We start from the raw sequence: 71,373 nt of genomic DNA on the forward strand, positions 1-71,373 counted from the left end.
CAGTTCAAAAATAATGGAAACTGTAGAAGATACAGGAGATAACAAGGTTCTCACTCTTGTGGAGAATGAAAGCGTAAAAACCCTGGGGCTTCAATGGGAACCGCAGAAAGATTTATTTAAATTCAAAGTAAATTGCGGGGACTCGAAAAACATCAACAAAAGGATAGTGCTATCAACATTATCAAAAATATATGACCCTTTGGGATGGCTGGCTCCTGTAACTATTTTAATAAGAGTGAATGGGATCAAGAATTATCCAAGGAACATAAAGATTATTGGGTAAATTTTAAGGAAAATTTATTGCTTTTAGAAGAGATTCGAATCCCAAGATGGATTAGTTCAAAAAATAGTTCAATAATACAGCTTCATGTGTTTGCTGACGCTTCCGAAAAGGCATATGCAGCAGTGGTATATGCTAAAGTAGGGAATTGTGTAAACATAGTAGCCAGCAAAAGTAGAATTAATCCAATTAAAAATAGAAAAACTATTCCCAAGCTAGAGTTATGTGCAGCTCACTTGCTTAGTGAATTGATCAAACGAATAATTGAATCCATTGATACCAAAGTAGAAATCTATGCTTGGAGATTCCACTATAACTTTAGCATGGATTAAAAATGGTGATAGTAAGGTCAAGTTCATTAGACGAAGAACGGATGACATTCGAAAACTAACTAATACCGAATGGAACCATGTAAAGTCTGAAGAAAATCCTGCAGATTTATCATCAAGAGGAATTATTTCTAGCCAACTGACCACCTGTGATTTATGGTGGAAAGGTCCGAAATGGCTATCTAAACCAAAGGAGCATTGGCCTCGACAGCAATCCAAAGAAGATGTGGTTTTGGTAAATTCTATTCTAAATAACAAAACCGATGACCCCATTTACAAATTATTGGAGAAGTTTTCCAGCATTGAAAAAATTATACGAATAATAGCATATTTAAATAGATTCATTCGATCAAAAATTAAGAAAGAATCTTTTCCTTCTTTTCTATCGGTAAACGAGCTGAATAGAGCTGAAAAGATCGTTATTAAAAAACAGCAAGAATATCAATTCAGTCTAGAGATAAAATGCCTAGAAACAAAAAAAGAAATTAAGACAAGTAATAGGATATTGTCGTTGAATCCATTTTTAGATAAGGATGGTATACTTCGAGTAGGAGGGAGACTACAGAACTCCAATGCAGAATTTGAAGTAAAGCATCCAATTATTTTACACAAGTGCCATTTAACAAATTTATTGATCCAAAAGGGTCATAGAAACTTTGCATGGAGGGATAAATTTAATGCGAAATTATATCCAAAGGAAATATTGGATTTTCGGGCTAAAGAATTCCCTAAAGAAGTATTTGAGAGAATGTGTCAAGTGTGCTAGGTACAGACAAAATACTGCTCAACAAATAATGGGCAATCTGCCTAAATACAGAGTTACAATGTCGTACCCATTCTTAAATACTGGGATAGATTACGCAGGTCCTTATTTTGTTAAATGTTCCAAGAATCGTGGGCTAAAAACATATAAGGGATACATTGCCGTATTTGTGTGTATGGCTACCAAGGCCATTCATCTAGAAATGGTAAGTGATTTAATCTCGGATGCATTTCTAGCAGCCCTAAGAAGATTTATCGCTAGAAGAGGAAAAGTTGCCAATATCTATTCAGATAACGGAACAAATTTCGTAGGAGCTTCAAGAAAGTTGGATCAAGAGTTCGTTAAAGCAATCAAAGAAAACACATTGATTGCCGCGCAGCTTGAAAAAGATAGAATTGATTGGCATTTTATCCCCCCGGCAGGACCTCACTTCGGAGGTATTTGGGAATCGGGAGTTAAATCCATGAAGCACCATTTGAAACGGGTAATAGGGGAAAATAGTCTGACATACGAAGAGATGTCAACACTTTTATGTCAAATAGAAGCATGCCTGAATTCAAGACCGTTGTATACTTTTGAGAATGAAATAGATCAACATGAAGTATTAACTCCAGGTCATTTCTTGATTGGTAGACCACCGTTAGAGATTGTTGAACCAATTGAAAACGAGAAAATTGGTAATTTAGATAGGTGGAAATTAATCTAAAAAATTAGAAGAGACTTCTGGGTTAAATGGAAAGAGGAGTATTTGCATACTTTACAACAGAGAAACAAATGGAAGAGGGAAAGTCCAAATATAGAGACGAAAAGGTTAGAGTGGTAGAAGTGAAATTACAAGATGGATCTATCACTAGACCGATAAGCAAGGTTTGTCCCTTAGACGGAATAAAGTCTGTCGATAAAATGGAATCTGATCCCGAAGAAACAAAACCGAAAAGACATCAAAGGTCTCAAAACTTTGTTTTGTAATGGCCATGTTATTATTTATATTCTGCCAATTTGCTAATGCATCAGCTAGGGTTGATCAGCCAAGGTATGCAATAGAGAAGATAAATAAGACTTCGGCAATATATTTAGACCCAATGGGGGATGTTGAAATTGTAGCCTCCTCTTGGAATTTAATAATATTTTATAATATGGACGTTTACTTCGAAATGCTTAAAAAAGGTAAAGAATTAATACCAAAAATGAGGGTAATTTGCGAACGACTTCATAGTTTTGAGGATCAATGCCTTTTAGTTCTGAGTAACACGGAAAGGCAGATCTCAGACATAGAAGCAAATAATAAACTTTTTATGGCTCAGAGAAAATCAAGAAGTAAACGTGCTCCATTTGGTTTTATGGGATCGCTTTATCACATTCTATTTGGAATAATGGATGAAGACGACAGGATACAAATGGAGGATAATATGAAAAACTTATTAAGCAATCAGCATAGCCTTAACGAGTTAAGTAGGAAACAAACTTCCTTAGTCGATTCTACGACTAACATTTTAAAGAAAACGACGGATGAAGTTAACTCAAATTTTAAAGGAATGAACGAAAGAATTAAGAATATGACGGCGGTATTGCAAGAATCATATTATGTGTACAAAGAGTCTATCAACTTTTTTATGATAACCAAACAGCTAAGTAACATTATAGATGAATGCGAGAAAATTCAATATAGTATCATAAGCCTCTTAATAGACATAAATCATGGCCGACTTAATACAAACATATTAAGACCTAGTCAGCTAAAAAGTGAAATTTCCAGAATAAAAGACAGTTTGTCTGAAAATTTAGTCTTGCCAGAGAAAAGAACAGGCACAGAATTAAAGGAGATTTATACATTATTGACAGCTAGAGGTTTATTTGTGGATAAAAATTAATAATTAATGCCAAAATACCATTGTTTGGTAGACATGCTTCAGTACTTTATAAAATTATCCCAGTTCCGGTAAAACTGGACGACCGCATGATTACAGTGCACGTAGATTCTCAGTACTTAATTTATAATTTTGAGATCGATGCATATCATCTTATGGCAGAATCTACTATTCATAAATGTCAAAGGTGGCAGTCGAATAAAAGAGTTTGCGAGGGAAGTTGGCCTTGGAGTAGTGCTAACGACAATAGTTGTGAGATTAAACCTCTCAAACCAAATAAGGCATCGAACTGCAGGTATAAATCGATTGTTGAGAGTAAGTCATATTGGGTTGAGTTGGAAAAGACAAGTAGTTGGCTTTTTAAAGTTCAAAACAATTCTAAGGCTAGAATTCAGTGTACCAATTCAAAAATAGAGATAATAGATTTACCTGAACAAGGAATAATGACTTTGAGGTCAGATTGTACTGCTCGAACTGATGATAAACTATTAGTTGCTCAACACAGTATTCAGTTAGAAGATCAGGGAACATTAGCGTTGTCTTACATTGGGGAAGTTAACGAGATCCCCAAGATTATTTGGCACCCGCTCGACATGCCAATGATCAATCGTACGGACGAAATCAATCGTTTGTCAAGGGAAATTCAATACTTAAAAACTCAGAAGCTAGAATTGAGGGAATTAGACTTTCACCATTTAACTGGACATGCATCCCTAATTTTAGCAATTGTAATAATAATTATATTAATTGCATATTTTATAAGGAAAATAAAAATACGAAGGCAGTTACAAGCCATAGCATTACCCAGCGGTATGCTTGATATATAAATTTGTAGCTACAATAAATCAATGATATAAAAATGTTTTATGTTAAAAAAATAAATAAATTCACTATAATGTTAAAACACAATAATTACAAGCCGTGAAGGGGTGTCAAAATTATTATGCAAAATAAAATATATCGAATTAATACAGTCCACTCATTTTGTATTGCAATATTTTTGAGAATAAATAAAATAAATTGTAATTAACACAGACATCTAACCTTGCCGGCCCTTGCCAGAATGTTCAGACGAACACTAATAAAAATAAAATATAATACTTTATGAGCTCTGTGCATGTCATGTGACAGTTGTAAATCGATCCAGAGCCATAAACTATGATCTGTAATTGTAGACCCTACAGGGGAGCGGTGCTAGCACTTGTAATCTGTAAGTGCAGGCCACTTGAGCCAAACCGAAGATAATCACTTGAGATGCTTCTCACACTGCGCCAAAGGTTCCTGTGCGGGGGTCAAATGATAACTCTCCCGCGCAGGCAGACGCGGCCTCTGCGTAGGCCACAGATAAGACCAGAATAAGAATTTCATGTTAGTTTCCTGAGCAGGGACTTAGAAAATAAAATTCAGTTTTAATACAGAACTCAACGGAAAAGGTTGTTTTATTAATTCATCCCTTTCAATGGGAAAAACTTCGTTGGAGCCAAGGGAGAGGCCCGAAGAGTCAACGATGTTTTCGAGCCAGGGAAGATCCAGGGCAAGCTATCGTCGAAAGAAGTCGAATAGATCTTTAACTGTCCGGCGAACTCAGCTGAGGGTGGCGCTTGGGAAAGGATGGTCCAGTGCGTCAAGAAGGTGCTGGCCCATACGATGAGGGAACTGGCCCCCAAGGAACACGTTCTGGATAACCTGTTGATCGAGGCGGAAAACAATCAATTCCTGCCCACTAACGCACTTGCCAGTCACAGTGGATCAAGAATCCCCGCTGACTCCCAACGACTTGTTGAAAGGAGTACCGAATCTACCGATGGACAGTCGTTGGAGAGATGCGCCACGAAAAAGCAGTAGCGACTGGCCAGAATTATGAGAGACCGCTTCTGGAAGCGATGGGTGCACGACTATTTGCCTACTCTTGTGCGCAGATGTTCACTGGAATAGTTTGAGTACCCAGACGAGCGACGGTACGGACTGACGATCGAGCAAGGATGATTCGTCCCGCTTCGAAGCTAGCTGTCTTGCATGTGGTAAATGTGGCTGCGGGTGGAGATGCCGCGGAACGGATGAGGCAGCCTGATAAGTATCGATAGTCAATCAGCTTGAATTGTATTCGCGGTTTACACTTTGTTTATATCTGGTCACACTGATTGTGGTCTAAAACTACTTTAAGTTTGGTGCCACAGACACTAGAGCTGGGAAACTATCGATGGTGACGCAATTCGATATTATCGATGGTTTCGGAAGCAAAAGGATGGTTTCGGAAGCTCCGTTGGCAGGCCATCGATATCGCCTCCCAAATCCAAATCTTCGATAGCTCGATAGTGCCATCAATTGTTTCCCAGCTATAAGTTGACGTTATTTGTAGGTTAAATTTCCCCAACAGAATAAAACATCCATGCACACACGCTTTGTCTAGTGTTTTCTTGTTTCGGTAAAGAGCCAAGTGTTAGAAACAACTCCCGGGATTTAGATCGGCGTCACAAGTTTTTTCTTTAAAAACAGCGTTTGCTCCGTCAATTTCTACCACCAAAATTAACATTTTAAAATTGTATTGTCGAGCCACTCGACTATAGCCCATCTTCTTGTTTCATGTTTAAAATATATTCTTGAAATCTACATATGTACATATGTCTTTCATATGAGTAATTAAATTATTAAAATGTACATATTCCTCAATATATAATGAAAGAATAAACTTGAGAATCACGCATATTGTGTGATGCACATTATTTTATTCGGGTAATTTTTGTTCAAAAGAATATAATTTTATTTTTTTCAAACTTTAGTGTTAACCTTTTGGATTAAATTCACTTACTATGATTTCAGCATTATTTTACTATACATTTCATGATTCTAAGGACTAATTTTTTTTTAATGTTTACATTAAACCTTGGCTACAAGCTTTTAATTCAGCTATATCTAATTCTTTTTAATTTATTTTGAACAGAGTTCATAATGCAATGATCCAGTGCAATGATGAAATACAAAGATTCTGAGCGATACAATTTCGGGAGATATTTAGTAGACAACTAGCTAAGACCGTGGGAATGGCCAGATGGGGAAAAAGTTAGTTTTCAAAATCTTAGCCTTTCTACGAAAAGCGAAAGCGAAAAGCGTCTTTCGAGCTTGGTGGGCGTAAGGGTGTGGCCGGGTAATGGTACCACCATAAGATGCGCTGGCATCTCAAGATTATACATACTTAATCACAACTTTCTAGCTCTGATAATTTCTAAGATTTCATCGAATTTTTTTCTGTGATTTGTGCGCGTTAGAGTGGGCGTTGCAGGATGCTGAAATAAACTTGCGCTACATAGGGACCCCAAGAATCTGACTGCTTAATCTGAACTCTGTACCTCTTATAATTCCTGAGATCTCAGCTGTCATACAGACATACGGATGGACGGACGGACGGACAGACGGACATGGCTTAATGGACTTCGCTTTTGATACTGATCAAGAATGTATTTATATACTTTATAGGGTCGGAAACGCTTCCTTCTACCCGTTACATACTTTTCAACGAATCCAATATGCCATTTTAATCTACGAGTAACGGGTATAAATCAGAGTATTATTTCACCATTTATTAGGAAGGGTACTACCGACTTGCATGCGCTTAAGGCCTTACATGGGCAGAGTTCGTTCAATGTCCGGTCTTTCAATGTAAAGAGGGGAGCGGGATCCAATAATGCTTTTCGCTCAGGTGAATTCGGCCGCCGCTCTCCTCTCTCCCTCCCTCGCGTTTTGTCTTCATCTCTGTCCATAGCATAAGATAATCTAAGTCGAATAAATTAGTTAACATTGAAACTCGGAAGTGATTTAAATTTATTGTGTTTAATAAACCTCCGCGTCGGCCGAAATTAAGCAGCAGCCAGAAGACCCGGAAGCCCGATCAAAAGACGATACATGGAGCCAAAGAGGGAAATTGCTGAGCGGACCGAATCGGCTATACAGGTATAGAATGTTTCAAGTTGGAAGTTTATCTGTGGCGCTTTTCTAAATAATTTCAGCCCATCTTTCGGCTTTTTGCATTCGGTAGATAGTGAGCATTTAACCCATTATTTAACACAAATAAAAATTCGCATGCACTAACAAATTATATTATATTTATTATACCTGCCAATAAATATTAAGATAAAAATGTTAATCGCTTTGTGTGTTAAATTTAATTTCGTCGTGGGTCCAAATTATGTTTTAATTCCCAAACTTATCGTAGTGAGCAGCAATTTATGGTTCAGTTTCAAGACGGGAAAAAGTGATTTATTTCGTTTTCGTTTTTTTCTGTAACTTTTTGCTCAAAGAAAATTGCGGGACATTTTTGCGCGCATTTTCTGTCCTAAATTTTCCGCGTGTCCGCCATTTTCCAAGCCTCATCGCTATTTTCTTGAGAATTTATACATTCTTTGTTTTTTATTTATCGGCCAGTGCATCATTTTCCGCTAAGTGTCGTTACATATAAAGGAGAGATCCACCTGCCGAATACCACACATACACACTATCGCACTGATAACGCTGCCAGTTCTTTCGGCCTCTCTTTGCATTTTCGTTTCGGTCGTTGGACAAGTGCAAGCGTTGTTGTTGTTTTTCGCAGCGTTTTCGGTATTTTGGCTGAGCTTGAGCTACCCTTTAAATTTTGTGCGTGCGGCGTATTCATCGACAAGTCCCCTGCTTGCCTACGATTCCGAACTCACTCGTTTATTTTTATACCCGTTACTCGTAGAGTAAAAGGGTATACTAGATTCGTTAAAAAGTATGTAACAGGTAAAGAAGCGTTTCCGACCCTATTCTTGATTAGGATCAATAGCGAAGTCGATTGAGCCACGTCCGTCTGTCTGTCCGTCTATCCGTCTGAATGACTTCGTTTGACCTTGTATAATAAATAAATAAATAAATAATTATAATAATTATAAGGCCTCACGTGGGCAGTGACGTCACTATTAATTACTCAACATGCTTCCTCTGGCGCCTTGTGAATTTCCACTAGCAAAATTAATATTTTAAAATTGTGTAAAACAGTAACGGGTATCTTATAGTCGCGGCACTCGACTATAGCGTTTCGTCTTGTTTATTTTTTACTTTATTCTTTTTCCGAATTAAAATACATTTTTTATCACACTCTTCAATTCTTGAAAAATTTTATTAAACAATAACATGGCTAGCAAAGCTATCAAAGTATATCCCAAACAAAGCAATATTTACAAGAGGGTCGACTATCTCTAAGTCCAGTCGATTATAAATTTTTAATTCGCACATTGAAAATGCTTCTTTGATTAAGAATCAAATCGAAGCAATAGACGCAGAGGATTTGTTCCGCGAGGAACTGGAATGATGCTGCCGATGATGCTGCTCCGCCAGTGAAGCGCACTTCCCAATGCCGTTTGCCGAGCGTTGCTATTCCAACCTTCAGCGGAAAGCACTCCGAATTTAAAAATATTATAAGCCTTTTCGAAATTTGTCGACAAAGATGACACTTATGATATGCATGATATTGAAAAATTCAAACATTTGATACAGATACAGGCATAGTCATGGCATTCCAAATCACTGCGGTTAGCCTGAAGCGGGTGAAGGATAATGAGTGTCTGATTTTCTTCGACAATAGTCGATATTACTTTTCAATCTTCCGAAAATGTCCCAGCCATCAGCTACAGCATTGAGAAACCTGATCGACACAGTTAGAGCAGTTTACGATTCTCTGATGTCTATTGGGGATGACAAACGGATAACGAATGCCATCCTCATCCATTTAATAATGAGCAAGGAAACTGCAGGAAGAATGAGAAAGTGGGAAGAACATTTATGGAACAATATGGACGTCCTGAGAAATTGATTCGGAGTCAACTGGAGAGCGTGCGAGAGCTACAGCCAATTCAGCAGCAAAACGCTGTCATGGTTGCAACCACTTTAGGGAAGGAGCCGTAGGAGTCTATGAGGACATCAAGGAGATGTTCCATCAAGTATTAATACACCCATAGGACAGATATGGAGGCATAGAGATAACCGAAAGGACCCGGAGATCTACGAGATGAAAGTGATTACGTTTAGAGCAGCTTGTTTGCCATGGTCAGCGCAGTACGCGAAGGCCGTAAGCGCTTCAAGGTACGCGCACGTTGATTCCCGGGTGGTTCTGGCTATAGATGGGTACCACTACGTGGACGATTACGTACAGCTTCGCAGACGAGAATGAAGCTTTTGCGGTTTCAAAATGGGTAAGAGAAATACATGCAAGCGACGGATTCGATCTGTGCCGGTTTTCTTCCAGCTCGGCGAGAGTGGTCAGAGCCTTAAATCCGCTAGGCACCAACGAGAACGTCGATTGGACTGAATCCGAGCAAAAAGTGTTGGGCATGTACTGGCATCCGGGCACAGATGACTTCAGATTTATGTGTCAAATGCCATCGGGTTCCCAGCAGCGTGATGACCGGGGGAGTTCCTCAGCCTAGTGAAGTCCACGTCGTTTTGATCGGGTTTTTGAGCAGCTACATGGTTACCACAAGCTACTAATTCGAGAGATTTAGCGGAGAGTAGTCACCTGGGAGTCACGTCTTCGTGGACTCTAGGCAGTCAGCGTTCGCTGCAACGGCAGGGCCACCTACGCAAACGATGATCTGCAGTCGTATTTCGTTTGTTCCAAAACGAAATGTGCTCCGACGACTTCAAGCGGCAGTGCTAGGGACACGGCTGATAAACACTGTGAAACAGGAACACAATATGGAGATTAACGGATGCGTACTTTGGACGGATTCGAAGACCGTGCTTCACTGGATAAGCTGCACCCACCGGCGATACAAGCAGTTTATTAGAAACCGGACGACAGAAATCCTTGAGTCGACTGAAGTATGCCGAAAACGTGGCAGACGATGCAACCACGACGCAACACCATGTCGATCTAAATCAAGGGTCACGATGGTTATGCGAACCGGCGTTCCTACGGAAACTGGAAAAGAATTGGCCAAAGAGTTCCTTAAGTAGTTGCCGCACGGAAGCAACCGACTAGGAGGAGATGCCATGTGAGTTTGCCTTTGACTGCAAACGTGTTTTTTATATCTTTATAGAGATTTTCGACCTAAAACCGGTTATAAAGCACCACAGCTTGGGTTCTAAGGTTCGTCCGACGATGTCGCGTGCCTTACAGTACCCGGCGCCCTATTATTCTGTGCCACAGACACACGGTGACGGAGATGGTAGTACGCTACTACCACTAGAATATGAGGCATCAGAACCAGGATGCCACCATAGCCTAGATACAGAAGAAGTTCTGGATAACGAGCTTACGGAGGCTGCTACGGAAGGTGGCGACCGACTGCCGCATTTGCAAGTTGCGGAGGACACAACCGATGCAGCCAATAATGGGTCCCCTGCTAGAGGACAGACTGAAAGCCAACTGATGGCCTTTTATGTACACACGCTTGGATCATTTTGGACCGTTGCAAGTGACGATTGGACGCCGCATCGAGAAAAGGTGGGTGGCATTGTTCACCCTATTAACCACAAGGGCCATCTACTTGGAGATGGCCCATGATTTATCGACAGATTCCTGCATCGTCGCTATGAGGAACTTCATAAGCCGGCGAGGACCGGTGGTCAAAATGAGGAGAATGGGAAAAACTTCGTTGGAGCCAAGGGAGAGGCCCGAAGAGTCAACGATATTTTCGAGCCAGGGAAGATCCAGGGCAAGCTATCGTCGAAAGAAGTCGAATAGATCTTTAACTGTCCGGCGAACTCAGCTGAGGGTGGCGCTTGGGAAAGGATGGTCCAGTGCGTCAAGAAGGTGCTGGCCCATACGATGAGGGAACTGGCCCCCAAGGAACACGTTCTGGATAACCTGTTGATCGAGGCGGAAAACATAATCAATTCCTGCCCACTAACGCACTTGCCAGTCACAGTGGATCAAGAATCCCCACTGACTCCCAACGACTTGTTGAAAGGAGTACCGAATCTACCGATGGACAGTCGTTGGAGAGATGCGCCACGAAAAAGCAGTAGCGACTGGCCAGAATGATGAGAGACCGCTTCTGGAAGCGATGGGTGCACGACTATTTGCCTACTCTTGTGCGCAGATGTTCACTGGAATAGTTTGAGTACCCAGACGAGCGACGGTACGGACTGACGATCGAGCAAGGATGATTTGTCCCGCTTCGAAGCTAGCTGTCTTGCATGTGGTAAATGTGGCTGCGGGTGGAGATGCCGCGGAACGGATGAGGCAGCCTGATAAGTATCGATAGTCAATCAGCTTGAATTGTATTCGCGGTTTACACTTTGTTTATATCTGGTCACACTGATTGTGGTCTAAAACTACTTTAAGTTTGGTGCCACAGACACTAGAGCTGGGAAACTATCGATGGTGACGCAATTCGATATTGTCGATGGTTTCGGAAGCTCCGTTGGCAAGCCATCGATATCGCCTCCCAAATCCAAATCTTCGATAGCTCGATAGTGCCATCAATTGTTTCCCAGCTATAAGTTGACGTTATTTGTAGGTTAAATTTCCCCAACAGAATAAAACATCCATGCACACACGCTTTGTCTAGTGTTTTCTTGTTTCGGTAAAGAGCCAAGTGTTAGAAACAACTCCCGGGATTCAGATCGGCGTCACAAGTTTTTTCTTTAAAAACAGCGTTTGCTCCGTCAATTTCTACCACCAAAATTAACATTTTAAAATTGTATTGTCGAGCCACTCGACTATAGCCCATCTTCTTGTTTCATGTTTAAAATATATTCTTGAAATCTACATATGTACATATGTCTTTCATATGAGTAATTAAATTATTAAAATGTACATATTCCTCAATATACGAGGTGTGTTCAAAAAGTAAGGTGACTTTTCAAATTTCGCGGGCAACATATTTTCGATTATCGTTTTTTTTGTTTTGTTATATTGGTACACTCTTCCCTAACATCTGTACCAAGTTTCAATGGAACATCCTCTTTTGTTTGGTTGTGAGAGGCGTAAAGGTACAAGTTGTTTTGCGAGCTCGGCGATTTTTTGCTATCGAAAAATATGGATCAAAGGATTTGCATCAAATTTTGTGTAAAAAATAAAATTAAGTGCTCTGAAACACTTGAAATGTTGACAGTGGCATACGGTGAAACTGTTCTGAGTAAAAAAAATGTGTACAAGTGGTACAAACTCTTCCAAGATGGCCGGGAAGATGCCAATGACCAGCCTCGCTCTGGACGCCCAAGCACGTCAACAACTGATGAAAACGTTCAAGCAGTGACGAAAATTGTTTTGGAAAATCGTCGAATCACTATCAGAGAAGTTGCTGAAGATGTCGGTATATCGCTTGGCTCGTGCCATGAAATTTTTTCAAACGTTTTGGGTATGAGTCGTGTGTCAGCGAAGTTTGTTCCGAAATTGCTGAATTTTGAGCAAAAGAACCGTCGCATGAGCATCGCTCAAGAGCTGTTGAATGACGTCAACGACGACCCAGATTTACTCAAAAGGGTCATAACTGGTGACGAATCATGGGTATATGGTTATGATATCGAAACCAAAGCCCAATCGTCCCAATGGAAGAGCCCAGACGAGCCAAGACCGAAAAAAGCAAAAAATCGCCGAGCTCGCAAAACAACTTGTACCTTTACGCCTCTCACAACCAAACAAAAGAGGATGTTCCATTGAAACTTGGTACAGATGTTAGGGAAGAGTGTACCAATATAACAAAACAAAAAAAACGATAATCGAAAATATGTTGCCCGCGAAATTTGAAAAGTCACCTTACTTTTTGAACACACCTCGTATAATGAAAGAATAAACTTGAGAATCACGCATATTGTGTGATGCACATTATTTTATTCGGGTAATTTTTGTTCAAAAGAATATAATTTTATTTTTTTCAAACTTTAGTGTTAACCTTTTGGATTAAATTCACTTACTATGATTTCAGCATTATTTTACTATACATTTCATGATTCTAAGGACTAATTTTTTTTTAATGTTTACATTAAACCTTGGCTAGAAGCTTTTAATTCAGCTATATCTAATTCTTTTTAATTTATTTTGAACAGAGTTCATAATGCAATGATCCAGTGCAATGATGAAATAAAAAGATTCTGAGCGATACAATTTCGGGAGATATTTAGTAGACAACTAGCTTAGACCGAAAGGATTACTAGTACTAGTTCTTAACGGATGTTTTTGGTGCAAGAAGTGTGATGACTAATTCAGGTGTAGGGCTAAATGCACAAGCTAAAAAATGCGAACGCTTACACAAAGCGTGGGACTGCAGATAATTGAATCTGAAAAGAAGTGATTAATTTAAAAGTTGTTTAGTTGGAGCATTTGAATTCCCTTATAATTGCATAGATAACTTCACACCTCTATTAATTATTACATTACATTTTGTAACCCAACTATGAAATGTGACATTTTTAAAAATATTAATAGAAAACCAATCGAAGATGATTGTTTGTGAAGCTATCATCGGCGATGTCGGAACGGTGGAATATGTAACACTGGAATTGTTATAATTTTTTTAGCCATTTGCTATTCGAGGACGAGAAGAAAAATATTATGAAATAGAAAATACTAACAATATAACAGAATTTTGGTACCTTAAAGTTGCACACTTTGAATAAAAAATAAACAAGAATAAACGCTATAGTCGAGTGCCGCGACTATACGATACCTGTTATTGATGATATTGATATTGATTTGATATTTTAAAATATTCACTTTTCTACTGGAAATGGACAAAGCGTCACCTTTTGTCAGAAAAAGCATGTTGAGTAACTGATGGCGACGTCACTGTCCATGTGAGGCCCTATAACCTAAATTTATAAATAGCGAAATATTATTCCGATTTGAAAAGTCTTTGGTAAATCAATAGATATTAACTATAAATATTAAACAGGGTAAATCGAGGACATTATTATATAATTATGGACGCCATAGTTTTCAGAGGTTTATGGGTGTTATAGTGGACATGGCTGCATAAAAATAGCGAATATAACATACTTCTTTTCTCTACGAGTAACGGGTATAAAATCTGGCTAAGTATTCCACCATCACCGATATATCACCAACGCTATTTTGACGGACATCAGATATGTGCTTGGTATTTTGGTATATTTTTAGTAGTTTTTCGTAGTGCATATTACGTAGAGATTATTTTTTTCGAGATCTTTCATGACTATAGCGACGTTCCCACTTTTTAACTCTTTTTTTCAACTTGCCGTAAGCGAGAAAAATCGGAAGCCAGGTCAAGATGAAGCGAGCTCGACGTCCTAATGCTGCAAATAATAAATCATTCGTCTCCGGTGGTATTTACGTAAGTCTCATTTTGTATTTAATTCGGCTTTGTACCAACCGATTTTATTTTGCAATTGCCGCAGTGCAAATTGCGTGCTGTTTGGAAAAATGTGTGTATCTGTTGGGTGCGTTCTGACGTCACCACAAACTGTACCGAAGTGAAAAAAAATAATTGAGTTAGAATCATGCATATTTGATTTGTACAATAACAGAGATTCCGTTTTCATTTAATTTGCAGAGCATAAAATAAAAGTGTGTGTATTCACCCAATTGTGAAAACATTTGCAGTAGCCACAAAAAGCGTGTTAACCGGAAGTGCAGACCATTGTTCGAGTTCCACCAGAAACCATGATCATTTTATCGCCTTCCACCATATATATTTAACTGTATATTCCTCATCTACACCTATATCTTAAATCTCTCTCTTCGGGTTTATCCACAAATTTCATAATTTCACTCTGCTCGTTTTTCTGACAATTGGATATGACCAGTACTGCGGTAGTTTATAGCTGAGCTTGCGGTTATCGCTAACTTTTATGACTACTGAAAATGCATTCACCCGAAATTGTAACTAAAATTATTAGTTTTGCGTCAGATAGCAATGTCCATTCACTCCACCGAAAGTGCACGAAACAAGGCGCCGGCATAAGTACAGCCAAGGAATACAAGACCCCAAAAGACTACAAGAGTCAATTTAATTTTTTTTTATGTTTTTTTCGTTTTAAAGTTGCAAGAGCGATTGCTTTGATTCTATAACTCATTGTCATTTAACTTTTACCCTTAACTTCAATCATGGATGAATTCATTTCGTATTTTGGAATGTATAGAGAAAGTTTTGCTTAACAAGTAATAACAGAAATTATTCAGTTGCAAAGTGGTTTTGTCGGCCTTACATCGAGTTACTAGATCATGAGATCCTTGGCTGAATGCTATGACCGGAGAATCCACAGTAATCGGACTCGTGGCTTCCTTTTGGGCACTCGGGTCGCAGGAATGGCCATGGCTACATCCTGAACTATGGTTTTTAGTAGACCAGCAGACCAGCATGACGCATCCGGTTTACTTGACGACTTGATGGTTTCCGTTGCCAAGCGAGTCTCTATTTTTGTTGACCATGTGGATCAGCACGCTGAAAGTGATGTTGCCCGGCGGAATTTAGCGACGAAAACAGGCAGAAACCTTTGCCAACTAATTCGCTAATTAAACTCTTTTGCAAACGCAGAACCCCAATGCCATCGACAAGCCTTTGATTCAACAGCCATTGCAGTCCATTGATGCCAAAAAGGATCAGGACACTCCAGTAACTGATCATGAGCTGCCGGCTACTGACCCAGTTTCAGTGGCGGCTGAGCCTGTCCAGAAGAGGGTGCCGGACGCAGCTGCCATCTCCGCGAAGCTACCCATGCCAATTATCGTCAAGGAGGAGCCAACAGAGGTATTTGCCGAGGAAGATGGACGCAACGAGGAGTTATCTATAGACATCAGCGTAGAGAAAGGAAGTGGTATCGGCGGAAAGATCCCCTTTAAGAAGATCTTTCAAAAACGCAAGAAGTCCTCTGGTAAGCATAAATGAACTTTTGACCTAGTAATTTAAGTGCAAAGCTGTTAGGATATTCAGCAGAGTTTTTGAAAGTATACCTGTCATTTGTAGAGTAAAATTTAAGTTAGTTGATTCCATATATGAATGTCTGCGCGTTTAATATTATTTTAATACCCCTTACTCATAGAATAAAAGGGTATATTAAGTTGATTAAGCCATATCCGTCTGTCCGTATGAACGCTGAGCATGTTGATTAACCAGACAGATTCTTGTGATCCATATGCAGCGCAAGTTTATTTCACCATTCTGCAACGCCCACAAACCGTGGAAATCTGTGGCGTCCATAATATTAAAATGTATGTCTTCGTTTCATCTTGTATAACATATTTTTGTCAACATCTATCGATTTACCAAAATTTTTAAAATCGGAACATTATTTCGATATTTATGTAGAAATGTAGGTTATAAGGCCGTACATCACAATCATTTGGGAAACATGCTTTTTTGACAAAAGGTGACGCTTTGTCCACTTTCCACTATCAAAATGAATATTTTAAAATTGTGTAATACAGTAGGGTATCTTATAGTCGCGGCACTCGACTATAGTGTTTCTTATTTAATATCCAGTCACACCCACTCTATATACCTGTTTGTCGTAGAGTAACATTTAAGTTAGTTGATTCTATATATGTATGTCTGCGCGGTAATGCAACAAAATATTAAACCTGAAAACATTTCATGGTTAATTTTGCAAAGCTAGTCAATTTGGATGACGATAAGTCACTTCGTTTCTATTTTTATTTCCAAGTCAAAAACATAAAATTTGACTTAAATATATTTTTTTAGCTAAATGAATAAAGTTAAATTCATTTTTGTTTTTTAGTATGTAAGATAGATGTATATAAATAAAAAAAATAAAAATATCCTTATTAAAAATACGTATTCAAACCCAAAGTGAAAAATCGTTTCTATTATTTTTTCCATCACTGTATATTTCTTGTCAATACCTATAAATTTACCGAATATTTGTTTGTTATTTATTTTGTTATTCAATTTAATTTCTGACAGCATAAGTAGTTTAAAATTGATAAAAGGTATCAGATAGTCGCGGCACTTGATTATAGCGTTCATTATTTTTAACTACTATTAGGGTTCATTTTGCATGTTTTATTAGTTTTAATTACACTAAATGTACTCTTACGTTTTAAACTCTCATATGCCAGTTTTTATTACAAACAAATTACTCGACTTTTTTTTTTATTCATTTGCAGAACGCACTCGGGACAAGAAGCAACGCCAGAACCGTCAATTGCGAAAGTCCATGCTGCCGAAGAACGCCTTGATGGCCCTCAACGAAGTGAGGGGCGTGACTATTAGCGATTTCACTATCGACAACAATCCCGATGGAGGATTTACGGCAGTAGTCACGGTGAACTCTAATCAATATGAGGGCAAGGGTCTTTCCAAGATGTCAGCTAAAAATGCTGCCTGTGAAAAAGCGTGGCGCGACTTCATCATTGCAAAGATGACGCCCAAGCCTCCCAGACTTCAAGCAAGAAAAGGTGAAAACGAAGAAGAAGCCATGGAAACCAACGAGGAAGATGTTGACGGGCCGGAGGATGATCTGCCTATGCTAAATCTGGCGTCTTTTGCCATTTACAAATTGTTTGCCGAGTGGCAGCGCGAAGGCTATGTCGTTCCCGAGATGCATCCATCGGTCAATGCTGCTCCTCCAGCGAGAGGGGAAACGGCACCATCTGTTCCCGCGATGCCGAAGGAGCCTAAAAAACCGCTTGTGCGCACCGAGTTACCCTCCGGCTGGGAAACCATGCACCCAGCTACCATTCTTTGCATTGTAGGCAAAACCACACAGTATTGTGTACAATCACTAATTAATTCTTCTTCAGATGCGCCCTGGGCTCATTTACGTGGACCACGGAGCCTCTGGGGATAAGCCCAATGTATTGCAACATCTTGGAATAATTGTGGATAACCAAGAGTTCACCGCTAACGGGAGATCCAAGAAGATAGCCCGTCGCAGTGTAGCCGTGAAAGTGTGCAACACTTTGTTCGGAACAAACTTCACGTATAGTGACATTTCATCTTAAGAAGTGTCTGATTAAACAAATGAGAAACGGGTTATGAATCATGAAATTTCACATGTTAAAGCTATATGTAATTTTTTAAAGTAAACTTTTTTGTTTTTCTAACTTGATGGTGATTAACAACTAAATTTTTTCAATTTACTTTCAATGAATATTTCCTACATACATTTTTTCATTTATCTGCTCCGCAAAACTAAATCATATAGAAATTAGTCGTGTAGATTATTCGTTTTAAAGTTCTCATTATCGCGCAAAATACAATTCTTTTGAGCAATATTAAACATAAGATCAACAACATGTAAAAGAGCACAATATATATTTTCAAGAACATGTCTCTGAAGTCTCGGTCACTCGAAGGTTTTTGGTTTGCAGATGAAACCGATTCATAGAAGTTCGATTTCCTTACACAATTCTTAAAGACGTAAATCGATGGCTCATGAATACATAAACCTAGATAAAAAATTATTTTTAAATTGTTTTTCTAAACAATCTTTGAATATTTGTATTTGTTATTTTTAAGAAATATTTGAAGGCCTAGAAGGTGCACTCGATAATATTTTAAAGAATGTTTAAAAAATGAACTACTTTTGAAATTGAAACCGAAAAACGCAGTATTGTTTCTATCTTTAAATCATATTTTTATAGATTAAAAACACGGTAAACATTTGGTAGTATAGGTAAAAACAATTTTTGGATATCCAAAATTGTATAATCTTATTCTTACCTGTTAACCATATTAGGAAAAATTACGTTAAACACTTAAATTTTAAGAACTGTGAACAAGTACCCTATAATTTATGTTGGCCTACAACAAGGCAACCGTTAAGTGAAGTGAAGGTATAGAATGAATATTAACGAAATTAATAAAAATTATAAACAAAAAATTACACCCCGATCTTTAATTATCTTCAGAAGTAGCATACAGTTAATCAATAAAGTATTTGTTGCGGGGGTGCCTGAGAGAAAATTGCCGTTTTTAAATGGTTTTAATTTCAAAATGGGTCAAATCGGTATACATCTCGAAAGATGCCTATTTTGTCTACTAATATATATACAACAACGATAGCAATATTTCGGCCAACGCCATAACGTTGCTAGCTTTGGAGCGAAGATTGTTAGAGTCACTTTCAGAAAAGATGTCAGAGATAGTCCAAAACTCGGTAGCCGACGATCTAACTAGGACTTTAGATACTCAAAATCACAGTTCGGGAATGAGGCAGCCGTGGTTACCCTTATCAGAGGAAAGGTTACAAAATGGGATATGCACAGAAAATTCCGGGATTCCGAAAAGTATTGCATATTTTAAACGGCTGGAAGATAAAATATTCCGGAAAAGGAGTGTCGGTAGAAAACTTCATATATAGAGTTGAAGCACTAACTAGACGTTAGCAAACAACTACACTGTACTTTGCAAAAATGCAAGCGTCCTTTTTGAGGGTAAAGCCAAAGAATTCTATTGGCGATAGCATAAGGCAAATGTCGAAATCCGATTAGATAGCTTTTGTTCAGCTTTGCGGCTTCAGTTTCGCCAGAGTAGGGATGATGGCGACATTGAGAAACAATCCAAAGATGAGGCAAGCATATAAGCTTTCTCCCTTTTGTGTTGGAATTGCCGTAAGGAAGATCATAGATACCACGATTGAATATCAGTTAGGAAAGTTTTTTGTTACGTTTGTGGACACACATTTTTCAGCGGTTTGTGGGCGTTAGAGTGGGCGTGGCCGGATGAAACCTCGTGGCAAGTTGCAGTGGCATCTCTTAAATACTTATTCTGAAGCACAACTTTGTAGCTCTTATAGTTTCCAAAATTTTTGCATTTTTGTTTTTTCATGTTTTGTGGGCTTTAGAGTGGGCGTGGCTTGATGGAAAAAATGGATGGTGGAAAAAAACAATTCGCATCTCTTATAGTTACCGAGATATCAGCTTTTCTAGAAAATGCGAAAACCGTGTTTTGAGTTTGGTGGGTGTGGTAGTAGTACAGTACCACTTAATCTTATAGTGTAATACCACGAATCTTATAGTGTAATTTTACCACTATAAGATGCGCTGGCATCTAAAGATTATACATACTGAATTTCAACTAGCTCTAATAGTTCCTGAGATTTCAGCGATTTTAGTTTTTCGCGATATGTGGGCGTTATAGTGGGCGTGGCAGGATGCTGTAATAGACTTGCGCTCTTAGCGTTCATACGGACAGACGGATAGACGGACGGACAGACGGACGTGGCTCAATCGACTTCGCTATTCATCATGATCAAGAATATATATTCGGAAACGCTTCCTTCTTCCTTCTGTTACATACTTTTCAACGTATCTAGTATACCCTTTTACTCTGCGAGTAACGGGTATGAAAAGGCCTTCAGCACATTAATTCTTTGCCAGCAGGGCTATGCGATCCGCGACCTTTTGTACCAATTATGTTTTTGAATCGAACTGTCTATGGGTTATTAGACTCAGGGGCATCCATTAGTTGCGTCTGCGCTAAGTCGAGTTAAAAACAAGTATTAAATATAAAGCCTTAGCTGGTAGTGCTTCATCAGCAGATGAAAGAGCGCAACAAATTATAGGATATTGTAAAGTTGAAGTAGAATACGGAAAAGGTATAAAGGTAATGCAAATTTATATAGTACCCTTTTTAAAACAAGACTTATATTTGGGGATTGATTTTTGGAAACTCTACGATTTGTTACCTCGAAATTTAAATATAATATATCTGAACTAGTATCAACTGATATGAATCCAAAGCCTAACGTTTATCAACATAAATTGTCCGAAGTGGATAAGGCCAGGTTGATGAACGTCAACAATTGTTTTCCGTCGTTCGTCCAAGAGGGACTGGGTAGGACAAATTTGATAACATATAAAAAAAATAACCAAAAAATAGTTTCTAAAGAAAGAAATGAAAAAAAAAAGTTTCACCACAATATAATAGTTTTTTTTGTCATTGAGTAGATTTTATTTTTTATTTAGGTAGAGAGTACTCTTTTAGAGACTTAATTCTAGGAATCCCAAACAATTTTTGGGGAATTGTTGGTCTACATATGTATGTGTACATGTACATACACATGCAAAAGCATCGCTAGCGGTAAAGTACCATTTTTCATATGATCACAACAGAATACGATAAACACATATGAATGTACATACATATCTATGTAAACAATTGCATACACTCACGGTTGTACAAATGTACCAAAACTGGTACATTTTTTTCATATTGGTACATTTTCAATATTTAAATTTAAGTATTTAAATTTTTCATAAAATTTTATGTTCACACATATTATTTAAACAAATGGAAACTTACACTGCCAAACGTGTGTAAACTTGTGTTTACAAAGTTTTGTCGATGTTTTTGCAAATGTTTTAAAAATTATATTTAATATGTTACATATGTTTGTATATCTCTATGTATGTATATTAAATAAAATTTTCTAAACATTTGAAAAAACATATTTTTAAAAATTTTAAATTTAACAAAAAGTGTTCTTTTTTATTGTATAAACAGTGTCATGTCATACTATATATCGACTTGTACTCACTGCCCTGTATATGTATTCTACATATATGCGCTATAACAGCAAGGAGAATAGAGAGTTCTGTTATAGACCACTTGAATTTTTTAAAATGTATACATACATATGTATGTAAGTGGTAGAGTGGTATGGTTTGAGTCCAAGCTAGATATTCAAGTTTTCCACTATTAGGTGTAAGAAAAACCCCGAAAAACAAGGTTGCCACGCAGTACAATGCCAGCTGAGTTTTAGTTTTCATTATTAATCGCATAATAGAGAATGTCTAAATTTCTGTCTCAATTAGCTGCTAAAACCCTTCGCAATACTCGCCTTGGCTCGCGGCATCTGTCAGTATTCCCTTGGGTACCATATGACCACCGGGATAACCGATTCTTCACAATTTCCAGGATGCGACATTTTGCGAGTGTTGCGTCCATGCGTAACAATCTGGAACCAGCGCAACTGAGTCCGGGATATGGGCATAGTCAAGGACGTGGACTTTTGCAGATGCAACTGGCGACGGCTGATAAAAGGTTCATGTTCATCCAGACCCAGGACACTCCAAATCCTGACAGCCTAAAGTTTTTGCCCGGCGTTGAAGTCCTTGGAAAGGGAAACACCTACGACTTTCCAAACGGAACCACAGCCCACAACAGTCCTTTGGGTGAGTTGAGATATCTTAAGGACCTCCTTAAAGGATTCCATTTTGGTTATAAAAACAAACAAAGTTAGCAGGAATATAACAAGAGTGGCTTTAAGATTACTAAATTTATACTGATATCCCTCTTAAAAATATATATTTTATTAATGAACTAATACTATGTTACCAACCTTTAAGAACTAAGTCGCATATTCTTCAGTTTCCCGAAAACACAAAAAACTGAGCGCATATGTACATCCATACATACATATGTACAGTGGATCCAAGCTTATTTCGTGCAAAAAAAATCGAATTTTTAATTTGATACTGCTACTAAACCAGCAGAGATATCAAAAAAATTTAAACGCAGTAATGTTAGGAATGTCGCATATTATCAAAATAAAAACAAAAGTTTTTACTAATTTAAAAAACAAAAGAATTTTTTATACAAAAACTAAAAAATAGGGCCACTCCGACGCACAAGCTTATTTCGTGCAAGCACTTTAACGGTTAATAACTCTAAACTAGGACTTTTAAATCCATTTTTTTTTCTTAATACTAGTAAAAATATATTAACAAAAGCATATTTATAAGTTTTCGAGGCTGGGCGCACCCAAAAATTACGGATTAACGAGGATTTTCAAACTATGGCGCCACGAATAATAGTCAATAGTTATTGAGCAAAGCGAATTAGTCCTTAAACATTTTAAGGATGGGAAAACCCAGGAAATGGTTGCCTCAAGCCCTAGTACAAACCCATACATAACCCAAACGCTTTTTTGCGAAAATCGGGTGGCAGAAAGGGGCGGTAATGCACCGAACAAAATTTTTTATGACCAGGAGGAGAGACGTATTGTCCCAAAAGTGAGGGAAAACCCCAAGCTTTGCACCAAATTTTCTTTCAAAATAGTTAAATATTTATTGGCATCCATGATTCCGTCAATAAAAACCAAATTTCCGACGCCGGACAGAGTCATACATGCCCAAACTATAGCATGACCACCGCCGTGCTTAGCCGCTGCTTTTTTGTTTTTTGAATGTAGCTCTGTATTGGGACGCCGCAAAACATATTTCCTCCCATGGGACCCAAATATATTACATTTGGATACGTCCACAAATATAACGTCGTTCCAGACCAAAATCGGACGAGTTTCAAGTTCCTTGGCGAATTTGACGCGTGCCAACTTATTTTTAGCACTAAAGAAGGTCTTATTTCTAGAAACTCGACCATTAGTGTGGTGGTTATGCTAAGTGCTTCGAACTGTACCTGGGCAATATTTGTTGCCAATTTCGTTCTCAATCTCCGCAACTATTTTAGATCCCGATACCTTGGGACGCTTGTGCGTCGGAGTTGTCCTATTTTTTAGTTTTTGTATGAAAAATTCTTTTGTTTTTTAAATTAGTAAAAACTTTTGTTATTATTTTAATAATATGCGACATTCTTAACATTACTGCGTTTAAATTTTTTTGATATCTCTGCTGGTTTAGTAGCAGTATCAAATTAAAAATTCGATTTTTTCTTGCACGAAATAAGCTTGGATCCACTGTATTTACTGTATACTGCAGGTTTCTACATTAGTAAGCCATTGTAGTTAGTAGAGAGTAAAAGGCAATATTGAATATTGAAATGTATGCAACAGGTAGAAGGAAGCGTTTCCGACCCTAAAAAGTATGTATATTCTTGATCAGAATCAATAGCGAAGTCGATTGAGCCACGCCCGTCTGTCCGTCTGTTCGCCTGTCCGTCTGATACAAATACAAAGTTGAGTTTAAGCTTGAAGATCCATACGCAGCGCAAGTTTGGCACCCTGCCACATTATTTTAGGTATTAAGTGTTTAAAACATCAATTCAAGAGAGTTAAAAAACAAAAACATAATTCTGAGTATTTCTTATGCCGTAGCTTATTTGGTGAAGTTAATTTAGGCTAACATAAAAATCTTAATTAGTAATTTTTTCTTTGACTTTTTTATGCTTCTGGGGAGTCGACAAATGAGTTTTGAGTTGAAACACGGATTTTTTGCCTTTCTTCTAATATCAAACTATTTAGCTCGTTTTTAATGAAAATTTCATTTTTTAAAAATGCCCCAAAAAAATGAAGTCTCGTGATTGGGATGGTATAATCAAAAAATTCAGACAATTCTATATAACCTAATACTTTACCCTGCCTGCTGAATGATCTTTATCCAACTAAAAACTCTCCAAAAGCACTTGCCGGCGCACGTGCTTGCTGCTTGCCTGAGCCCAGGATTCCTGGGTGCTGACCGAGTGATCGAACTTCTCGATGCCGCCATAGTAGGTTATGCCACAACTGTGGTTTAGCTGATGGCACATGGAGTCGATTCCTAGCCAGGACTTCTGTGGGCCACGTCGTCGTCGTCGTGCTTCGCGTATCTTCTTCCTAAGGTTATTGATCTCGACAAGGAGTGCCTTCTCGGCGATGTCGTGCACCTTATCGGTGCCCTGTCGCGACTCCCGGTGAAAGAGGCACTTCTGGGCGATGTGCAGTGGAATCTACAGGTCAAGGAGCGCCTTACCGCACTGTCGCTGCAGCTCGTTGATGTCCGACATTTCTGCTATCAGCTTTTCCAGCTCCGCATTCAGCTCATTACGCCAGAAGGTTAGGTCGGTGATTCTCTCACGAAACCGCCGGCCAGCACTTCTTTTGCCCGAGGTTGCCTTCTCAACCTTCTACAGTCTTTAGAAAAAGAACAAATCAATATGTACATATACATATGTACGAATATAATGATATCAATGTATGTATTTCGCCTTATCACTATCCTCTACAAAGTATCTTTAAAGATTTATAATTTTACGTCGATTTTTGAAATTGTTTTTTGTCTGGTGTAGAGTCCCGCACTATTATGATACACACAAATCTGTACGTACATTTGAGATATGAGTGTTTAAATGAATTCTAGAAACATAAATTACTCTTTTACTTTCTAGGTAACGGATATAAAAAACAAGAGGAAACGCTATAGTCGAGTGCCACGACTATAAGATACCCGTTACTGTTTTGCACAATTTAAAAATATTCATTTTGCTAGTGGAAATTCACAAGGCGCCACGTATTGTCAGAGGAAGCATGTTGAGTAATTGATAGTGACATCATAAACCATGTGAGGCCTTATAACCTAAATTTCTTCATAATTAGCGAAATAATATTCAGATTTCAAAAATCTTAGGTAAATCGATAGATATTGACAAAAATAAGTTATACAAGGTCAAATGAAGGCATTCATAATAATATTATAGACGCCACAGTTTTCCGCGGTTTGTGGGCGTTAGAATGGGCGTGGTTGGATGAAACCTCGTGGTAAGTTGCAGTAACATCTGTTAAAAACGTATTCTTAAGCACAACTTTGTTGCTCTTATAGTTTCCGAGATTTTTGCATTTTTAATTTTTCGTGTTATTTGGGCGTTGGAGTGGCCGTGGCTTGATCGAAAAACAATTCGCATTGGGAGCATCATAAAAACCTTCATGCTTAATCCGAACTTTCTATTTCTTATAGTTACCGAGATATCAGCTTTTCTAGAAGTGCGAAAACCGTTTTTTGAGCCTGTTGGGCGTATGGGTGGGTGTGGCCGGATAATAGTACCACTATAAGATGCGCTGGCATCTAATAATTAAGAAAGATTTCAACTTTCTAGCTCTAATAGTTCCTGAGATTTAATCGATTTTAGTTTTTTGCGATTTGTGGGCGTTAGAGTAGGCGTGGCTCAATCGACTTCGCTATTGATCCTGATCAAGGATATATATACTTTATAGGGTCGGAAACGCTTCCTTCTAGCTGTTACATACTTTCCAGCATATACATTATATTTAATTAAAGATGTCATTTTTGTTGCTATTATATTTATTCTTTAATTAACAGAGAATGTTAACAGAGTCCTAATAATTCCTTAGAATTTATTTTTATACCCGTTACTCGTAGAGTAAAAGAGTATATTAGATGCATGATAACAGGTAGAATGAAGAGCTTCAGACCCTATGAAGTATATATATTCTTGATCCGGATTAATATCGAAGACGATTAAGCTATGTTCGTCTGACCGTACGTCTGTCCATCTCTTCGTCTGTCCGTATGAACGCTGAGGTCTCAGGAACTATAAGAGGTAAAAATTTGAGATTAAGCAGACAGATTCTTGAACTCCCCTACGTAGCGCAAATTTGAACATCGAAACATTATTTCACTATTTATAAGAAAATATAGATTATAAGGCCTCACATGGAAAATGACGTCACCATAGTTAGTAAACATACCCTGTAAAATTCTATAAAACAGTAACGGGTATCTTATAGTCGCGGCACTCGACTTTACCGTTTCTTTTTGTTGTATTTCATTATAATTTAATTTGTTTTAATCAATTCCCAGCAAAACTTTTGTTTCGTGTGGAAGGCGTGCGAGGCGTGTTTTTTGGCGCCGACTTCGTCACTATCTCAAAGCAGGACGGCGCTCAGTGGAGCCTGATTAAGCCTGAGGTGTTTGCCATCATAATGGACTTTTTTGCCAGTGGCTTGCCCGTTCTTCTCGACGACAAACCTAATGTGAACAACGAGATCCTCGAGGACGACGACGAAACGGTATTGATGATCAAAGAGCTTTTAGACACACGTATTCGACCCACCGTACAGGAGGATGGAGGCGACATCGTTTTTATGGGCTACGAGGCCGGCGTCGTCAAACTTAAAATGCAGGGTTCCTGCTCGTCTTGCCCCAGCTCCATCGTGACCCTAAAAAATGGAGTTCAGAATATGCTGCAGTTTTACATACCGGAAGTGGAATCCGTGGAGCAGGTCTTTGATGATATGGATAGAATGGCTGATAGCGAGTTCGAGCGCTTTGAGAAGAACCTCAAGACGCTCAAGCAACAGGAGCCGACTGGAGGCGGTTCTAATTAGGGGAACACATAATGCTGTATGTCAGCGTTGCTAATTTTTTAGTGAAACCAATAATTGTATACATAATGTGCATGTAGTTGTTTCATTTAATAAATCTATGGTTTTGAGCTTTACTTTTAATGGATGAGATGCTAAATTTAACTAAATTTAAATATCATTATAATAGAAAATTATCATCATTTAAGATACGCGTCCCCTCGGTGGAATTTGGCAAAATGTGCTCAACCAAGTTCTGGCCGGATCACATTTTAGAAAATTTATCGACCGGCGGCGGTAAAACTCCCTCAAACAAAAGCCACTGAGCAACCCCCGGCGAAAAACTAACATCCTCTCTCCTTCTTTCCTATCAGAACACAAGGGGTTGCGTACTAAGCTTCCTACATTGTTTTTTGAGAGTCTTTCTTTTGCATCCCAAATAATCGTTTTTACTAAAACATGGCTAGTTTCGTTTTTTTTTTTTATATACAAGCCTTTCTTTTATGTACTGAATCTACTCTTAATTTTGAGACTAACAATAAGTTGACGAATCTTAACATTAAAATTTAACTAACAGTATACTAAGACTGCATTCTGGTTGCGCGTCCCTCATGTCGGTCGCCGGGTGGGTAAGTCATTGCGACGAAGGCGTAATTGGTTGCTCAACTTTGTTAGGCCTCTTGCCAGGTGGTTAGGGTGCACCGATAGCTTGGTGAAGTACTTTACCTTCTGGTCTGCGATCACTTCTTTGACTGGTAGAATGTTTAAGTCGCGGTGTATGTTTTCGTTGCGAACGTACCACGGTGCCCCGGTGATTGTTCTCAAGATCATCGACTGAACTCTCTCAACATTGTCAATGTTGCTATTGCTGGCGTTCCCCCTTAACTGGGAGCCGTACATCCATATAGGTTTTAGTACCGAGTTGTACAGCTGGACTTTATATTCAAGGCTAAGAGGTGACCGAGCGTTGATAAGCCAATGAAGGCGGCTGGCTTTTAGCTTTAGGTGTGTTCTTTTAGCTTCAATGTGCCAGCGCCATGTGAGTCTTCTGTCGAGATGTACTCCTAGGTATGTTACTTCGTTTGCTTGTGGGAGTTGAGTGTTGTTTAACGTAATCGGCGGGTAGTTTTGCCTGTTCAGAGTGAACGTAACGTGCTTGCATTTTAGTTCGTTCACTTTAATTTGGCCAATCTGATAGCCATTTTTCAACATCGACCAGATGAAGAGCTAGCTGCGCAGTTGCTTGAATCGGGCATTTTGAGCGGCTAAAAATATCTGTGTTATCGGCAAACGTAGATGTTGTTAGTCGTGTGCTTGTCGGGATGTCTGCTGTGTAGAGGACATATTGTGTTGGCCCTAGCACGCTACCTTGAGGAACTCCAGCTCCAACAGTGTAATCATCAGATATAGCAGTGTTGCACCTCACAACAAATTTTCTGTCGTGAAGGTAAGACTCTAAAATCTTGTGGGTGCTGTAGGGGAGCATTGTCTTGATCTTGTACATTAGACCTTCTAGCCAGACTCTATCAAATGCTTGAGAGACATCTAAAAATATGGCACAGTACTCTCGTTTTTCGAAAGCGTTTCGAATTTCTGATGTTATCCGGTTGACCTGCTTAATTGTTCCATTCTTTTCACGAAACCCAAATTGGTGTGACGGGATTCCTTCCTGGATTCTCAGGTATGTGTTTATCCGAGTCATTAGGCATTTTTCAAAGAGTTTGGATAGGCAAGAGAGTAGGCTTATAGGTCTATATGACATGGGGATAGTGTGGTCTTTCCCCGGCTTTGCTATCATTATTATAATTGACTTTTTCCATCTCACTGGAAAGTGGCCAAGTTTTGCGATGGCATTAAAGAGCTGGGTGAGAGTGCAAACGGCGCAGTATGGGAGCTCAATGATCATTTTGGGAGTTATGGGTCGCAGCCCGGGGATTTTTTCGGATTCACTTGTCTTTTGATGATGTTAACGATTTCGTTTGGGCGAAACTCAATTGGCTCATGTTGAGCCTGGGGCTCATATGATAGAGCCGGCAAAGTAAACGCATTAGTGGCAGGAGTTGGTTGGAAGACATTTTTAAGGCAAACGTGCTGGCTCTCCATAGTGAGTGTTTTGTACTATTAGTTGACAATTGCTCTATGTAGCGGCGATGGACATATGTTTCTTCTTGCTGTAGAGCTTGAGCAAGTTGACGTGAGGCGTGTTTTAAGCTTTGCTTAGCAGATGGCGATCAGTGAAATTGCCATTCTCGACGCAAGCGTCGCTTTTCGAGGACGAGCTGTTCAATTTGTAGATTTGTCTTCTTTTGATTGCATTGTGTGTTTATAGTTTGAGGTGTTGAAACTCGAGCTGCAGAGACGAGTACAGACTCCAGTAAATTAACAAAACTGTCTACGTTGGCTTCGTCGCTGAGGTGAGGACTTAGCTCAATGTGTGAGCTAATATACTTCCTGTACTTAACCCAATTGGTGTTATGTGATGTCAGTCTTAATGATTGATCCCATGTTCCTGGATGTCGGAGTAGAGTAAAAAGGACAGGCGAGTGATCAGATGAAAGATCCGAAAGGGATTTGGCGCTTATTAGATGTTTTTGGTAATCGCAAAGTCTATTAAATCGGGAAGTTTCTTTGGGTCTGCCGGCCAGTATGTTGGTGTGCCAGAAGAAACATAGTCGAGCTTGTTCTTAGCTTTGATAATTGCATTATAGAGCTGCTTTCCTTTTGGAGTCACGAGACGAGATATCCCCAGTGTGTGTGCTTAGCATTGTAGTCTCCTGCTGCTATGAAGTGGTCTCCGAGTGAGTTGAAAAAGTGCATAAACTAATCTTCGGCTATGGTAAAGCGTGGGGGGCAGTATACGGCGGCTAGAGTTAATTGCTTGCCAGTATTTAGGTGTATATTTATGGATGTGGCCTGTAGGTAGTTTTTAGCAAATTTCGTATGATAATGGTGCTTAATACGGCTTCTGATTAAAATTCCAGTCCCGCCGTGTGCTTTACCATCTAGATGATTTGTTCCATAAAATAAATATCCTCGTAGTTGGAAATTGTATCTGTGTGTAAGATGTGTTTCTGAAAGCAGTAGGAATTGCGCTAACTCGAGTTTATGCTGCCAAACGCCGTTGGCGTTCCTCGAAGATATTCGTAGGGAAGTCATTATTTGGATTGTTGTGAAACCAGCATTTGTATTAATAGATTTTGGTTTCGCATAAGATCTTGCATAGTTGTACGCATAAACGACATAAACTCCGTAAGGCTTTGTTGTAGACTGCATATCATAGCTTCAAAGTTACTTTTTGGCTGCTCCGGCGGTTGATGCTGCTGAGCCGTGTTCGGTTCTTGGTGTGCTGATTGCGGCAATGAGCTTTTTGGGGCTGGGGTAGCCAGTCCTGATTTTAAATCACTTGCGTATGTAACATTTTTGGCAGAGTTTATGGGTCCTAGTGAGGATCTGGCTGCAGCCGAGAAGAAGACTTCAAGGTTTGACCTGGAGGCTATCAACTGCTTATTTTGGGTGCGGGCAGTAATTTCCCTCTGGTGGATACGAGTTTTCAGCTCCTTATAAACTGGGCAACCTCTATAGTTAACAGTTTGATTTCCACCGCAGTTGCCGCACTTTTTCGAGTTGTGGTCATCTTTGCTCGCTGGGCAGTGTGCGGCGTCATGAAACTCACCACAAACTACACACACCAGGCGCAGTTTACAGTAAGACCTTGAATGGCCATATTCTTGGCAGTTCGCACATTGTACCGGGCCATTGCGTTTGTGCGGCTCCTAAACAGTAATTCTGTGGTGCAGCAGGAACTGAAGATTGTATATATGGTGCACTTCGTATATATTTAGGGGCTTAATTTCTGGTTCGAGCTCAACCTGAAAGAGTAGGTGCGGCTTTCTATCCCTGTTAAGGATATTGAAGACTGTATTAGCGCTAAATCCCTTCTCTTGTAGCGCCTTTGTTTTCTCTGCAGGCGATACTTCGGACTCTATGCCGTTAAGTACGACTTGCAGGCCCTTGATGCATTTTAGCTGATACGTGTAAAAGTTCTTTTTTTGTCGGTAAGATATTTCGATAATACTCTGTAATTATCTTCAGACTTCGTTTGAACTTTTGTTTCCTGGATGTTGCCCTTTACGAGTGGTATTATGTGGAAGTTGTCCTTGTCAATAAGCTCTATAACTTTGTTGACAATAACGTTGCAACTTTTTATACCCGTTACTCGTAGAGTAAAAGGAAATACTAGATTCGTTGAAAAGTATGTAACAGGTAGAAGGAAGCGTTTCAGACCATATAAAGTATATATATTCTTTATCAGGATGAATAGCGAAGACTAATGAGCCATGTCCGTCTGTCCGTATGAACGCTGAGATCTCAGGAACTATAAGAGATACAAAATTGAGATTAACCACGAAGATTCTTGAGGTCCCTACGCAGCGCAGCGTTTATTACAGCATCCTGCAACGCCCACTCTAACGCCCACAAATCGCAAAAAACTAATATTGCTGAAATCTCAAAACCCGAAAAACCAAAAATGCAAAAATCTCGAAAACTATAAGAGCTACAAAATTTAGCTTAGGACACGTATTTAATAGATGCCTCTGCAACTTAAGCATACTCAACATACTTCCTCTGACAATAGGTGGCGCCTTGTGAATTTCCACTAGCAAAATAATATTTTAAAATTTTGTATAACATTAACGGGTATCTTATAGTCGCGGCACTCGACTATAGCGTTTCTTGTTGTTTTTTTTTTTATTAATTTTCAGAACGCACTCGAGACAAGAAGCAACGCCAGAACTGTCAATTGCGAAAGTCCATGCTGCCGAAGAACGCCTTGATGGCCCTCAACGAGGTGAAGGGCGTGACAATTAGCGATTTCACTATCGACAGCAATTCCGATGGAGGATTTACTGCGGCAGTCACGGTGAACTGCGGCAGTCACGGTGAACTCTAATCAATATGAGGGCAAGGGTCTTTCAAAGATGTCAGCTAAAAATGCTGCCTGTGAAAAAGCGTGGCGCGACTTCATCATTGCAAAGATGACGCCCAAGCCTCCCAGACTTCAAGCAAGAAAAGGTGAAAACGAAGAAGAAGCCATGGAAACCAACGAGGAAGATGTTGACGGGCCGGAGGATGATCTGCCTATGCTAAATCTGGCGTCTTTTGCCATTTACAAATTGTTTGCCGAGTGGCAGCGCGAAGGCTATGTCGTTCCCGAGATGCATCCATCGGTCAATGCTGCTCCTCCAGCGAGAGGGGAAACGGCACCATCTGTTCCCGCGATGCCGAAGGAGCCTAAAAAACCGCTTGTGCGCACCGAGTTACCCTCCGGCTGGGAAACCATGCACCCAGCTACCATTCTTTGCATTGTAGGCAAAACCACACAGTATTGTGTACAATCACTAATTAATTCTTCTTCAGATGCGCCCTGGGCTCATTTACGTGGACCACGGAGCCTCTGGGGATAAGCCCAATGTATTGCAACATCTTGGAATAATTGTGGATAACCAAGAGTTCACCGCTAACGGGAGATCCAAGAAGATAGCCCGTCGCAGTGTAGCCGTGAAAGTGTGCAACACTTTGTTCGGAACAAACTTCACGTATAGTGACATTTCATCTTAAGAAGTGTCTGATTAAACAAATGAGGAACGGGTTATGAATCATGAAATTTCACATGTTAAAGCTATATGTAATTTTTTAAAGTAAACTTTTTTGTTTTTCTAACTTGATGGTGATTAACAACTAAATTTTTTCAATTTACTTTCAATGAATATTTCCTACATACATTTTTTCATTTATCTGCTCCGCAAAACTAAATCATATAGAAATTAGTCGTGTAGATTATTCGTTTTAAAGTTCTCATTATCGCGCAAAATACAATTCTTTTGAGCAATATTAAACATAAGATCAACAACATGTAAAAGAGCACAATATATATTTTCAAGAACATGTCTCTGAAGTCTCGGTCACTCGAAGGTTTTTGGTTTGCAGATGAAACCGATTCATAGAAGTTCGATTTCCTTACACAATTCTTAAAGACGTAAATCGATGGCTCATGAATACTTAAACCTAGATAAAAAATTATTTTTAAATTGTTTTTCTAAACAATCTTTGAATATTTGTATTTGTTATTTTTAAGAAATATTTGAAGGCCTAGAAGGTGCACTCGATAATATTTTAAAGAATGTTTAAAAAATGAACTACTTTTGAAATTGAAACCGAAAAACGCACTATTGTTTCTATCTTTAAATCATATTTTTATAGATTAAAAACACGGTAAACATTTGGTAGTATAGGTAAAAACAATTTTTGGATATCCAAAATTGTATAATCTTATTCTTACCTGTTAACCATATTAGGAAAAATTACGTTAAACACTTAAATTTTAAGAACTGTGAACAAGTACCCTATAATTTTTGTTGGCCTACAACAAGGCAACCGTTAAGTGTAGTGAAGGTATAGAATGAATATTTACGAAATTAATAAAAATTATAAACAAAAAATTACACCCCGATATTTAATTATCTTCAGAAGTAGCATACAGTTAATCCCACCTGAGAAACATATATTTGTTTCCCGGCTTTCCGAGGATACGTCTGAGTCAGACGTATTGGCATACATACAAGCCAGAACGAAAGCCGACATTAAGGTGGATGACATAACTAAATTTAAATATCCTTATAACAGAATAGTATCATCATTTAAGATTCGCGTCCCCTCTGTGGAATTTGACAAAATGTGCTCAAGCAAGTTCTGGCCGGAACACATTTTCGTCCAAGAACATCGACCGTGACATAAAAAAAAAACTAACATCGTCTCTCATTCTTTCTTATCAGAACACAAGGGGGTTGCTTACTAAGCTTCCTACTTTGTTTTCTGAGAGCTTTTCTTTTGCATCCCAAATAATTGTTTTTTTCGAAACATGGCTGGTTTCGGAAAAAATTTTTAGATCTGAAATTTTTCCGAGTAGATATGTAATATACAGGCTTGATCGATCACTCGGATCTGGGGCTGGAGTGTTAATTTCTGTCGACTCTAAACTTGTATCCGAGGAGATTAACCTTCTATTCGGCGATATCGAATTCATTTCTGTTAAACTTGCGCTTCCTGGTAAGTTTTTATTTATTACGTTTTCTTACATCCCTCCCAAGTCCACCCATCCACGCGTGAGTTGCACGTAGCGGCTATACAGTCCGTTTTTGCGCTATTATCAGATATGGATCAGCTAGTGGTTCTGGGTGATTTTAACACACCACAAATTAACTGGTCCACAAACGAAAATAGTTTAGCTTTAACATCCTTCTCACATCACGATTTTATTGCAGGTATGTTAGACATGACCCTGGAACAAATTAACAATGTTAAAAACTCTTTGGGTCGGTTACTCGATTTATGCTTTATCTTAGATTCGGACTCCGTATTTATATCTAGGGTTCCACCACTTGCACGCCCTGAAAATCTTTATCATCCCACTCTGGAGCTGGCGATCGATGATGGACCACTCCACTGAGCCTACTAGGGCTGTCAAAAAGGTTCGCTGTTTTAGCATGTCAGACTTTCTTAAACATAATATTCTCATTTCTGATTTTGACTGATGCGATCTCTACGCATGCAAGGATATGACTTCAGCTTTAAACACATGGTTTTATGAAACGACGGTCTACAACAACAAACTTACTCGAATTAACATCTTATGTCATCACTGTGTTCCGAAAAAGTCTTCAGACAGATGTCATCTACACTGACTACATTTGACGCTGTAAATCACTCACTTCTTGTAAATAAACTCGACTTAATTGGATTCCCATTTCATCTTCTTAGGTGGGTTGAAAGTTATCTGACTGGTAGAACGCAACGTGTTTTATTTAAAGATGTCTTGTCTGGTTTATGATTCATCTGGTGTCCCTCAGGGAAGCTATTTAGGTCCGCTATTTTTCACATTATTCATAAATGACCTTGCAATCTCTTTAAAAATTCTTTTATTTTAATGTATTTTAATGATAATTTTAATTTTAATGTGAATCTTTGTATTCAATATAAACAATCGTCCTACCAGGGAAATTTGCAATTTGACCTAAACAACTTTCAATTTTGGTGCTCTGCAAATTTACTAAATCCTAACGGCTCTAAGTGTAATGTAATGGCCTTCAGTCGCTCTAAGCCCTTAATAACCTCTTATACACTTTGTGGTGTAACCCTTGATAGAATTAAGCTAGTCGACGACTTAGGTGTCCTATTGGATGCAAAACTTATATTTTCCGACCACATATTTTCCACGGTTAACAAAGCCAGAGGTGTGCTAGGCTTTATAAAGAGATAGTCGATAGAATTCAATGACCCTTTAGTTACTAAAACTTTATTTGTCTCTCTCGTTCGTCCGATCTTAGATTATAAATCTTGTGTCGGGGACCCCCAGTATGCGGTCCACCAAGACCGTATAGAATCTGTCAAAAAAATGTTCTTATATTTGCTCTTCGTTGCCAAAATTGGGATGCAAACTTACATCTTCCCTCTTATAAAAGTAGACTACAACTAATAAACTTACCGACCCTTGCTAAACGTAGGACAATGCTTGGCGTTGTCTTTATTAACAATCTTATTAGCGGAGATATTGATAGCCAAGGCCTAATAGGTCGCTTAAACATCAATGTGCCCGCTAGGCTTACTAGAAACTATATTCCCTTTTCCTTAGGGCATTGCAGCTCGAACTTTGTCCTTTATGAACCATTTAGGGTATTATGTTCGAGATACAATGCCCTCTACCACATTACAACCAATACTTCTCCTATTAACTTAAAAATTTCTTTACTAAACCACTTAGCACACCCTTAATTTCATAGTTTGTAACATTTTTCACCCTGTGTTCCGAGCCGTACGATAGACATACAGCGCCCCTCGGTCGGTTGGGCGAAAGGTGGGTAGCACGTCATGCAAAAAAAAACAAGAGGAAACGCTATAGTCAAGTGCCGCGACTATTGTCAGAGGAAGTATATTGAGTATGCTTATAGTTGCGTCACTGCCCATGTGAGGCCTTATAACCTTAATTTCCTTATAAATAGCGAAATAATGTTCAGATTTTAAAAATCTTTGGTAAATCGATAGATATTAACAGAAATAAGTTATACAAGGTCAAACGAAGGCATTCATAATAATATTATAGACGCCACAGTTTTCCGCGGTTTGTGGGCGTTAGAGTGAGCGTGGCCAGATGAAACTTCGTGGCAAGGTGCAGAGGCATCTCCTAAATACGTGTTCCTAAGCAAAATTTTGTAGCTCTTATAGTTTTCGAGATTTTTGAATTTTTGGTTTTTCGGGTTTTGTGGGCGTTAGAGTGGGAGTGGCTTGAAAAAAAGAATTCGAATTGGGAGTATCATAAAAACCTACACGCTTAATCCGAACTTCCTATCTCTTATAGTTACGGAGATATCAGCTTTTCTGAAAATCCGAAAACCGTCTTTTGAGCCTTGTGGGCGTATGGGTGGGTGTGGCCGGATAGTAGCACCACTTTAAGATGCGCTGACATCTAAAGATTATACTTTTTGAATTTCAACTATCTAGCTCCAATAGTTCCTGAGATTTCAGCAATTTTAGTTTTTTGCGATTTGTGGGCGTTTGAGTGGGCATGGCAGGGTGCTGTAATAAACTTGCGCTGTCCCGGGACCTCAAGAATCTTCATGGTTAATCTTAACTATCTATCTCTTATAGTTCCTGAGATCTCAGCGTTCATACGGACGGACGGACGGACGGACGGACGGACGGACGGACGGACGGACGGACAGACGGACATGGCTCAATCGACTTCGCTATTGATCCTGATCAAGAATATATATACTTTATAGGGTCGCAAACGCTTCCTCCTATCTGTTACATACTTTTCAACGAATCTAGTATACACTTTTACGAGTAACAGGTATAAAAATATGTGCACTTTAAAAAAGAGACTTCATTCACTCACACCTAAGTAAGGGCCCGTAATTTTTCTAATCAATTAATCAATACATTTTGCAAAAATAGCATCAAGTGATTAAAATTACAAATTATTTATAGTCGAAGTCAATAATCTTATTTCTATACCAAAATAATAATGTTCTTTTGTTGTTACTGGTGTTTATATATTGAAATTCTCCTTTAGGAGTCTAACAATAATTATTGTTCAAGCATGAACATAAGACGCCCACCAGATAAGGCAATCATATCCATCTGGTTGTACTTAAACTAAAGTACAGCGCATCTACACTATCGTGGGAATGATATCACATTACTACATCCTACAGATAGCCTTTTCTCGCTGTTAGCACATAAGTATTTTAGGATCATCCCGAACAGATGGCCTTATCTCGCTGTTGTCTTACAAATACAGCGCTAGTACATAAGTATTTTAAGATAACGCTGGAGCCTTACAAACTCAACATTAGTTTAGGTCTAGAAATGAATAAAGGGAGAGCCGCTCCTCCCAAACGGCGTAGTACAACCAACATCGTCAGTGAGTTTGGAAGTCGCGTAAAAAAAAAAGAAAAAGTGTAATAAGAGGACAGTAATTTAAGCAAGAATTGAATGACTTAAATAAAATATTCTTTAAAAGCAGCTAATATTGCAACTGCTGATTTCCACTTCTGATTTATACCCCTTAGTTGATACTGTGCCACAAAAGCTGTTCGTGCCATTCAGAGCTTACTTTTTGACGACATTATTATTTTATTATGTGTCATATATACAGCACTTGTCATTCATATCCAAACGCATTGACGATGTTGGTTGTACTACGCCGTTTGGAAGGAGCGGCTCTCCTTTTATTCATTTCTAAACCTAAACTAATGCTGAGTATTTAAGGATACAACGTTATCTTAAATTACTTGTGTACTAGCGCTGTGTTTGTAAGACAACAGCGCAATAAGGTCATATCGGGATGATCCTAAAATACTTATGTGCTAACGCCGTGCTTTTGAAATAACAACGAGATAAGGCAATCTCTTCGGAATCCTAAATACACATGCGGAATATAGTAATGTGATATCATCTTATTTGGTGGTCGTCTCATGTTCATGTTTGAACATTCTGCGGGGGCCAGAGAATGTGATCGCTAGTTGCTGCCTCTGATTTGTATTCTTCTTCACGTATATGAGGATACAGGCTATGGTTATTATTACTAAATCTAAGGATATGTGTCCATTCATTGTGTGAAACACTAAATCTCCCTTTTACTGTTTAAGTCCCTTATGTTTTGTTGTAATTGTTGTAGCTCTATTGAGTTATTGACCATAACGTTGTGAAGTGGTGTTGGCATTCACGAGTCCTTTTGACTCCCCACCTTGATGAAATGATCTGGGTATCTTTCGGCATCTGTTGACCTTACTTCTTGAGGTGTTATGATGGGAATTTGAACAATCCTTGCTGAACATCCTTTAGGGTGTCTATTATGTCTTATGTTATGTGGGCACACATATTTGTAAATATCTTGAACAGCCAATGGTATTATTTCCATTCAGCTTCTTCAAGAATACATCTTCTTCATATTCGATCCTTTTACATGTTTGCCTATTGCTCGACTTGATGGGTGATACTTCACAGCTCTGGTCATTTGAATCTTTTCAGTCCCAACTTCCTTCACATAGATAAGTATCCTCATCTTCGAGAAGACAGTGACTTACTTCAGTCTCTGTCATTAGGTGGTAAGCATTGGTGTTATTGTTGTACATAATAAATTCCGTTTTAATTTTTATACCCTTTACTGGTAGAGTAAAAGGGTATATAAGATTCGTTGAAAAGTGTAAAACAGGTGGAAGGAAGCGTTTTCGACCCTTCATAGTATATATATTCTTGATCAGTATCAATAGCGAAGGCGATTGGGCCATGTCCGACTGTCCGTATGAACGCTGAGATCTCAGGAACTATAGGAGATAAAAAGCATGAAGATTAGTTTAAGTTTAAGTTTATTTCCGAATCCTGCCACGCCCATTCTAACAACCAAAAATCACAAAAAACTAAAACGCTGAAATCTCAGGAGCTAGAAGGTTGAAATTCAGTATGTATATTCTTGGGATGCCAGCGCAACTTATAGTGGTACTATTATCACACACCCACCCATACGACCACAAGGCTCAAAAGACGGTTTTCGCCTTTAGATAGAGGACAGTAATTTAAGCAAGAATTGAATGACTTAAATAAAATATTCTTTAAAAGCAGCTAATAATGCTACTGCTGATTTCCACTTCTGATTCATACCCCTTACTTGCTACTGTGCCACAAAAGCTGTTGTTCGTGTCATTCAGAGCTTACTTTTTGACGACATTATTATTTTATTATGTGTCATATATAATATATTTCATTATATGTCATTTAATGTTTACACCTTTACGTGGAGAACATTTACTGTAGGACTTGTCATTTAACAAAATGTCAAAGATGTCCTTTTGAATTTTAGGGCCAACTAACATTACATAATTTAGGCTTAATCCATTGGATGTTTTGGCTGAAGCCTCAAAAACTACTCGAAGTTTTGTAGTTAAGCTGTTGGGTCTAATGACTGCTTGGTGTGGCAAATAGTGCATAATGCATAGCCACTTTGCTTTATTAACATCCATCTCAATTTTTCTGCTCGGTAGAGCTCTTTGTAGCTTTGGAAATACCAAGGCTTGCGTTGTTCCTTTAAAGGTGCTTTCTGAGATGCCTTGATCTTTTATATTGCTCTTTGTTTTCCGAACTATTAGCTGCTGCTTCCTCTGATATAAGATTTTTTTGGAGCCTCCATCAATTAGGGCTCTTAATTGCTCATAGTTACCGGCCTTATTTTTCATGGATTTGATGGCCCTGGAGCATCGTGTGCAAGTCCAATTTTTCTTACATTTTTAAAGGTGTGGGTTCCCAAACATTTATTGCATAGCGAGTTCTTGAACACGAATTCTTTGCGTTTTTTGACTGTTTCTGCTCTATTTGGCAAAAATGGCATATTTTATGGCTCGTTTTTTTTTGCTTATACATAGATGACACTTTTTTGCACAGAATCTATTGAGTTGTAAAATTGCTCAATAAATTCCAACAGTTGGTTGACGCGGTCAGCAAATATTTTGCGCTTGTTTTCGTAGCGCTTGCATATTAGCTCCCATGCCGCGTTATAGCTATCAGCTGATCCATTTATCAAATGTCCGACTACCATTTTGGCTTCTCCTTTATAGGTATTTTTTGGCATGATTTTAGGTAATATAGTTTCCTTGTGTCACTGATGTCTTTTCTGCTATTAATCATCTCGGAGAATAATTCGAAGAATGTGGGCCACTCTTTTAGATTTCCATTAAATTGAGGAAGATCCACTCTTGGTAGCTCCGGAATATCTTCTTTTATGATGCTCAAGTCACTTATTTTTCTATCAATTTTCTTAGATAGCAAGCTGGCTTTGCATCCTAATTCATCGATCATGTCGATGTCAAAGGCACATGATTCATATTTTGCCTCTAATTCTGAAAGTGTGATCTGTACCTTTGACCAAAGGAAGTTCATCTCCTCCTTGTGATCAAGGATCTCTTCCATGTTGCTGCGCTCCAGTCGGCATACACTTCTTTTATGTGTTGCCTCATCTTCTCGGCTCTTTTGTCCACGAGCTCCACCAAGCTGACTACTGGGCTCAGGCTTCTATTTGATGCATCTTCTTTTAGGCTTCTGCTTTTGATGTACTTGCCATGGCGTGACGCTTTATATTTTTTGATGAGTTCCATGGTAGTGTCTTATTTTATCTTTAAAGTATTCGTTATTAATGACGCCAATTTTGGTCAGCATTGTGTGATGCTGATGGGTTTGCCTTATTGTCTATCCCTTGCAAGATCTGACGAAGCACTACTTGCCTCTATAGCAAATTCATTGTTTTCTCGGATAGCATCTTTAATTGGCTTAACCCGATGGAGGTATTTTTGACTCGATCTTCGATGTAAAACAAATATCAAACATTTTTTAAATTTTCACTTTTTGATTTCTGCTATTTAAAGCTACAAACACGCTTCAATTGGTAAACATGTAGAATTTTTTACTCTAAGGACCAGAATGTTTACTCCATTACGTGCAGAACATTTACTGTGCAACCATGTTTTTATACCCGTTACTCGTAGAGTGAAAAACTATTGGAGCTAGAAAAGATTAAGTATGTATGTAAGATAATGGGACTATCATCAATAGTTTATTTAGATAGATATGAAGATAAATGTTTACAAAAGTGTTGATTATAATGATCAAAGGGGTTGAGACAACAATTTAGCAACTCCACTTTTTCGCTGATTCAAGACTCGCTCCTTCTTTATGAGTGATGGACTATCGCTGAAGACTGTTGAAAGAAGGCTCCTACCGATATGAGTAAGGACTGCCAACTTCTACTACTGCCAATACTTCACATGTACATATACTCCTGAGATGCCAGCGCATCTTAAGGTGAAACCACTATTCGGCAACGCCCAGTCTTGCGCCCACCAAGCTCGAAAGGCGGATTTAGCATTTTGTAGAAACGCGGAGACTTGGTAACTCGGATCTCGGTATAAGTGATAAAAAGTTGGGATTTGGCATTTAGTTTTTAATTATGCCCCCTATGCGTATTTATTTTTCCCATCTGTCTACGCCCACAAAATGTGGAAACCCGAAAACGCTTAAATCTCGGTAACTATAGTAGCTAGGGAGTTCTATAATATTTCTAGTTAATATCTATCGATTTACCAAAGATTTTTCAAATTGAAATATAATGTTGCTATTTTTTAAGAAATACAGGAAATCACATGCTTTTCCTGACTAAAGGTGGCGCTTTGTCCATTTCCACTAGCAAAATGAATGAATGAATAACGGGTATCGTATAGTCGCCGCACTCGACTATACGGTTTCTTCTTGTTATTAATGGAATGAGATGAGATGAGAAAATGTATTGGGAGATCCTGAAAGTAAATCTCCCAGGTCCAAATACACTTTGCATACGCCATCTTTTCGGTTCTAATAGGACAACGATCTGAAAACACAGTTTTGGCTTATTAATAATGGTCCTTATGTGGTGATTACAGCAGCCCAATCTCCTGACTTTAATTTAGTAAAGAGTTTTTGAAAAATCATACAGTAGACTATTGGCGAATATGGTTTTTGGTGGAGAATGGGTCCCACTTCAAATTTATCAGTTACCTTCATAAATTATTCCGTACTCAGTAATTCGAAAATTCCTTTTCGCGGGTCTGTGACCCCTTTTGTCACTCTATGGCATGTGAGGCAATAAGCCCGTTTCATTCGCATTGATTTCACAAATCGCTGTAGAGAAACCATTGCCAAGCGATTGCGCTACCAAGCTACCAGTTTAATCAATAAATCTGACTGCCTAGAGTCAAACTAGAAGTTATAGGCCACTGTAACCAGAGTTGTAAGACCGAAAAGTAAACCCAAAGTAAACGGAGTTCCGAGAAAATCAAGTTGGTAATTTAAATAGACGCCTTATCGACCAATGCTCTGCTGGGCCAATGAGGATCATTATTTGAGTCAACGATACCCGAAGTCGCAACAAAAGGCTCCCGAAACCCTTCAGAACTTGCTGTTGCGATCCAGCGTACCGATAGTGAGTGCTTTCATTCCCGAAAGGGGGTCTCCCGCCTGCACAATGGCACCACTAAAAGGTCAGGAGGTGCTTAAGTTCCATAAGCATTCATATCTCGAGAATCGCATATTTGATCATCGCCTGGTTAAGGACAACTTGCTGGACAAGTGGCCAACCGCTGACATGAACGAGTACAACGAGCGCAAGGATCATCGAAACCTAATGGAGTCATATGTACCGGCCACATTTCTTTAACCCATTATTCCATGTTATACCATAGTAATCGTTTTAATCACAGCAATTTACTTTGTACACCTTATAGCATGCTTCCTATATAACTATGCGTTGAGTCTGAATTATAGGATCCAATTATGACTTTTAAATATTGTAGAGTAGACATGCACTTTTAAAACAATTTAAAGACTATTGACTCCTCAGGACTTACTGCATTTTACAAAGTCATTCTAAAATAAATTATTATGATGTGTAATGTAAATGCAGGCATACATATATCCATTCGAAAAGTGAAAGGGTTCTTTTGACCCCTTAAAATAAACACATGTCGAATGCTCGTACATGACTTAGTTTGAACTCTAAGCCTATAAATCTTGACTTAGCGTATCTGAATAAAATAACTTCACTAAAACAAGAAGAAACGCTATAGTCCAGTGCCGCGAGTCTAATAAATAGCGAGATTTTGTGCCGATTTGAAAAATCTTTGATAAATCGATAGATATTTACAAAAATGTGTTATATAAGGTCAAACGAAGAAAAACATTATAATATTATATTATAGATGCCACAGTTTTTCGCGGTTTGGGTGATGGGCGTGGCAGGATGCTAAGCTTGCGCTGCGTAGGGACCTCAAGAATCTGCGTGCTTAATCTTAACTCTGTATCTCTTATAGTCTCAGCGTTCATACGGACAGACGTACATGGCTTAATCGACTTCGCTATAGAATATATATACTTTATAGGGTCGGAAACGCTTCTTTCTACCTGTTACAGACTTTTCAACGAATCTAATATACCCTTTAATCCACTAGTAACGAGTATTAAAATGCCCATTCATATGTTTGGGCTAGATAACAGCTTTTCTAATGAATGGAAAATCTATGTTTCAAAAAAGAATTAATACTGGGTAGTATCACGGTTAAGCTACTCGAATGCGCATATTTGTCATATATTATTATATTTTCCATCATTTTTTTTTGGATTGATAGAAACAATTGGAAAAACGAGCTTATTAAAATATGTGAACTAAATCTGATAAAGCTTATTGAAACTAAAAGTTAGTAATAAAATCAAAGTTGATATACAATGAACATTCAGTTTAGTTACGAAACTAAAAATTAACAATCAAGGCAGGCCTTCCCGGAAGTTGTATAAATGTCAGCTGCCCCTAAACAAAAATGTATTTAGTTTTTTCCGCTCCTTGGAAGTGAACGTATGAATCTGTGCGTGTTTTTTTGAGTTCGTCAATAAATTTTAAGCAATCAGTCTAAATTTTAAGTGGCACAAATTACTAGTGACACGATTCAAGCTTCTGTACACTAAGTCTACACTTCACAACCGATCCAAAAGAAAACCTCCGACCACAATGGCTCACAATGGTGGTAGTGGCGGAGTGGGAGGATCGGGGATTCCGCCAACCACGGTCATGTATTCTCAATTGCAGCCATGGAGCCAGGCGGGTGCTCCGCCCTGCATGGAGCCCGTCATGGGACCCTCTATCCCGCCGAGAGTTGGCGCAGCATACGAGACACCCAGAAAGCACCCATGGCGACCAGCGATGGCCTATGAACTCATCCAGGTAAAACACCTGCCGGAGCAGCCGGTGACCAACCAGCTGACCAAGCAGTGCTTCCTGCCCAAGGGCATGAAGACGGACGGGATGATATTTCCCAATCTGGTCACCGGATTCGATCGTAATCCTCAGCATGCCGCCCGGGCCGCCCTCTACACACGGTACACTAGCAACGAGTGGTACAACAACAATATGACCAAGTACTCGGAGTCCAACATGAATCGGTAAGTGAATTTAAACTCATGAATACATATTTCAATATTCATATCTTATTTTTTATATCCGTAACTTAGAAAGTAAAAGAGTAATTTATATTCTAGAATTCGTTTAAACACTCATATCTCAAATGTACTTACAGATTTGTGTAGACAAAAAACAATTTCAAAAATCGACGTCATATTATAAATCTTTAAAGATACTTTGTAGAGGACAGTGTTTAGGCGATATACATATGTATGTACATATGTACATATGAACTTATATTCGTACATATGTACATATATGTATACATATATTGATTTGTTCTTTTTCTATAGACCATATTGGCACAGAAGGCTTCATGAACTTTAAGGCACGATTTCTCCCCTTAAAATGCATATATTTAAATAAACAAAAATGTATACATATAATATTATAAAAACATAACACGACAAAATTTATTTCAACATTTTACCTTCAATGGTTGCTTTTTAAAAATTAAATAACATAAATAAGAGGTGAATTTCCCTTAACAAAATTATTGGCACACTTATTACACGTATTGAAAAACTTAAAAATAAATGAAAATACTTTGTGGGTAAGCCATTTTGTTTTATAAAGGCTTCCAACCGTCTTGGCATCGAAGAAACGAAATTTTGGGTTGTTTCTGCCCCTCTTCTATTAGAGCCACCTTCAGCCCGGACTTTGTTTTTATCGCGCCTGTCCAGCTCCTTCCCACAAATCTTCAATGGGATTGAGGAGGATGTGGCAGAGTATGTAGGACGTTATGTGCGACCCACATACGCACATCATAGGCCGTTTAAGGGAGCTTCTTCTTTGGAAAGCGAAAAACACACCGGACGACCAAGGCTTTGTCCGCCCGGGAACAGGCCCACATTATAAAAATGGTGAAGGTGGACCTAAAAATTTCTTCAACTCAGTTCTACCACTTGACGATGTACATACAGTTATACTTTCTATACTTTAATATTTTGTATAACTATTTTATATTTTTTCCGTGTGCTTTAGTAACCTTTCAGAGAGAATGCGCAATGACGCAGTGCGTCTGATGAGGGAGACGGATGAGAAGGCAACCTCGGGCCAAAGAGATGCCGGCCGGCGGTTAGGTGAGAGAATCACCGACCTAACCTTCTGGCGTAATGAGCTGAATGCGGAGCTGGAAAAGCTGATAGCAGAAATGTCGGACATCAACGAGCTGCAGCGGCAGTGCGGTAAGGCGCTCCTTGACCTGGAGATCCCACTGCACATCGCCCAGGAGTGCCTCTTTCATCGGGAGTCGCGACAGGGCACCGAGAAGGTGCACGACATCGTCGAGAAGGCACTCCTTGTCGAGATCAATAACCTTAGGAACTCTCGCGACCGGCTGGGCGGTCTGCATGAGAAGATTGCGAAGCAGGCACTCGACTGCCGCGGCGCCCAGCATCTTCTCGAGGACGACGTGGCCCACAAGGAGTCCTCCTTGGGAATCGACTCCATGTGCCATCAGCTAAACAACCACAGCCGTGGCATAACCTACTATGGCGGCATCGAGAAGTTCGATCCCTCGGTCAGCACCCAGGAATCCTGGGCTCAGGCTAGCAGCGAACACGTGCGCCGGTAAGAGCTTTTGGAGTTTTTTAGTTGGATAAAAATCAATCGCAGGCAGGGTTAAGTTTTAGGCTATATAAAATTGTCTGCATTTTTCTATTACACCATCCCAATCACGAGCCTTCATTTTTATGGGGCATTTTTGAAAAATTTTGGACCAGGACCAGTTTAAAAACACCTAATACCTAAAATAATGCATTTACATTTTTGAGTTATCTTTCCTAGTTGCGAGCCACTGTATTTACATATGTATGTGCCGACATACATATTTTCCTTTTGCTTAAACAGATCTTCCAAAGTAGCCCCTGAAATAAATCGCAAGCAGTATTTATCTTTTATTTCGCATTTGTAATTTGTAATAATTTGTTCTGTTACTGTACTTCCAGTTCCCAGGCAGAGCGGGCAAAACTCTCCCAACTGAGGAGCGATGCCCAGAGCGTAGTCAACTCTGTTGCTACCACCGTGTGGGATTTCTGGAGCAACACAAATAACGCATTCGACCGACGATCGCAGGAAATGGCTGAGGCGAAGAACAGGGTGCAGCTGCATCTGCAGAAGGTGCAGCAGGAACTGTTTGACATGGAGAAACACCTCTTCCTACTGCAAAAGGCCATTCAGGACAAGTCCGGGCCGCTCAAGGTGGCCCAGACCCGTCTGGAGGCCAGGTCCCACCGGGAGGGCGTCGAGCTGTGCAAGGACCATGCCCAGGACCGCCTTGTCCAGGAAGTACAGGACATTCAGGGCACTGTAGAGACATTGCACTACAAGCTACAGGAAGCGGAGGCCACGCACCAAGGTCTGTTGAAAACGCGCTGCACCCTGGAGGTTGATCTACGAAACAAGGTCAATGCGCTGTTCATCGATCGGGAGAAATGCATGAGCCTGCGGCGATCCTTTCCGATCAGCAATCTGATAAAGTACTGATCCGAATGAGTATTTCGAATTTGATGTTGAACTCCTACGCACCGGAGCACCAGCTTTCGCAACCTAGTCACTCACAATAAATCAGTCTTATAGTGTCCACTTCAAGATGCAAGCTACTGTTTCCCAGAAATATAGTAGCACGTTAATGCATAATAAAATATCTTTCTGTTTTAAATTAGTCGGTTTGAGAGCCTATGTATTTTTTTGAAACAAGAAACAAACACGAATTTTAGGTTTATTGACAGTGACTCAAAGAAAACGAACTCGCAAACAAGCGCGCCCTAGAAATAGGACTTGCACAATCCATCATCGTCACCCCGGTCAATGACATGAAAATAAAAAACCCTGGCCCGGGCCTTGGTGAAAAGTTTCGCGTTCGTGCGGGCCCGGGCCTCAATATACTGACCTCTAGTAGGGATTTTAGGAATCTACATGCCTACACCCCCACATGCCTATCTCGAGAAATACGTAACGGCATTTAAAATGCAATATCTGAAACGAAAGATATACATTTCAAAACTAAAATTAACAAGTTTCAACATAAATACTTGACAATTTCATTAATAACACAAAAAAGTCGTTTTTTACGCACAAAAATTATTTGTACACTTATCATTCTTTACTTCTATTTCTGAATGCAACGGTAATCGGCTATTCTTTTTTGGACTCTACTCAGAGTTGGCTTGAGTGTGCTATTACATTTTTTATTTTTGTTAGTTTCGCTGCGTTTATTGTTGCAATTGGACGAAATGGGTGGGGGTCAATATTTATTCCTAGATTTGCGAAAAATTTTAATAAAAATATACTTAGAGAATATCAGTTATCGTGAAATTGACAGTTATTGGAAAACCTTTCATTTTTGATGTAAACAGAAAAAAGCTTTTGGAGTTCGCAAATGAGCATGTAAACAAACCGCTATCATTTTGGGAGAACGAGTATGGCAAACTATTTCTTACTCCTTTGATCTACAGTGGATCCAAGCTTATTTCGTGCAAGAAAAAATCGAATTTTTAATTTGATACTGCTACTAAACCAGCAGAGATATCAAAAAAATTTAAACGCAGTAATGTTAAGAATGTAGCCTACTATTACTGAATATATGAAATATGCTATTATTGGAGATATTTACACATTGGGGTATTTGTTTTTTTTTGAGTAATTTTTATTTGTGTTTAATATTTAATCTTTATACCCCCACTTAACGGCTGCCATGTTGTAAAAGACGTACATAAATTATTGGGTACTTATTCACAGTTCTTATCATTTATGGGTTTTACTTAATTTTTCTTTATATAGTTAACAGAAAAAATAAGTTTAAGCGATTTTGCAGAATCTTGGCATGTTTTAATGCTGAAATACATTTATAATTGTGGATGTCCAAATATTACTTTTACAACTTAACGTTTACCGAAGTTAAATTATAATTCTGCATATCAATGTTTTTGAACTAGAAAAATATAATTGAAAGATAGAAACAATACTGAATTTTTTAGTTTCAATAACAGAAAACTGGATCATTTTTTATACATTCTTGAAAACATTTCAAGAAATATTTAAATATTTTTTACGAAATTAAATAATGGTAAAATGCTTTGAATAACAGAGACATCAGAGACGAGCTCTGAAAAATAGATATTGTGATCTTTTACATGTTATTGTTAACCTTGTGTTTGTCAATGTTTGATATTGGTAAAAAAATTTTATTTTGCGCAATTAATAAGAAGTTTGAATACGACTCACACCTCTAGTTAGAAATAGAAAATATAATTTTTTTTTCAAATGTTAGATATAAATTTAACATTTGAAATTGCAAGTGATTAACCCGTTACTCATTTTTTTTAATCAGGCACAGGGTTTAAAGATAATTTCGTTACGTGGGGTATGTAATGTCGTTTAATATACTTCTTAAGATGAAGTGTCACTATACGAGTAGTTCGTTCCGAACAAAGTGTTGCACACTTCCACGGCTACATTGCGACGGGCAATCTTCTTGGATCTCCCGTGAGCGGTGTACTCCTGGTTATCGACCATGATTCCAAGATGTTGCAACACATTGGGCTTATCTCCAGAGACTCCGTGGTCCACGTAAATGAGCCCTGGGCGCATCTGCAGAAGAATTAATTAGTGATTGTACACAATACTACTTGTGATCTAGCCTACAATGCAAAGAACAGTGGCTGGGTGCATGGTTTCCCAACCGGAGGGTAACTCGGTGCGCACCAGCGGTTTTTTAGGCTCCTTCGGCACCGCGGGAACAGACGGTGCGGATTCCCCTCCGGCTGGAGGTGCAGCATTGACCGATGGATGCATCTCGGGAACGACATAGCCTTCGCGTTCCCACTCCGCAAACAATTTGTAAATGGCAAAAGACGCCAGATTTAGCATTGGCAGATCATCCTCCGGCCCGTCAACATCTTCCTCGTTGGTTTCCATGGCTTCTTCTTCGTTTTCACCTTTTCTTGCTTGAAGTCTGGGAGGCTTGGGCGTCATCTTTGCAATGATGAAGTCGCGCCATGCCTTTTCACAGGCAGCATTTTTAGCGGACATCTTGGAAAGACCCTTGCCCTCATATTGATTAGAGTTCACCGTGACTGCCGCAGTAAATCCTCCATCGGAATTGCTGTCGATAGTGAAATCGCTAATTGTCACGCCCTTCACCTCGTTGAGGGCCATCAAGGCGTTCTTCGGCAGCATGGACTTTCGCAATTGACGGTTCTGGCGTTGCTTCTTGTCTCGAGTGCGTTCTGAAAATTAATAAAAAAAAAAAAACAACAAGAAACGCTATAGTCGAGTGCCGCGACTATAAGATACCCGTTACGGTTTTACACAATTTTAAAATATTCATTGTGCTAGTGGAAATTCGCAAAGCGCCACCTATTGTCGGAGAAAGCATGTTGAGTAACTGACAGTATTGTCACTGCCCATATGAGGCCTTATAACACAAATTTCTTGATAAATAGCGAAATATTGTTCCGATTTAAAAGTTCTTTGGTAAATCAGTTGAGATTAACAGATATAAGTTATATAAGGTCAAACGAAGGCATTCGTAATAATACAAAAGACGCCACAGATTTCCGCGATTTGTAGGCGTTAGAGTGAGCGTGGCCAGATGAAAACTAGGGGCAAGTTGCAGTGGCATCTCTTAAATACGTTTTCTTAAGCACAACTTTCTATCTCTTATAGTTCCCGAAATGTTCGCATTATTGGTTTTTCGGGTTTTGTGGGCATGCCTTGATCGGAGAAAAACAATTCACATTGGAAGCATCATAAGCAATACATGCTTAATCCGAACTTTCTATCATTTATAGTTACAGACATATCAGCTTTTCTAGAAAATACGAAAACAGTCTTTTGAACTTGGTGGGCGTAAAAGTGGGTGTGGCCGGATAATGGTATTACAATAAGATGCACTGGCATTGCAAGATTATACATACTGAATTTCAACTTTCTAGCTCTAATAGTTTCTGAGATTTAAGCGATTTTAGTTTTTCGTGGTCGTGTCAGGATGCGGGAATAATTTGCGCTGAGTAGGGACCTCAAGAATCTTCATGCTTAATCTCAACATTCTATCTCTTACATATGCTGAGATCTGTGTGCATACGGACAGACAGACGGACATGGCTCAATCGTCTTCGCTATTGATATTGATCAAGAATATATACACTTTATAGGGTCGGAAACGCTTCCTTCTACCTGTTACATACTTTTCAACGAATCTAATATACCCTTTTACTGTACAAATAACGGGTATTAAAAAAAAAATGCGGCGCGCAGACATACAGTCGGCACATAATCTATTCGTACACCCATGAGTTGGAAGTTTATTCCTTAATATCTCAAAAAATACGTAACGGAAATAATATCTCAAATGAAAGATACACATTTCAAGAATATATTTTAAACAACAAGTTAACAAGTTTTAACTTTAATACTACATAACTTCCTTAATAACACAAAAAAGTCATTTTTTTACGCACAAAAATTATTCATACACTTCATAAAATGATGAAAAAAAAAAACAACAATTCCAAAGATTTAAGGACTTTAATCTTTAGTGGGTCCTTCGTTGGCCTTAATGGAAGCTTGTAAACGTCGACACATGCTTTTTATAAAGTTACTCGTCTCGTCAGCATCAGTTGAATCCCATTCAGGTATTAATGCGGTTTTTAGGGATTCCTTGGAGGATATGTTGTCCTTTTCTGGAGGATATCCCATAAATGTTCTATGTGGTTCAAATCTGGTGATTGTAGAGTCGGTTTTTGCTCCTTGCAGTGATATAAAAGCCACTATTGCACTAAATACGACAAATATATCGGATCGTTATCTTATTGAAATACGAAAGACGCTGGATTCTGTCCAAGTTTAAGGGCACTTGGAATTAAATTTTGTCGTAAAATGTCTTTATACATTAATTTATTAATTTTATCTTCCAAAAAGACCATTCGACCAACTCCACCTGCAGCTGTAAACCCATAAAACATCACATTCTGGCCAACGTGCTTAAAAGTTGGAATCAAATCTTTTCCTTCATGGCTTAATTAGCCTTTTGACATACTTTAAAAGGACCGCCGTGTCCAAAATTTTTAATTTTTGATTTGTCAATAAATATAACGTTTTCCCAAAACAATTCCGGCTTGCTTACATGCACTTTTGCGATCTCCAAACCCATTTTTTGTTATAATCAGAAATCGATGGGTTTTTACGAACAACTCTACCATGTATACCAGCATTGTGCAGGGTGTTCCGGATGGTTTGGGAACAAAATTTTTTTTCTGAAGGCTTCTCTAGGGTTTTAAGAATTGTTGTAGATGTTATTCTGAGATTTTGTAATGCCGTATTTACAACTTTATGCTCCTCCCGTGGTGTCAATATGTGGTTCCTTCCAGATTTTCTATGTTCTACTGCAAATTCTCTAGTGATAACGTATTTTTTTTATAAACCTTCGCCTTGTGGAAGGTGACTTGGCAAATATTTCTACCAATTTCGGGTTAATTGCGGTTCGCTAAATATAATTTTATAATAGTTTTACAAAAATTTAAGGATAAACCTTGACCCCGAATCATTTCGTCCAATTACAGCAAAAAAAAAAACAGCGAAACTAACTAAACAACTTTGAGAATAGTACACCGAAGTTTGCTTCGAAGTACAGTTCAAAAAAGAATCGCGGATTACCGTTGGATACAGAAATATAAGTTGAGAATGAGAATGTGCGTAAAATGACTTTTTTGTGTTATTAAGGAAATTATGTAGTATTAAAGTTAAAACTTGTTAATTTTATGTTTAAAATATATTCTAGAAATGTGTATCTTTCATTTGAGATGTTACATTTTAATTTCCGTTACGTATATTTCGAAAAAGAATCGCGGATTACCGTTGGATACAGAAATATAAGTTGAGAATGAGAATGTGCGTAAAATGACTTTTTTGTGTTATTAAGGAAATTATGTAGTATTAAAGTTAAAACTTGTTAATTTTATGTTTAAAATATATTCTAGAAATGTGTATCTTTCATTTGAGATGTTACATTTTAATTTCCGTTACGTATATTTCGAGATATTAAGGAATAAACTTCCAACTCATGGGTGTACGAATAAATTATGTGCCGACTGTAATAGAATCAACTAACTTAAACGTTACCCTACGACAAACAGGTATATAGAGTGGGTGTGACCGGATATTAAATAAGAAACACTATAGTCGAGTGCCGCGACTATAAGATACCCTACTGTATTACACAATTTTAAAATATTAATTTTGATAGTGGAAAGTGGACAAAGCGTCACCTTTTGTCAAAAAAGCATGTTTCCCAAATGATTGTGATGTACGGCCTTATAACCTACATTTCTACATAAATATCGAAATAATGTTCCGATTTTAAAAATTTTGGTAAATCGATAGATGTTGACAAAAATATGTTATACAAGATGAAACGAAGACATACATTTTAATATTATGGACGCCACAGATTTCCACGGTTTGTGGGCGTTGCAGAATGGTGAAATAAACTTGCGCTGCATATGGATCACAAGAATCTGTCTGGTTAATCAACATGCTCAGCGTTCATACGGACAGACGGATATGGCTTAATCAACTTCGCTATTGAAACTGATCAAGAACATATACATACACTATATAGGGTCGGAAACGCGCCCTTCTACCTGTTACATACTTTTCAACGAATCTAATATACCCTTTTATTCTATGAGTAAGGGGTATTAAAATAATATTAAACGCGCAGACATTCATATATGGAATCAACTAACTTAAATTTTACTCTACAAATGACAGGTATACTTTCAAAAACTCTGCTGAATATCCTAACAGCTTTGCACTTATATTACTAGGTCAAAAGTTCATTTATGCTTACCAGAGGACTTCTTGCGTTTTTGAAAGATCTTCTTAAAGGGGATCTTTCCGCCGATACCACTTCCTTTCTCTACGCTGATGTCTATAGATAACTCCTCGTTGCGTCCATCTTCCTCGGCAAATACCTCTGTTGGCTCCTCCTTGACGATAATTGGCATGGGTAGCTTCGCGGAGATGGCAGCTGCGTCCGGCACCCTCTTCTGGACAGGCTCAGCCGCCACTGAAACTGGGTCAGTAGCCGGCAGCTCATGATCAGTTACTGGAGTGTCCTGATCCTTTTTGGCATCAATGGATTGCAATGGCTGTTGAATCAAAGGCTTGTCGATGGCATTGGGGTTCTGCGTTTGCAAAAGAGTTTAATTAGCGAATTAGTTGGCAAAGGTTTCTGCCTGTTTTCGTCGCTAAATTCCGCCGGGCAACATCACTTTCAGCGTGCTGATCCACATGGTCAACAAAAATAGAGACTCGCTTGGCAACGGAAACCATCAAGTCGTCAAGTAAACCGGATGCGTCATGCTGGTCTGCTGGTCTACTAAAAACCATAGTTCAGGATGTAGCCATGGCCATTCCTGCGACCCGAGTGCCCCAAAACGAAGCCACGAGTCCGATTACTGTGGATTCTCCGGTCATAGCATTCAGCCAAGGATCTCATGATCTAGTAACTCGATGTAAGGCCGACAAAACCACTTTGCAACTGAATAATTTCTGTTATTACTTGTTAAGCAAAACTTTCTCTATACATTCCAAAATACGAAATGAATTCATCCATGATTGAAGTTAAGGGTAAAAGTTAAATGACAATGAGTTATAGAATCAAAGCAATCGCTCTTGCAACTTTAAAACGAAAAAAACATAAAAAAAAATTAAATTGACTCTTGTAGTCTTTTGGGGTCTTGCATTCCTTGGCTGTACTTATGCCGGCGCCTTGTTTCGGGCACTTTCGGTGGAGTGAATGGACATTGCTATCTGACGCAAAACTAATAATTTTAGTTACAATTTCGGGTGAATGCATTTTCAGTAGTCATAAAAGTTAGCGATAACCGCAAGCTCAGCTATAAACTACCGCAGTACTGGTCATATCCAATTGTCAGAAAAACGAGCAGAGTGAAATTATGAAATTTGTGGATAAACCCGAAGAGAGAGATTTAAGATATAGGTGTAGATGAGGAATATACAGTTAAATATATATGGTGGAAGGCGATAAAATGATCATGGTTTCTGGTGGAACTCGAACAATGGTCTGCACTTCCGGTTAACACGCTTTTTTGTGGCTACTGCAAATGTTTTCACAATTGGGTGAATACACACACTTTTATTTTATGCTCTGCAAATTAAATGAAAACGGAATCTCTGTTATTGTACAAATCAAATATGCATGATTCTAACTCAATTATCTTTTTTCACTTCGGTACAGTTTGTGGTGACGTCAGAACGCACCCAACAGATACACACATTTTCCAAACAGCACGCAATTTGCACTGCGGCAATTGCAAAATAAAATCAGTTGGTACAAAGCCGAATTAAATACAAAATGAGACTTACGTAAATACCACCGGAAACGAATGATTTACTGTTTGCAGCATTAGGACGTCGAGCTCGCTTCATCTTGATTTGCCTTCCTACTTTTCTCGCTTACGACACGTTGAAAAAAGAATTTAAAAGTGGGAACGTCGCTCGAATCATAAAAGATCTCAAAAAATAATAACTACGTAATTATCCACTAAAAAAGGCTACTAAAAAGAAAATACCAATCATAAGTATTCTAGCATTTTTGATGTCCGTCAAAATATCGTCGGTGATATATCGGCGATGGCGGAATATGGAAACAATTTTTTATTTTTAATTCTTGCAGACTTCTTCCACACTTCACTTACATAAATATATTATTTTTTATGTATGTATTTCTTTATATAATTAATTATGATTATTTCCCCGAAAAGAGAACGGTTGAAATTTATTTATTCCGGATTTGTTAATCTTAATTATTAATGTGAACACTGGAAAAAAATGACACATGCTCTGGGAAGCATGCATACACTTGAAATGTCCCTATTACATTACATAAAACTCTCGTGATATTACCAAGAGCTGGAAAAATATAAAATTTCGCAGCACCAATAGTTTTGATGGTTTATCCAAAAACGTTTATTTAAATCGAAATTATCAGATGTTTGGATTTTGAGATCCATCTTTACTAAGAAAAACAATTTATTATCATTCGTAACACATTTGGAGTGTAGTATGTACATTTTTAAAAACATAGTGAATCTGTTACTCGCCAGGTCACTACTTTTTGTATCTCATCATTTAGAATGATTTCGTTTACGGTTGGCTGAAAAACTTTAGTTAGATTATGCCTAGGCAAATCTACTTTATCTCTTTCTTTTCCTGTGCAGGAATTTTCTGTTTACTTGATTTCTGGTAGCGACTTAAAATTTTTATACCCGTTTCTCGTAGAGTAAAAGGGTATACTAGATTCGTTGAAAAGTATGTAACAGGAAGCGTTTCCGACTCTATAAAGTATATAAATACATTCTTGATCAGTATCAGTCCGTATGAACGCTGAGATCTCTGGAATTATAAGAAGTACAGAGTTCAGAGTTAAGTTAAGCATAAAGATTCTTGAGGTTCCTACGCAGCACAAGTTTATTTCAACATCCTGCCACGCCCACTCTAACGCTTAACAACTAAAATCGCTAAAATCTCAGACCAAGCTCGAAAGACAGGTTTTGCATTTTGTAAAAAAGCTGATATCTCGGTAACTATAAGTGATAGAAAGTTCGGATTAAGAATGTAGGTTTTTATCTATTTATCTATTTAGCCACACCCACCACTAACGCCCATAAAGCCCGAAAAACCGAAAATGCAAACATCTCGGGAATTATAAGAGCTAGAAAGTTTTAAGTAGAAAGTATTTAAAATATGCCACTGTAACTCGATACACGCGCACTCTAACGCCTACAAAACGCGGAAAACTGTGTCGTCTATAATATTATAGTGTTTTTCTACGTTTGATCTTGTATAACATATTTTTGTGAATATTTATCTATTTACTGAAGATTTTTTAAATATTATTTCGCTATTTACGATAAAATGTAGGCTATAAGCCTCACATGGGCAGTACGTCACTATCAGTTACTTAACATTTCTCTGACAATAGGTGGCGCTTTGTGAATTTCCACTAGCAAAATAAATATTTTAAAATTGTGTAAAACAGTAACGTGTTTCTTCTTGTTATTATTCGATTGAATAATTTCCCATTTATGTTTATTATTATTTTTATAAAGAAATTACCATCTTTATCTTTTATTTCTTGGAAATTTTGATTGTATACTATTGGTGGTGTGTTTGGTTTTGTTGAAGTACAACAATACTGGTATTGTTTTGCAGTGGTCAATCATATCTTTTATTGTTAATGGCCATTCGTTTTGTTTTTGACATTTTATTTATAATCTGTTTTAGAGGCGTTTTCTTAGCGGTGGAAATCAAATTATAGTTTTTTAATATGGCATGTTTAGTTCTCTGTTCTATAGTGCTTATGTAAGCTTTGTATAGCAGGTTGTTTATTGGTGAGCAGCGAATTGTCCCGAAGGCTATTCAAATAGCTGAGTGGTATATCGTTTTTATTTTATTAGAAAAACCCATAATCAATTTTTGACATGATAACTGACATGATAATTACATAAATAGTGGTTTTAATGTGGCAGTTGAAACTGAATTGAATATTTAGTCTTTTAGAAATTGGTATTACTAACTGATCTATGTGCGTCCCATTTATAATTATTGGTTATAGTTATACCTAATATTTTTAACGATTTTCGTTTTTTAAATTGAAAGTACTAGCTACTTTGAAATTGCATTTCTTCTTGAGACAAACGTGTAATTATTTAGATTTATGTTTATTGACGTATTTCTTCTATTGTGTATTTTTATAATTGTATAGTCATCTGCGCATGCTGTAAATTTGAACGATTTGTGGTCGATCTATGATTCTATTGACTTTGGTATAGCAATTGCAAAAAGTATTACAGATATTGGTGATCCTTGTGGTGATCCAAGTGGTAAGGGTTGGGATTGTATGTTTTGAATTTCCAATCAACGAGTTCAGCTATGATTGTGTGAATTCCTATTTTGTCAAATGCTTTTGAAAAATCTATTTAAATTATTAAAAATTATCAGGATAGGGTAGTGGTAGTCAGATAATCTAGCGTTGCTACAGAGTCAGATACAGATTTTCCCTTTCTGAAGCCCATTTGACAACTATCGAGTAGTTGGCTATTGTTAACTAGCCACCATAGTCTTTTAGATATTATTTTATCTATTAACTTGGATAAACAGCTATTTAAAGATATAGGACGGTATGAAGGTATTTCTGTTTTGTTTGAGTCCGGTTTTAATATTGGTATAAAATTGCTTACTTTAAATTGCTGTGGAATGTGTGTGTTAATGATATTGTTGTAGAGTTTAAGTAGCCTTTGCTTACCATCATATCATATCATTAAGTAACTGATGCGGTCCCTACCTGGTGTTTTGCCTTTAAGTTGGTTTATGGCACTTTTCAATTCAATAATAGGAATATCGCATTCTAAGGGTTGGGTTAGAGCGGATGTACTGTGTCTTGTAGTTTAAGTTTTCTTTGTGTGATCTAAAGTAGGGTGGAAGTTATTATTAAGTGATGCATTCGACCAGAATTCACATAGGGCTTTCGAGATGTCATATTTGTTTGTATGGGTTTCGGTTGTATTGCAAGGGTTAATGGGACAATGGATCTGGGTGTTAGTTTTAAGGCCACAGAATCGATTGATGTTTTTCCATATTGTTGGAATTGGAGTTTGTGGATTTATGTCTGAAGTAAATTCGTGCAGGGCTTTGCATTTTTTTGTTTTATTTCTCGTTTGAGTATTGCGTTGGCTTTTTTGTAAGTTATTATATTGGCTGTATTTATATTGCGACACATGTTTTGCCTGGCTAATTTTTTCTTAGTTTTTGTAGATCGGTGTCCCACCAGGGGACTTGTTTGGATGAGTTTGGATGATATTGTGGTATGGGTAAATGAGCGCTGTGTCTTTTTTAAAGTCAAATTTGCTTTATTTTTCAATATCATTTTCAATTTTGTTTAAAGCTAACAAATTTTTTTTTACTTAGAGTTTAGACTTTTAACTATCTTTACAACTATAATATTCTATATTTTGTTTATTTAATATTTATTTGTTCATTTTTATTTACATTTAATAAATAAATTATGTAAAACAGTAAAGGGTATCTTATAGTCCTGGCACTTGACTACAGCGTTTCCTCTTGTTTTAGTATTATATAATACCTTATAGGGTCGGAAACGCTTCCTTCTACCTGTTACATACTTTTCAACGAATCTAGAATACCGTTTTACTCTACGCGTAACGGGTATAATAAAATATAAATATAATACTAAAACAAGGGGAAACTCTATAGTCGAGTACCGCGACTATAAGATACCCGTCACTGTTTTATATAAATTTAAAATATTAATCAAACGAAGGCATTGATAATAATATTATAGGCGCCACAGTTTTCCGCGTTTTGTGGGCGTTAGAGTGGACGTGGTCGGATGAAACTTAGTGGCAAGTTGCAGTGGCATCTCTTAAATACTTACTCTTAACCACAACGTTGTAGCTCTTATAGCGTTAGAGTGGGCGTGGCAGGATCAAGAATCTTCGTGGTTAATCTCAACTTTGTAGCTTTTATAGGGTCCGAGATTTTTGCATTTGATGGTTTTCGGGTTTTGTGGCTTTGTAGCTCTTATAGTTTCCGAGATTTTTGCATTTGTGGGTTTTCGGGTTTTGTGGCTTGATCGGAAAATAACTATTCGCATTGGGAGCATCATAAAACCCTACATGCTTAATCCGAACTTTCTATCAGTTATAGTTACCGAGATATCAGCTTTTCTAAAAAATGCGAAAACCGTCTTTTGAGCTTGGTGGGCGTATGGGTGGGCGTGGCCGGATATTAGTACCCTTATAATATGCGCTGGCATCTAAAGATTTTACATTTTGAATTTCAACTTTTTAGCTATAATATTTCCTGAGATTTCAGCGATTTTAGTTTTTCGCGATTTGTGGGCGTTAGAGTGGGCATGACAGGAGGCTGTAATACACTTGCGCTGCGTAGGGACCTTAAGAATCTTCGTGGCTTATCTCAACTTTGTATCTCTTATAGTTCCTAAGATCTCAGCGTTCGTACGGACAGATGGACGGACAGACTGACATGGATCAATCGAATTCGCTATTGATTTTGATCAAGAATATATATACTTTATATTGTCAGAGGAAGCATGTTGAGAAACTGATAGTAGCGTCACAAACCATGTGAGGCCTTATAACCTAAATTTCTACATAAATAGCGAAATAATGTTCCGATTTAAAAAATCTTTGGTTAATTGATAGATATTGACAAAAATAAGTTATACAAGGTCAAACGAAGGCATTTATAATAATACAGTTTCCCGCGGGTTGTGGGTGTTAGAGTGGGCGTGGCAGGATGCTGTAATAAACTTGCGCTGCGTAGGGACCTCAAGAATCTTCGTGCTTAATCTTAACTTTGTATCTCTTACAGTTTCTGAGATCTCAGCGTTCATACGGACACACGGACAGACGGGTAGTCGGACGGATAGACGAACATGGCTCAATCGTATTCGCTATTGATCCTGATCAAGAATATATATACTTTATAGGGTCGGAAACGCTTCCTTCTACCTGTTACATACTTTTCAACGAATGTAGTATACCGTTTTACTCTAAGAGTAACGGGTATAATAAAATATAAATTGTAATATGCACTAAAATTGAATACCCACTGTACCGAGTTCTTAAAGGGTACGCACTGTAACACTTTGTTGCAGTGTTTACATAATTCATGGCCCCGGTCATACCCTCCAAGTGGCCGAAATATGAACCGATCGCTATGGTTTAGGCCACTCGCAGAAAGTGCTAGCGTCGGCATAATTGCATGAACGGACCGCATGTGCATACCCCTCGCGCTCCTTACATAAGAGGGCATATGTTTATATACATAAGTACATAGATAGCCGTCTCTCTGCCACCGCCTGCGAGCAGCGCAGCAACGAGACTTAGCCTTAATTAGACATAAAAGAATATTGTAAAGACACAATCAATTCAAGCCTTGGAGCGGCGCCACTGCTGCTCCCTGTAATAAAGAATAAACCAAATACATAAAATTTGTTATATATGTAAGGTGGCATGGGTACAATCACCTCACAAGTTGGCACACCCATCCTTGACACAAACCACCCATCATTCCCACCCTTTGCTAATATGCTAAATTTGGACAGACGAGAAGTTTGCAGCGCCGAAGAAGATAAGAGAAGGGGAGTCGAGAAGTAGTCAAAAAAGCAAGTCGAACAAGCCAGTCGCAGAAGTCGTAATAAAGTTGAAAGTTGTCAAAAGTTGCGAAGTCGCGAATTTCTGTCGGTCATTGGAAATCTGTATTAACATTCATTTACCTGTTCGGCTATATACTTAATCGTATTCATATTAAATAAACCTATAATCTTACATGGAGGCTTAACCTATCCAAACAGCCAGTTAAACTATGTGCAACAATTAACTCTTTGTGAAATTGTTTAAGAAGTTGTGAAATTATGATGAGAACAAATAAAACAAGAGGAAACGCTATAGTCGAGTGCCGCGACCATAAGATACCCGTTACTGTTTTACAAAATTTTAAAATATTATTTTGCTAGTGGAAATTCACAAGGCGCCACCTATTGTCAGAGGAAGTATGTTGAGTATGCTTATAGTGACGTCACTGCCCATGTGAGGCCTTATAACTTAATTTCTTTATAAATAGCGAAATAATGTTCCAATTTTAAAAATCTTTGGTAAATCGATAGGTATTAACAGAAATAAGTTACACAAGGTCAAACGAAGGCATTCATAATAATATTATAGACGCCACAGTTTTCCGCGGTTTGTGGGCGTCAGAGTAGGCGTGGCCGGATGCAACTTCGTGGAAAGTTGCAAAGGCATCTCCTAAATACGTGATCCTAAACAAAATTATGTAGCTCTTAAAGCTTTTGAGATTTTTGCATTTTTGGTTGTTCAGGTTTTGTGGGCGTTAGAGTGGGCGTGGCTTGATCGAAAAAAACAATTCGCATTGGGAGCATAATAGAAACCTACATGCTTAATCCGAACTTTCTATCTCTTATAGTTACCGAGATATCAGCTTTTCTAGAAAATCCGAAAAATCTTTTGAGCCTTGTGGGCGTATGGGTGGGTGTGGCCGGATAGTAGTACCACTATAAGTTGCGCTGCCATTTAAAAATTATACTTTTTGAATTTCAACTTTCTAACTGCAATAGTTCCTGAGATTTCAGCAATTTTAGTTTTTGGCGATTTGTGGGCGTTAGAGTGGGCGGGGCAGGATGCTGTAATAAACTTGCGCTGTCCCGGGACCTCAAGAATCTTCATGCTTAATCTCAACTTTGTATCTGCTATAGTTCCTGAGATCTCAGCGTTCATACGGACGGACAGACGGACATGGCTCAATCGACTTCACTATTGATCCTGATCAAGAATATATATACTTTATAGGGTCGCAAAAGCTTCCTTCTATCTGTTACATACTTTTCAACGAATCTAGTATACCCTTTTACTCTACGAGTAACGGGTATAAAGAAGAAAAATACTGCGCAAAACAATAATTCTACGACATCAAAGAAGAATCCAGAAAAACTTAACGAAGATGTGCAAAACAGCACATTTCAATTAAATAGAAGGAGCATTGGCGAAAAAACATTCAATATAGGCGATCAAAGTAGTGAAAAAGAGACAACTATTGCAGAGCTCAAGCCGTTACATACACAATCTCAACTTGACGAAAGTTTGCCATTAAAATCGGACGAAGTTGACCAAGAATTTGCAGACAAAATGAGCAATATAAACTTTGAAGATTCACACACATTTGTGAACAACGGGGACTTGGCCAAACTAATAAAAATGATTGCAGAAAAATGTGAAATTGGTGAAAATAAAAGTGGTGTTTCGGTGGAAAGCTTTGCGAAAGTGGTTCCTAATTTTGACGGTGTCTCGATACCCATTAGGCAATGGTTGGTGAATTTTGACGAAAATGCAGAAGCTTACGAATTAAACGAGAAGCAAAAATACGTCAACGCCAGAAACAAAATGAGTGGAACAGCTAAATTGTTCCTCGAAACGGTTGCAGTATCAAACTATGAAGATTTGTGTGAAGTTTTAATTGACGAATTCGACAAACAGTTGAGTAGTGCGGAAATTCACAAAATGCTAAGAAACCGTAAAAAACGTGCGTCGGAAAATTTCCATGAATATGTTCTCCAGATGCGAAAGATTGCAGCACTGGGTCATATCGAGGATCAGTCGATAATAAGCTATATCGTAGATGGCTTATAGGTGCGTGATGACTTAAAATTTCCACTGTATAGTTCGACGTCATTTAAGGAGCTCAGAACTCGGTTTGAGTTGGCAGAGTCGGTTGTTAAAAGCAATTCGTTTAAACGTAAGCCGAATTTCGATCGCGCTGAAAAACAGGAAAATCCATTTAACCGAAAGCAACAGCATTGCTATAACTGTGGGTCCACTGACCATAAGATAACTGAGTGTAAGGGCGACCTAAAATGCTTCAAGTGCAACGGTGTGGGCCATATTGCCAAACATTGTCCAGACGTAAAGTCAAATGTGAATGTCGTGTTCAAAGAAAATCGCGTTAAGGAGATGCAAATCGGGAAAAATAAAATTATGTGCTTGATTGACACTGGAGCAGACGTTTCATTGATGCGGAAAGACAAATTTACAAAGGCGTTCGGTAATCGTGTACTACAAAAAATCTTTTCTAAAGCTGTTCGGTTTAGGCAACGTCGCAACCTCAGTGCTGGGTGAATTTTCGGACGCGGTTGAAGTTGATGGACTTATAACTACGCACACGTTTTTAGTTGTTCCGGACGCAAACCTTAAAGTTGACGTATTGGTCGGATACGATTTCCTAGAGAAATTCACTATAACTCTAACTAGCAGGGGTTATACCTTTGCGGCGACACAGATACAAAATAATGAAGAACCCTCCCAGTCAAATGTATTCAACGTGGTAAGCTCTACCGAAGATTTTGATATAAACGTAAATCCCAAACATGCGACTGCTGTGAAAGAAATGATATACAACTACAAGCCGAAAAGTAACCCTGAAGAATGCCCAATAAAACTAAGTATCATACCAAAGGACAGCATTGTCTTCCGTGAAAGTCCAAGTCGCTTGTCGATCCCTGAGCGAGAATTTGTTAGGAAACAAGTAGAGGAATGGCTAAGCAGTGGTATTATTCAACAAGCAAGGTAGTTCTGGCCAAAAAGAAAGAAGGAACGTACAGATTATGCGTAGACTACCGCAAATTAAACACTCTTGTTTTGAAAGATAGATTCTCCGTTCCCATCGTAGAGAAGGTCTTAGAGAAGATGCAAGCAGCCAAATTTTTTACAGTAATGGACCTAAGAAACGGTTTTTTCCATGTTGCAGTTGACGAGCAATGCCGAAAATACACGGCATTTGTTACAAAGGAAGGTCTTTACGAATTTAACAGAGCTCCTTTCGGATTCTGTAACTCACCGGCCGTCTTCGTTCGATATGTTAACTATATCTTCCAGAAGTTGATAAATGATGACATAATGGAGATATACGTAGATGACATAGTTGTGTTTGGTGATTCGGCGGAGCAATGCCTTAAAAACATGCAGATCGTCTTAAAGCAGGGTGAAAAGTTTGGCTTGGAAATCGAATGGTCAAAATGCCAATTCTTGAAGGAGAAGATAAGCTTTTTGGGACACGAAATAGAAAACTGACATGTTTGGCCAGGCCAAGAAAAAATAAAAGCTGTGCAAAATTTTCCAATACCCAAAAATATAAGAGGAGTACAGGCATTTCTTGGACTGACGGGGTATTTCCGAAAATTTATCCGAGAGTACGCATTAATGGCACTCACTGAACTCCTAAAGAAAGACGCAGAATTTAAAATCGATAGTTTGCAGATTCGAGCTGTAGAAAACCTGAAGGCGTCTTTAACAAGCGAGCCCTTCCTAAAAATTTTCAAACAGAATGCAAAGACTCAGCTGCACGTAGACGCGTCGAAGGATGGTTTTGGGGCAACACTTTTCCAGCAGCATGACAACAAGTGGCACCCTGTTATGTACTGGAGCAAGAAGACAACGCCGCAGGAGGAAAAATTACACAGCTACTTCTTAGAAGTGAAAGCCGCATATTTAGCAACAAAAATGATGAGGCATTATCTTATGGGGATCGAATTCGATCTCATCACTGATTGTGCTGCCTTTAAGATGACAACAACAAAGAAAGACGTCCCTCGTGAAGTAGTACAGTGGCTTATGTACCTTCAAAATTTTTCCATTAAAATAGAACATCGTGCTGGCACCAGAATGAAGCATGTAGACAGTCTTAGTCGATTCCCAGTCATGATCGTCACGTCAGAAGTCCAGTCGCAAATTCTAAGGGCGCAGAAAAAAGATGAACACCTATCAGCGGTAGCAGAGATCCTAAAGGAGAAGCCCTATGCGCAATACACAATGAAAAATAACTTAATTTACAAACAGGTTGCCGGAGCAGAGTTGCTTGCTATTCCAAAGTGTATGGAAAAAGAAATTATTCGAACTGCTCATAATTTTGGTCACATGGGATCAGAGAAAACAAAGCATGCAATTCAACAGGAGTACTTCATACCTCATTTAGACAAAAAAGTGACGGAAGTTATTGCAAATTGCATCGAGTGTATAACCCACAATAGAAAACTCGGAAAACAAGAAGATTACTTGCATTGCATAGACAAGGGAGATAAGCCGTTATCAACCCTCCACGTCGATCATCTAGGATCCTTAGATATAACGGCAAAGAAGTACAAGTACATATTCGCAGTTATTGATGGCTTTTCAAAATATACCTGGATATATCCCACTAAATCGACTGACGCTCAAGAAGTCATAAAACATCTCAGTTCATGGGTAGCCATTTTTGGAAACCCTCAGCGTATCATCAGCGACAAGGGGACTGCTTTTACGTCTAAACCTTTTAAGGAGTTCTGTGCTGACGGAAAGATTAAACACATCGAAAATACCACAGGGATCCCCAGAGGAAATGGGCAGATTGAAAGAGTCAACAGGGTTATCATTTCAGTATTGGCCAAAATGTCTACCGCCGAGCCATCGAAGTGGTATCAATACACTTCTCAGGTGCAACGGGCGATCAACGCGCACGTTCACTCTTCAACAAAATTTACTAAATTTGAAATTTTGTTTGGAGTTAAGATGAGAAATGAGTTAAATGCAGATTTGATCAGGAGGAACTACTGTCAGGCGTTCAAGACGAGCGCAACCGAATAAGAACAGAAGCTAGAAACCAGATCGAAAATGAGCAAGAAACGTACAAGCGGAACTTTGACAAAAAAAGGAAAGGCCACCACGGATATCAATTAGGTGACTTAGTCGCTATTAGAGTAACTCAATTCGTCAACGGGAAAAAGCTGTCAAACAAGTTTATAGGACCTTACGAAGTCATTAACGTAAAGCGGAACGGTCGATATGACGTTCAAAAATCTCAGTTCATGGGTAGCCATTTTTGGAAACCCTCAGCGTATCATCAGCGACAAGGGGACTGCTTTTACGTCTAAACCTTTTAAGGAGTTCTGTGCTGACGGAAAGATTAAACACATCGAAAATACCACAGGGATCCCCAGAGGAAATGGGCAGATTGAAAGAGTCAACAGGGTTATCATTTCAGTATTGGCCAAAATGTCTACCGCCGAGCCATCGAAGTGGTATCAATACACTTCTCAGGTGCAACGGGCGATCAACGCGCACGTTCACTCTTCAACAAAATTTACTAAATTTGAAATTTTGTTTGGAGTTAAGATGAGAAATGAGTTAAATGCAGATTTGATCAGGAGGAACTACTGTCAGGCGTTCAAGACGAGCGCAACCGAATAAGAACAGAAGCTAGAAACCAGATCGAAAATGAGCAAGAAACGTACAAGCGGAACTTTGACAAAAAAAGGAAAGGCCACCACGGATATCAATTAGGTGACTTAGTCGCTATTAGAGTAACTCAATTCGTCAACGGGAAAAAGCTGTCAAACAAGTTTATAGGACCTTACGAAGTCATTAACGTAAAGCGGAACGGTCGATATGACGTTCAAAAATCTGCAGAGTTCCAAGGCCCAAATCAGACGTCAACCGCTACTGATTCCATGAAATTGTGGCGTTTCTTTGGTTGTAGCGAAGACAAAGACGACGAGGACGAAGGATCATCTGGGTCAGATGATGATCAGGATGGCCGAGTGTAAGGTGGCATGGGTACAATCACCTCACAAGTTGGCACACCCATCCTTGACACAAACCACCCATCATTCCCACCCTTTGCTAATATGCTAAATTTGGACAGATGAGAAGTTTGCAGCGCCGAAGAAGAAAATAGAAGGAGAGTCGAGAAGTAGTCAAAAAAGCAAGTCGAAGAAGCCAGTCGCAGAAGTCGTAATAAAGTTGAAAGTTGTCAAAAGTTGCGAAGTCGCGAATTTCTGTCGGTCATTGGAAATCTGTATTAACATTCATTTACCTGTTCGGCTATATACTTAATCGTATTCATATTAAATAAACCTATAATCTTATAATAAATCTTACATATATTTCATGGCGATCCTGCCATATAAATGTTTAAAAATATAATACTAAAACAAGAGGAAACTCTATAGTGGAGTGCCGCGACTATAAGATACCCGTTACTGTTTTACATAATTTTAAAATATTAATTTCGCTAGTGGAAATTCACAAGGCGCCACCTATTGTCAGAGGAAGCATGTTGAGCAACTGATAGTAATGTCACAAAAAAAAATCTTTGGTTAATTGATAGATATTAACAAAAATAGGTTATACAAGGTCAAACGAAGGCATTTCTAATAATATTATAAGCGCCACAGTTTTCCGCGGCTTGTGGGCGTTAGAGTGGACGTGGCCTTATGAAACGTAGTGGCAAGTTGCAGTGGCATCTCTTAAATATGTATTCTCAACCACAACTTTATAGCTCTTATAGTTTCCGAAATTTTTGCATTTGTGGGTTTTCGTGTTTTGTGGGCGTTAGAGTGGACGTGGATTGATCGGAAAATAACAATTCGCATTGGGAGCATTGTAAAACCCTACATGCTTTATCCAAACTTTCTGTCATTTATAGTTACCGAGATATCCGCTTTTCTAGAAAATACGAAAACCGTCGTTTGAGTTTGGTGGGCGTATGGGTGGGTGTGGCTGAATAATAGTACCCTTTTAAGATGCGCAGGCATCTAAAGATTTTACATTCTGAATTTCAACTTTCTACCTATAATATATCTTGAGATTTCAGCGATTTTTGTTTTTCGCGATTTGTGTGCGTTAGAGTGGGCGTGGCAGGATGATGTAATAAACTTGCGCTGCGTAGGGACCCCAAGAATCTTCGTGGTTAATATCAACTTTGTATCTCTTATAGTTCCTGAGATCTCAGCGTTCATACGGACAGACGGACAGACGGGCAGACAGACGGACATGGCTCAATCGAATTCACTATTAATCCTGATCAAGAACATTTATACTTTATATTGTCAGAGGAAGCATGTTGAGTAACTGATAGTAACGTCACAAGCCATGTGAGGCCTTATAACCTAAATTTCTTCATAAATAGCGAAATAATGTTCCGATTTAAAAAATCTTTGGTTAATCGATAGATATTAATAAAAATAAGTTATACAAGGTCAAACGAAGGAATTTATAATAATATTATAAGCGCCACAGTTTTCCGCGGCTTGTGGGCGTTAGAGTGGGTGTGGTCGGATGAAACTTAGTGGCAAGTTGCAGTGGCATCTCTTAAATACGTATTCTTAACCACAACTTTGTAGCTCTTATAGTTTCCGAAATTTTTGCATTTGTGGGTTTTCGTGTTTTGTGGGCGTTAGAGTGGGCATGGATTGATCGGAAAATAACAATTCGCATTGGGAGCATCATAAAACCCTACATGCTTAATCAAAACTTTCTGTCATTTATAGTTACCGAGATATCAGCTTTTCTAGAAAATACGAAAACCGTCGTTTGAGTTTGGTGGGCGTATGGGTGGGCGTGGCCGGATATTAGTACCCTTATAATATGCGCTGGCATCTAAAGATTTTACATTTTGAATTTCAACTTTTTAGCTATAATATTTCCTGAGATTTCAGCGATTTTAGTTTTTCGCGATTTGTGGGCGTTAGAGTGGGCATGACAGGAGGCTGTAATACACTTGCGCTGCGTAGGGACCTTAAGAATCTTCGTGGCTTATCTCAACTTTGTATCTCTTATAGTTCCTAAGATCTCAGCGTTCGTACGGACAGATGGACGGACAGACTGACATGGATCAATCGAATTCGCTATTGATTTTGATCAAGAATATATATACTTTATATTGTCAGAGGAAGCATGTTGAGAAACTGATAGTAGCGTCACAAACCATGTGAGGCCTTATAACCTAAATTTCTACATAAATAGCGAAATAATGTTCCGATTTAAAAAATCTTTGGTTAATTGATAGATATTGACAAAAATAAGTTATACAAGGTCAAACGAAGGCATTTATAATAATACAGTTTCCCGCGGGTTGTGGGTGTTAGAGTGGGCGTGGCAGGATGCTGTAATAAACTTGCGCTGCGTAGGGACCTCAAGAATCTTCGTGCTTAATCTTAACTTTGTATCTCTTACAGTTTCTGAGATCTCAGCGTTCATACATACGCTTCAGAGGAAGCATGTTGAGAAACTGATAGTAGCGTCACAAACCATGTGAGGCCTTATAACCTAAATTTCTACATAAATAGCGAAATAATGTTCCGATTTAAAAAATCTTTGGTTAATTGATAGATATTGACAAAAATAAGTTATACAAGGTCAAACGAAGGCATTTATAGTAATACAGTTTCCCGCGGGTTGTGGGTGTTAGAGTGGGCGTGGCAGGATGCTGTAATAAACTTGCGCTGCGTAGGGACCTCAAGAATCTTCGTGCTTAATCTTAACTTTGTATCTCTTACAGTTTCTGAGATCTCAGCGTTCATACGGACACACGGACAGACGGGTAGTCGGACGGATAGACGAACATGGCTCAATCGTATTCGCTATTGATCCTGATCAAGAATATATATACTTTATAGGGTCGGAAACGCTTCCTTCTACCTGTTACATACTTTTCAACGAATGTAGTATACCGTTTTACTCTAAGAGTAACGGGTATAATAAAATATAAATTGTAATATGCACTAAAATTGAATACCCACTGTACCGAGTTCTTAAAGGGTACGCACTGTAACACTTTGTTGCAGTGTTTACATAATTCATGGCCCCGGTCATACCCTCCAAGTGGCCGAAATATGAACCGATCGCTATGGCTTAGGCCACTCGCAGAAAGTGCTAGCGTCGGCATAATTGCATGAACGGACCGCATGTGCATACCCCTCGCGCTCCTTACATAAGAGGGCATATGTTTATATACATAAGTACATAGATAGCCGTCTCTCTGCCACCGCCTGCGAGCAGCGCAGCAACGAGACTTAGCCTTAATTAGACATAAAAGAATATTGTAAAGACACAATCAATTCAAGCCGTGGAGCGGCGCCACTGCTGCTCCCTGTAATAAAGAATAAACCAAATACATAAAATTTGTTATATATGTAAGGTGGCATGGGTACAATCACCTCACAAGTTGGCACACCCATCCTTGACACAAACCACCCATCATTCCCACCCTTTGCTAATATGCTAAATTTGGACAGATGAGAAGTTTGCAGCGCCGAAGAAGATAAGAGAAGGGGAGTCGAGAAGTAGTCAAAAAAGCAAGTCGAACAAGCCAGTCGCAGAAGTCGTAATAAAGTTGAAAGTTGTCAAAAGTTGCGAAGTCGCGAATTTCTGTCGGTCATTGGAAATCTGTATTAACATTCATTTACCTGTTCGGCTATATACTTAATCGTATTCATATTAAATAAACCTATAATCTTACATGGAGGCTTAACCTATCCAAACAGCCAGTTAAATGAACTATGTGCAACAATTAACTCTTTGTGAAATTGTTTAAGAAGTTGTGAAATTATGATGAGAACAAATAAAACAAGAGGAAACGCTATAGTCGAGTGCCGCGACCATAAGATACCCGTTACTGTTTTACAAAATTTTAAAATATTATTTTGCTAGTGGAAATTCACAAGGCGCCACCTATTGTCAGAGGAAGTATGTTGAGTATGCTTATAGTGACGTCACTGCCCATGTGAGGCCTTATAACTTAATTTCTTTATAAATAGCGAAATAATGTTCCAATTTTAAAAATCTTTGGTAAATCGATAGGTATTAACAGAAATAAGTTACACAAGGTCAAACGAAGGCATTCATAATAATATTATAGACGCCACAGTTTTCCGCGGTTTGTGGGCGTCAGAGTAGGCGTGGCCGGATGCAACTTCGTGGAAAGTTGCAAAGGCATCTCCTAAATACGTGATCCTAAACAAAATTATGTAGCTCTTAAAGCTTTTGAGATTTTTGCATTTTTGGTTGTTCAGGTTTTGTGGGCGTTAGAGTGGGCGTGGCTTGATCGAAAAAAACAATTCGCATTGGGAGCATAATAGAAACCTACATGCTTAATCCGAACTTTCTATCTCTTATAGTTACCGAGATATCAGCTTTTCTAGAAAATCCGAAAAA

At 38.5% G+C, this 71,373-nt stretch overlaps 5 protein-coding genes and 1 long non-coding RNA gene across 9 annotated transcripts; 4 read left to right on the forward strand and 2 right to left on the reverse strand.

The window, feature by feature from the left end:
* Positions 1–13,010: 13,010 nt before the first annotated feature.
* Positions 13,011–13,601, reverse strand: LOC121529818. The gene is made up of 2 exons (XR_005993655.1): positions 13,556–13,601; positions 13,011–13,476 (listed from the first exon to the last, which is right to left on the reverse strand). It is a non-coding gene; the product is annotated as an uncharacterized LOC121529818 (long non-coding RNA).
* Positions 13,602–14,355: 754 nt separating this feature from the next.
* LOC108114219 (double-stranded RNA-specific editase 1-like) lies at positions 14,356–32,128 on the forward strand. Of its 2 annotated transcripts, XM_017225056.2 has the most exons (4): positions 14,358–14,507; positions 15,711–16,047; positions 17,300–17,883; positions 17,936–19,020. In XM_017225056.2, the coding sequence occupies exons 1-4, from the start codon at positions 14,445–14,447 to the stop codon at positions 18,134–18,136; spliced, it is 1,185 nt and encodes a 394-aa protein (XP_017080545.2). In that variant the 5' UTR covers positions 14,358–14,444; the 3' UTR covers positions 18,137–19,020. The 2 variants fall into 2 exon arrangements, with proteins under 2 accessions (XP_041673746.1, XP_017080545.2); XM_041817812.1 differs by lacking the exons at positions 17,300–17,883; positions 17,936–19,020 and adding an exon at positions 31,935–32,128 and having other exon boundaries at positions 14,356–14,507.
* Positions 21,862–27,308, forward strand: LOC108114590 (NFU1 iron-sulfur cluster scaffold homolog, mitochondrial-like). Its single transcript, XM_017225684.2, has 3 exons — positions 21,862–21,995; positions 22,056–22,312; positions 26,669–27,308. Exons 1-3 carry the CDS (start codon positions 21,928–21,930, stop codon positions 27,193–27,195), a joined length of 852 nt encoding a protein of 283 aa, XP_017081173.1. The 5' UTR covers positions 21,862–21,927; the 3' UTR covers positions 27,196–27,308.
* A 22-nt stretch (positions 32,129–32,150) lies between the features above and the next one.
* Positions 32,151–32,790, forward strand: LOC108105909. Its single transcript, XM_017212682.2, has 2 exons — positions 32,151–32,537; positions 32,590–32,790. Exons 1-2 carry the CDS (start codon positions 32,151–32,153, stop codon positions 32,788–32,790), a joined length of 588 nt encoding a protein of 195 aa, XP_017068171.2.
* Positions 32,791–42,529: 9,739 nt separating this feature from the next.
* Positions 42,530–47,423, forward strand: LOC108105910 (tektin-3-like). Of its 2 annotated transcripts, none has more exons than XM_017212684.2 (4): positions 42,530–42,946; positions 44,390–44,742; positions 45,746–46,333; positions 46,711–47,423. In XM_017212684.2, exons 1-4 carry the CDS (start codon positions 42,623–42,625, stop codon positions 47,246–47,248), a joined length of 1,803 nt encoding a protein of 600 aa, XP_017068173.1. In that variant the 5' UTR covers positions 42,530–42,622; the 3' UTR covers positions 47,249–47,423. The 2 variants fall into 2 exon arrangements, with proteins under 2 accessions (XP_017068173.1, XP_017068172.1); XM_017212683.2 differs by having other exon boundaries at positions 42,530–42,733.
* A 965-nt stretch (positions 47,424–48,388) lies between these two features.
* On the reverse strand, positions 48,389–55,288 carry LOC108105911 (double-stranded RNA-specific editase 1-like). 2 transcript variants are annotated; one of them, XM_017212687.2, is made up of 5 exons: positions 55,157–55,276; positions 54,923–54,938; positions 53,616–53,952; positions 49,409–49,992; positions 48,389–49,354 (listed from the first exon to the last, which is right to left on the reverse strand). In XM_017212687.2, exons 3-5 carry the CDS (start codon positions 53,770–53,772, stop codon positions 49,154–49,156), a joined length of 942 nt encoding a protein of 313 aa, XP_017068176.1. In that variant the 5' UTR covers positions 53,773–53,952; positions 54,923–54,938; positions 55,157–55,276; the 3' UTR covers positions 48,389–49,153. The 2 variants fall into 2 exon arrangements, with proteins under 2 accessions (XP_017068176.1, XP_017068174.1); XM_017212685.2 differs by lacking the exon at positions 54,923–54,938 and having other exon boundaries at positions 55,157–55,288.
* Positions 55,289–71,373: the final 16,085 nt, after the last annotated feature.

Source organism: Drosophila eugracilis, unplaced genomic scaffold, assembly GCF_018153835.1.
Source record: "Drosophila eugracilis isolate 14026-0451.02 unplaced genomic scaffold, ASM1815383v1 contig_1904, whole genome shotgun sequence".
NCBI classification, from domain to species: Eukaryota; Metazoa; Arthropoda; class Insecta; order Diptera; family Drosophilidae; genus Drosophila; species Drosophila eugracilis.

Coding starts and splice junctions, on each gene's coding strand:
- LOC108114219 (XM_017225056.2), top strand. CDS start 14,445: ATGAAGCGAGCTCGACGTCCTAATGCTGCAAATAATAAATCATTCGTC. Junction 16,048..17,299: donor AAAACGCAAGAAGTCCTCTG/GTAAGCATAAAT, acceptor ATTCATTTGCAG/AACGCACTCGGGACAAGAAG. Junction 17,884..17,935: donor CAGCTACCATTCTTTGCATT/GTAGGCAAAACC, acceptor ATTCTTCTTCAG/ATGCGCCCTGGGCTCATTTA.
- LOC108114590 (XM_017225684.2), top strand. CDS start 21,928: ATGTCTAAATTTCTGTCTCAATTAGCTGCTAAAACCCTTCGCAATACT. Junction 21,996..22,055: donor CGCCTTGGCTCGCGGCATCT/GTCAGTATTCCC, acceptor CACAATTTCCAG/GATGCGACATTTTGCGAGTG. Junction 22,313..26,668: donor AGCCCACAACAGTCCTTTGG/GTGAGTTGAGAT, acceptor ATCAATTCCCAG/CAAAACTTTTGTTTCGTGTG.
- LOC108105909 (XM_017212682.2), top strand. CDS start 32,151: ATGTCAGCTAAAAATGCTGCCTGTGAAAAAGCGTGGCGCGACTTCATC. Junction 32,538..32,589: donor CAGCTACCATTCTTTGCATT/GTAGGCAAAACC, acceptor ATTCTTCTTCAG/ATGCGCCCTGGGCTCATTTA.
- LOC108105910 (XM_017212684.2), top strand. CDS start 42,623: ATGCTCTGCTGGGCCAATGAGGATCATTATTTGAGTCAACGATACCCG. Junction 42,947..44,389: donor GAAACCTAATGGAGTCATAT/GTACCGGCCACA, acceptor TCTCAATTGCAG/CCATGGAGCCAGGCGGGTGC. Junction 44,743..45,745: donor TCGGAGTCCAACATGAATCG/GTAAGTGAATTT, acceptor CGTGTGCTTTAG/TAACCTTTCAGAGAGAATGC.
- LOC108105911 (XM_017212685.2), bottom strand. CDS start 55,219: ATGAAGCGAGCTCGACGTCCTAATGCTGCAAACAGTAAATCATTCGTT. Junction 49,993..53,615: donor AAAACGCAAGAAGTCCTCTG/GTAAGCATAAAT, acceptor ATTAATTTTCAG/AACGCACTCGAGACAAGAAG. Junction 49,355..49,408: donor CAGCCACTGTTCTTTGCATT/GTAGGCTAGATC, acceptor ATTCTTCTGCAG/ATGCGCCCAGGGCTCATTTA.